At 33.1% G+C, this 72,089-nt stretch overlaps 3 protein-coding genes and 1 long non-coding RNA gene across 6 annotated transcripts in view; 2 read left to right on the top strand and 2 right to left on the bottom strand.

Moving 5' to 3' along the window:
• Positions 1–19,664: 19,664 nt before the first annotated feature.
• LOC110647368 (V-type proton ATPase subunit G 1) lies at positions 19,665–23,273 on the top strand. Of its 2 annotated transcripts, none has more exons than XM_021801169.2 (4): positions 19,665–19,820; positions 21,380–21,481; positions 22,169–22,269; positions 22,946–23,273. In XM_021801169.2, the coding sequence occupies exons 2-4, from the start codon at positions 21,394–21,396 to the stop codon at positions 23,087–23,089; spliced, it is 333 nt and encodes a 110-aa protein (XP_021656861.2). In that variant the 5' UTR covers positions 19,665–19,820; positions 21,380–21,393; the 3' UTR covers positions 23,090–23,273. The 2 variants fall into 2 exon arrangements, with proteins under 2 accessions (XP_021656861.2, XP_021656866.2); XM_021801174.2 differs by lacking the exon at positions 19,665–19,820 and adding an exon at positions 20,212–20,276.
• A 9,535-nt stretch (positions 23,274–32,808) lies between these two features.
• Positions 32,809–35,638, bottom strand: LOC110652398 (uncharacterized). Its single transcript, XM_058151626.1, has 8 exons — positions 35,454–35,638; positions 35,135–35,366; positions 34,594–34,981; positions 34,209–34,346; positions 33,967–34,126; positions 33,706–33,859; positions 33,474–33,614; positions 32,809–33,388 (listed from the first exon to the last, which is right to left on the bottom strand). Exons 1-8 carry the CDS (start codon positions 35,579–35,581, stop codon positions 33,194–33,196), a joined length of 1,536 nt encoding a protein of 511 aa, XP_058007609.1. The 5' UTR covers positions 35,582–35,638; the 3' UTR covers positions 32,809–33,193.
• Positions 35,639–53,217: 17,579 nt separating this feature from the next.
• Positions 53,218–54,092, bottom strand: LOC131182347 (uncharacterized). The gene is made up of 2 exons (XR_009150687.1): positions 54,062–54,092; positions 53,218–53,482 (listed from the first exon to the last, which is right to left on the bottom strand). It is a non-coding gene; the product is annotated as an uncharacterized LOC131182347 (long non-coding RNA).
• A 12,846-nt stretch (positions 54,093–66,938) lies between these two features.
• The window catches only part of LOC110668633 (patatin-like protein 6), a 6,348-nt gene continuing 1,197 nt past the window's right edge, over positions 66,939–72,089 (top strand). Inside the window, exons 1-2 of one of the 2 annotated variants that reach the window (XM_058151627.1) lie at positions 66,939–69,029; positions 70,521–72,089. The exon at positions 70,521–72,089 is cut by the window's right edge and continues 1,197 nt beyond it. In XM_058151627.1, coding sequence (XP_058007610.1) covers positions 67,869–69,029; positions 70,521–70,790 — 1,431 coding nt within the window. In that variant the 5' untranslated portion in view covers positions 66,939–67,868 and the 3' untranslated portion in view covers positions 70,791–72,089. The remainder of the gene's footprint in view (positions 69,030–70,520) is intronic. The other variant, XM_058151628.1, reaches the window with a different exon arrangement.

A 72,089-nucleotide genomic window follows, 5' to 3' on the forward strand; every position in this document is an offset into this window, starting at 1 on the left:
CATGACCATTGGACCTACGAATTTGGTTTTCATTCCAACAATTCCCACACATCTCTTTTGGTCATTATTGACCATTTTTCATCTCATAATAGACCAAAGTCATCATTTAAGCCTTTCCCCAAAATTTGGTTCACAAACCCTAGCATTCAAACCCTAATCTCACTAATTTTTGCATTTACTTGAATTCTAATTGTATATGTGATACTCATCCATTCATTTACACTTAACAACTTTATTGTTTGCATCAAAACATCCATTTCAAACATAACCCTAGCTGTCCAATTTCATACATAGTTCCTCAACAATTATTTTTCTTTTCATATTTTCCATGCAATTCACACTTATTTAACCTCATATCCATTCATAATACTTAATTTAAAAGAGAAAATGGACTTACCTAAATTAGTGAATTTCCACTTCTTCAATCCTTCAATTTTCCTTATCTTTTTTTTTTCAATCTTCAAATCAAAGCTCAAGGGAAATTTTTTTCTTAAGGGAGTTGTGAAATTAATGGAGGTTTTTAGGGTTGTGAGAGCTTAACACAAGCTTTCATGGTGGAGGAAGAAAATGAGAGAGATGAGAGAAAGAGAGGAATCGGCAATAAGGAGAAAGAAAGAAGCAAATGAATTTTTTTTGTTTTTTTTTTATGTCATTTATCTCTTAAATTAGCCATTTGACTTGGTCAATTATTGGGCAAAATTAATTTTTATTTTGACATCATTTGTGATGTCATCAAGATGATGAAATAAAGCTTTTTTTTTTTCTTTTTCATTAATTTTTCTATTAGTTCTTTAATTTAATTCTCGATTCCGAAATTTTTTTTTCTCCAATTTTATTTGTGATTAGGTCGAAAGTCACTCGGGTCAATTGACCAAATTGCCCCCTCGCCGGTTCATCCCGGTTTGCAAATAATTCTATATTTCTTCCGGCTCCCTGACCTAATTATTTGACTGGCTTAACAGTTCTTTTTCGTGATTTTCTCTTTTCCATTGTGTCCATAAGGGTCTTAAGGACCGCAGCGTCACTTTTTACGGTTTGAAATTTGAGTTTAAAACGACTTCACAGTCGTTCCCGAGGAGGTCACTCATAGCTGTGACTCTCGGCTCGTTTAACTTCTTATGTTCTGTTTTTCTTATTTATAGTTAACTAATTAAACATTACTAATTATTTGTGTTTATGGCTTCTCTAGTTGTCTTAAGTGTGGTTCTAATCCCCTTAATTGTCCGGACCGACACCGGTCACCGGAATAGTGAAATCTACCAGGCTATGCAAACGGGGTGTTACAATTCTCCCCCCCTTAAATAAATTTCGTCTCGAAATTTTACCTGGTATCAATCTCTGAACAGCTGTGGGTGCTGTCTCCTCATGTCCTCCTCTCATTCCCAAGTAGCCTCCTGGCCCGAATGATGGTTCCACAGCACTTTTACTAACGGTATCTGCTTGTTTCGTAGCTGCTTCACCTCATAAGCCAGAATTTCTATGGGTTCTTCTTCATATATGAGGTCTGGATTTACTTCAATTTCCTCTACTGGTAGTACATGAGATGGGTCTGATCGGTACCTCCTCAACATAGACACATGGAAGACATTGTGTATCTTTTCCAACTCTGGAGGTAATGCCAACCGATATGCCAAAGGACCCACTCTTTCCAGAACCTCATATGGCCCAATGAAACGAGGACTCGCTTCCTTTCTCGCCGAATCTCATAATTCTCTTCCAAGGAGAAACCTTGAGGAAAACTTTCTCACCCACTGCAAACTGAATATCCCTTCTTTTCAAATCAATGTAGGACTTCTGACGGTCCGATGCAGTCTTAAGTCGATCTCGGATCACCCTGATTTTCTCTTCAGTTTGCTGAACGATTTCAGGTCCAATCATCTTTCTTTCACCCATGTCATCCCAACACAACGGGGTTCTACATTTTCTGCCATACAAAGCTTCATATGGAGGCATTCCAATGCTTGATTGGTAGCTGTTGTTGTAAGCAAACTCAATCAAAGGCAAGTGTATATCCCAACTACCCTCAAACTCAATCACACAAGCCCGTAGCATGTCCTCCAAGATCTGAATTACCCTCTCAGACTGGCCATCTGTCTGTGGGTGGAATGCAGTACTGAAGTTCAATCTAGTTCCTAGGGCTCTCTGAAGACTACCCCAGAATCTAAAAGTGAACCTAGGATCTCTGTCTGACACGATGGATACTAGCACTCCATGCAGTCTCACAATCTCATCTATGTATACCTTGGCCAATCTTTCCAAACTATAATCCATCCGGATTGGCAGAAAATGAGCAGACTTAGTTAGTCTGTCGACAATGACCCATACTGCATCATGACTCTTCTGTGTCCTCGGAAGTCCCATCACAAAATCCATCGTTATTCTTTTCCATTTCCATTCGGGCACTGGTAGTGGATGTAACAACCCAGTGGGTACTTGATGTTCTGCCTTTACTTGTTGACAAGTTAGGCATTTGGATACAAACTCTGCCACATCTCATTTCATACCCATCCACCAGTAATGCTCCTTTAGCCCCCTATACATTTTTGTGCCACCAGGGTGCATGGCAAAAGGAGACTCATGTGCTTCCTTCAAAATGATCTTCCTCAATTCAACATCATTGGGAACACATATTCTCGCCTCGGTGTAGCGATGGTATCATCTCGATTGATAATTCTGGTTTCTTGCCCTGCCTGACTTCTTCCATCAACTTCTGATACTTCTGATCATTCTGAGCAGCCATTCTAATATGATCAATCAACACTGGCTATACATGCCATGCAACTACTGTCTGCCCATCATCATTAATCTCTAAGCTAGCATGCAATGATCTTAACTCATGTACCAAAGACAAAGGAGTAACCCGTAGACTTGTCATAGTCTTGCGACTTAGGGCGTCAGCCACAACATTAGCTTTCCCTGGCTGATAGTCTATCAGACAATCGTAGTCTTTTATCAACTCTAACCATCTCCTCTGTCTCAAATTCAGCTCTTTCTGGGTGCCCAAATACTTCAAACTCTTATGATCTGTATAGATGTAGCACTTCTCCCCATACAAATAATGTCTCCAGATCTTAAGAGCAAACACGATAGCTGCAAGCTCCAAATCATGTGTCAGATAATTCCTCTCATGCGGTTTTAGCTAGCGTGATGCATAGGCAATGACATTTCAATCTTACATCAACACACAACCTAACCCGTTGTGAGAAGCATCGCTGTAAACTATATATTCTTTACCCGGAGTAGGTAAAGTTAGGACTGGAGCTTCAGTCAAACATCTCTTCAATTCATCAAAACTCTGCTGGCATTTGTTCGTCCACTGAAATTTTACATCTTTTCTAAACAGCTTGGTCAATGGAGATGCCAACATGGAGAATCCCTTCACAAATCTACGGTAGTATCCAGCTAAACCCAGAAAACTACGAATCTCTGTGACATTTCTGGGTGGCCTCCAATTAAGGACAGCTTCAATCTTACTTGGATCTACCTTAATGCCCTCTTCTGATACTACATGCCCCAAAAAGGATATCTTCTTCAGCCAAAATTCACACTTCGACAATTTAGCATATAGCTGTTTCTCTCTCAAAGTTTGTAGTACAATCCGCAGATGTCTATCATGCTCTTCTGCATTCCTCGAATAGACCAATATATCATCTATGAATACTACAACAAACTGGTCGAGGTATGGTCTGAAGATAGTGTTCATCAGATCCATAAAAGCAAATGAGCATTAGTTAACCCGAATGGCATGACTAGGAATTCATAATGGCCATAGCGGGTTCTGAAGGCAGTTTTAGGAATACTCTGCTCTTGTACTTTCAGCTGATAATAACCTGATCTCAGGTCAATTTTGGAGAATATAGCTGCACCCCTCAACTGATCAAACAAGTCATCAATGCGGGGCAATGGATATCTATTCTTTATTGTCACCTTATTCAACTGTCGATAATCAATGCATAACCGGAGAGTGCCATCCTTCTTCTTTACAAACAACACTGGCACTCCCCAAGGTGACACACTAGGGCGGATAAAGCCCTTGTCAAGCAACTCCTGCAACTGTACTTTTAACTCTTTTAATTCTGCTGGTGCCATTCTATATGGTGTTATGGAGATTGGGTCCACACCAGGCATAACATCAATTTCAAATTGCACCTCTCTTTCTGGAGGTAAACCTGGCAATTCATCAGGAAATACATCCGGAAAATCACATACAGTAGGGATGTCCCTTAGTGCTGGACTCCCCACTTGGGTGTCTATCACATGTGCCAAGTATGCTTTACACCCCTTTCTGATCATTTTTCTAGCTAGTGCAGCCGAAATGATGTTTGATGGCAGTAAATGCCTCTCCCCGTGTATTACCACATCACCGTATAAAGAGAGACCAAAAGTGACTGTCTTCAGTCTACAGTCAATCATGGCATGATGCCTGGCTAACCAATCCATGCCTAAGATGATATCATACTCTCTGAAGGGCATTTCAATCAAGTCTAACGGGAAAACATGTCCTTGGATCGCCAAAGGACAGTCTCTATAAATTCTGTTGACCCGGACCTCTTGTCCTAACGGACTAGTTACTAGCACTTCAAAATCCATTTGCACACATGGAACAGCAAGTGAACTAACTATGCTAGCACTAACATATGAATGGGTTGAACCCGGATCAAATAACACAAATACTTCTTGATCAGAGATAGAGAATGTACCAGCTACCACATCAGAAGTCTCAGCCTCTTCTCGCTGTCTCATTGTGTAGATTCTGGTTGAAGCACTTCCTTGTCCCGATCGACCAATCTGTGCTCGATCGCTCAAGTAGTGCCTCTACCTCTACCTCTTCCTCTCGCTAACCGATCGTGAACCTCTGAGAGCAGGACTCTGAATAGATCCCTCAGCAGTAGTAGGAGCTGGACTATATCTCGGAGCACTAGTACAGTCTTTAGCTATATGGCCCTTGCCTTCGCAGTTAAAGCAGGCTCCAGTGGCCCAGTAGCACTCCCCCTCATGAATCTTGCCACAAGTCTCACAGGGGCGAGCAGAATGTGAACCCCTGCTCGACTGCTGACCAGACCTAGGGGGTCTCTGTCCGAAGAATCGACCCCTACCAAATCTTCCACCTCGACCCCTGCTAGGTCCACTAAACTTCTTTCTCTTTCCAGAGGTAGCACCAGAACTTTGTTCAACTGATTTTTCCCCCTTGTCTTTATCTGATTTCTTAGCTTTTTCGGATTTTTCTTTCCTTGGGATTGCTTCTGATTCAATTCTCTCCAGTTCAAGTGCTTGCGACATAAGCTCTGAGAAGTTGCTTTGTCGAAATCCCACAACTTGCATCCTTATGCTGGGCTTCAAACTCGTCTCAAATCTCTTGCATCTTGCCTTGCTGGTAGTAAGGAGCCTCCCCGCATAGTGACTCAGGCGGGAGAACTCCCTCTCATACTCTGCCACCGATCGGTTCCCTTGTTTCAGGCTCAAAAATTCTTGCAATTTCTGGTCAACATAAGTATCTGGGATGTATTTCTGTCTGAATTCTCTGATGAAGTCATCCCAGGTCAACACTGGTGGTTCAGCCAAGCTGTGGGGGATGGTCTTCCACCAATCATACGCATCCCTTGCTTAGATGCGACACAGTACTCAAACTTCGCCTCATCCGGCGGTCGGTTTCTTAAACACTCTGTCCATTCTTTCAAGCCATTGCTCTGCCTCTAAAAGGTCCACTGTACCCTTAAATTCTGTAGCCCCATACTTCAATAACTTGTCATACTGTCTGGCTGGAGGCAATGGTTGTGCCACAGGTGGTTGGGGTGGAGCTTGAGCAGGCATACCCCCAGCCATTTGTTGAAACATCGCAGCCATCTGCTGTGCGAACTGTACAGGGAACTGCGGTATTTGTGGAGCTGGTGCTGCTGACCCACTAACATTCTGCAAAGCTGGGGCTTCCTCTTGTGCCTCAGCTTCAACAGACTGCTCAACTGAGCGATCCTCTTCTTCCATTTTAGTCTGAAGTTAGGGTATCTCCTGAACAAGTAACACATGGAGATTTCCCTCCGTTAGTTCATATTCATGATGTAATGCACTGTATGTAACAATTATGGACATTGAGCAGTTGTACTTAACAAGAAAGACACAAATTTATATGTTAGAACATACTTCAAAAATTTACTCTGATACCACTAAAACATGTCACACCTTACCTCTTTGTAACGCATAACATGATCCCGTAGAATACTTAATGAACTACCGAACTTCACCTACCGATAACTCATTAAGCACCCTACAAGGGATTTTAAAACAATTTCTTACTTTTGGTAAGTGGTGAGCATTTCTAATAAGTATTTAAAACATGTACTTAAATGAAAAGCTAGTTGGAAATTTTGACCCATTTTATTTTTCCGCAAATTTTATAAAAATTTTGACAGAGTTTCCTCTGTATTTTGAGAAAACCGTTCTTCAAATACCTGTAAAAAGCACTTCTAAAAATTTTTCTCAACCACAACTTCAATTTCACAATCAAACTCTATCAATTTCAACAATTCCATAATCATTTCATTTAAGACAAAACAATTTATATACATCCTTACAAAATTCACATCAAAAGAAATGCAAACTAAATTTTATTACAAACTTCATATAAATTTTGTACAAGCTGCTCAAGACCCATTTACATGTCCATACCTTTATATGCAATACATACATCAAAATAAATATTTACAGGCAGGGTATAAATTATACCCAAAGACTTCAAGATGATAGCTCCTCACACCTCGTGACTCGGCTTTGCTCTTATAGTCTCTCAGATCTGCGACAATAGAAGCTATCGCTGAGTACTAGGACTCAGTGGTACACAACATACTAAAATAATCTTTATGCAAAAATAAAATCACATTTATTCAAAAATTTGACTAAACATGAGCATTAAACACAAAACATGAATTATGAGATTTTAATGCAAACCAAGTTCATTTCAAAGTATCAAAACACATTTCATAAAACCCACAGTTAGATCATGCCATTCGAAACAAATAGAATCTCAATAGCCAGAGGCTAAAGAGAAATCATATCACAAGGCTAGCTAGCTCAAATATATGGATATCCATTCACATCCTCTTCTACTGGCACACCTCAACACTTCTCCAGAGAAGGAATCAAAATTCGAAACTAATTACCTCCACTAGTCGTGCTAGTGAGGTGTTCAAATATATGGTCATGACACTGTGGTTTCAAAACTTATCTTAACAATTTGCTAAACATTGCTATTTCAAATATACACAATAACTTTCATAGTTTAATCAAAACATCATAAATAATGTCACAAATAAACTTTCAACAATTCCAAATCACAAGTAAAATACATATTTCGTTCACTTTATCAATGAATTTTAAAGCATGAAGATGTTGTGCACAAACCTCAAATGAGTCGCCTATTTGCCTTGACTCGACTCCTCGGGTTCTGTCCCGGTATTCTTTTCCATTGAAACACACAATTTTATAGTGTTTCAGTACCATAATTTAACATAAATCCAAAAATAAATTTAACTTCACTTATACCTAGCTCTAACGTGCTAATTTCGACGTTCTTGAAATTTTTTGTTTCGAGTTACTATTCACTGCGCTATTCAAGTCAAATAGTTGACTTTATAAGGCTTAATAAGTATGGGAACTCCAACTTCACCCACATACCACATTTTGGTCATTAAACTTGTTGGTTTTGGTCGTTTTCTCAAAGCTTAGGTCATTTTGGCAAAATTGCCAATTTTCGGTTTTGGAGTTCTAAGTTGCACTATTCCATTGGTCAATCTACTGTTGGAATTTGACAAAACTTCCTTCATAGAAAATGTTCCTTATTGTCTTAAGTATATTCTCATTTTTAGATCACCTCAATCGGAGTTTTGTAACTCAAGTTATGGCCAAAATAAAATTACTGTTCACGTGCACTGTTCATGCTGAGATTTTGGGTTCTGGCAGATTTTGATCCAATTTTGGTCAGTAATTTGATTAAGTTAAGTTCATAATTTGATCTAAATTTCTTCATATGAAATGTTCTACTATGTCTTAGGTTTCCATCGGTTCAAGAATCGCCTAAATCGGAGTTTTGTAGAGAGAGTTATAACCCTTCAAACATTACTGCTCAATGTAAATTCTGCAGAGTTGCAGGTTTGGTAACTCAACTTTGCTCAATAATTTGAATGGGTTAATGGCATAATTTGGGGTGGTGTTCTTCATAACAGTTTTAGATATATACCTTATCTAATTTCTGGTAAAATTTCAGGTCAATTTGACCTTCCTAGCTCGAGTTATGACCAAATGAACAGTTACTGTTCATTTGGTCAGTTTGGTGCAGTGGCAGCCTGCTCTCATTTCACTTTGGTCAATTGTTTCACTAAGTTTTGGTCAGTTTTTGGCCATGGTTCCTTAATGAAAATTGTGCCCTTATATGTCTATTTTCATCCCCAATTGGTGGCATATCAATTGGACTTGTAAAATTTGAGTTTTGGTCCTTCAGTGGTTTGGTCATGCTGCCAAAGCAGATGACCATTGGACCTACGAATTTGGTTTTCATTCCAACAATTCCCACACATCTCTTTTGGTCATTATTGACCATTTTTCATCTCATAATAGACCAAAGTCATCATTTAAGCCTTTCCCCAAAATTTGGTTCACAAACCCTAGCATTCAAACCCTAATCTCACTAATTTTTGTATTTACTTGAATTCTAATTGTATATGTGATACTCATCCATTCATTTACACTTAACAACTTTATTGTTTGCATCAAAACATCCATTTCAAACATAACCCTAGCTGTCCAATTTCATACATAGTTCCTCAACAATTATTTTTCTTTTCATATTTTCCATGCAATTCACACTTATTTAACCTCATATCCATTCATAATACTTAATTTAAAAGAGAAAATGGACTTACCTAAATTAGTGAATTTCCACTTCTTCAATCCTTCAATTTTCCTTATCTTTTTTTTTTCAATCTTCAAATCAAAGCTCAAGGGAAATTTTTTTCTTAAGGGAGTTGTGAAATTAATGGAGGTTTTTAGGGTTGTGAGAGCTTAACACAAGCTTTCATGGTGGAGGAAGAAAATGAGAGAGATGAGAGAAAGAGAGGAATCGGCAATAAGGAGAAAGAAAGAAGCAAATGAATTTCTTTTTGTTTTTTTTATGTCATTTATCTCTTAAATTAGCCATTTGACTTGGTCAATTATTGGGCAAAATTAATTTTTATTTTGACATCATTTGTGATGTCATCAAGATGATGAAATAAAGCTTTTTTTTTTCTTTTTCATTAATTTTTCTATTAGTTCTTTAATTTAATTCTCGATTCCAAAATTTTTTTTTGTCCAATTTTATTTGACAGTTAGGTCAAAAGTCAGCTCTCGGGGTCAATTGACCAAATTGCCCCTCGCCGGTTCATCCCGGTTTGCCAATAATTCCATATTTCTTCCGGCTCCCTGACCTAATTATTTGACTGGCTTAACAGTTCTTTTTCGTGATTTTCTCTTTTCCATTGTGTCCATAAGGGTCTTAAGGACCGCAGCGTCACTTTTTACGGTTTGAAATTTGAGTTTAAAACGACTTCGCAGTCGTTCCCGAGGATGTCACTCATCGCTGTGACTCTCGGCTCGTTTAACTTCTTATGTTCTGTTTTTCTTATTTATAGTTAACTAATTAAACATTACTAATTATTTGTGTTTATGGCTTCTCTAGTTGTCTTAAGTGTGGTTCTAATCCCCTTAATTGTCCGAACCGACACCGGTCACCGGAACAGTGAAATCTACCAGGCTATGCAAACGGGGTGTTACAATTGGCATATGTGGGAATGAGAAAATATTGCTAGTAATAAATTCAATTTAATATTGTCATTTGGCATTGCCACTCACAGGAGAAAATTTGACTACTTTAAATAGTGTCACGTAGCATAAACATAATTATTTTAGAATCCTATATGGCAGCACAAGGGAAAAACCTATATGCTTTATATATATAAATATATATTGGGATAATTTGATCAATGTAATTTATAAGGATGAATACACTATTTCACACTTGAATTTTATCCAAAAAAATTTTGTGGCACCTTTTAATTTTTAAAACATCTCACAACATACCTTAATTCTGTAAAGTGGAATTAAAATATGTTTAAAACCAAATATGAACTCCAATCATACTAACATAGTGATCTGCTAACTAGAATTCGCAAGATATCTTAACTCCACTCTTATAGGAATTGAAGTGTGTCATGAGATATTTACGAGATGTTTATGGGAGTTGAGGTGTGTCATGTATAACACCCCTCACCCGTCTACAGTGTAGCCGAGCAAGGCGTGTCACATGGAGTGCCGGAGCACCTGATTTTAACTAATTTCATTATAGTTCTTGATTTACTTGTTCAAAAACTTTATCTGAGGTTTAGGCTATTTTTACTGTTTATCAAAATCTAGCTAATTTGAAAATTTTTAAAATTTTAATGATAATCTAGCAGAGTGCTGGCTGTAATTTGGACTAACAGTTCTTCTGAACCTACCAAAAACAATTTCAATATATACTCAAATTCACAAATCAGAATCAGTCTCAAAATTTCTCATACTCAATCTCAATCAGAATCATCATGATCAGATACTTAACTCATATATCAGAATTCTTACATTTCATTATCTTACATAATTTGCCAACTAATTACATAAGTTTGTCAAGTACAGGATATACAAATAATTTACAATATACTAAGAATGAACAAAATACATAAAATGTGTAAATATGAGCCCTATCTATATGTATTGCTGAGGAGGTGACAACTTTGTACTCTTCTGACTCTTTTGCAGATCTGGACTCTAAAAATCTCTGTTGACAGTCTACTGATTTTACCTTCGGTACCTGCTCGATGAAGCAATTCCATCTCGCCAAGCATTTCTACTTAGTGGTGCAATAGTATAACAAGAAATAATATATACAAATAAAGAAAGAATATAGCATAATTTAAATATTGAATAATCAATTTGATATACTGGAATGTTTCTAATATTAACCATCTTATATACTAGTTTGTTCCTCTTCAGAGGCGCTAAATTTATAACATTTCAGTAATACTACCCAATATATAAATTATTCTAACTGTATTATATTTTAAGTCTCTACGGTTCTGCAAATAATATTTTTATTATGTTTCTATAGCTAATCTCTTTTACTCATTTCATTCGATACTTAATTTTTTTTGTACTGAAATTTCATTATACTTAACTTAACTTCCTAAATTGAATAATGTTTTAATTGACTGCCCGTGTAGCCTATACACTGACCAGACTGGATAAACAGATATACTAGCACTGGGTACCTAGTACCTCTAGTCGTCACACCATCGGTCACAAAATATCTCCCAGTGTGCAAACAGTGTGGCTAAAAAGCCATATAATCAATTAGGCATTGAGTCGATTATAATAACACAATCCATATAGCCATAGGCTATTAAAATCATAGTATGGCATAATAAGCCAAAAAACATAGTACGGCATGAAGCTATTTACAGAACAGCTGTCAGAATTCTATTGTCATGCCAACCTATCCAAACTAGTTAACTAGGCAAACTATGGCATATTACAAGATTAAATATTTATTTCTTTATTTTTAGGGTTTACTGGTCATTATACAATTCACTAATCAATAAAAATATTGACCTTTTTATACATCATGGATAAGTTAATTCTAGTATAAATATGTCACAATTTGCATTTCAATATGCTGCCAGTATTGTGCAATTTACAATTCTCACAAGTTGGCAATTATTGCCAAATTTTCAAGGCTTCATTGTATGTTAATGTCAAATTTTCAGTTTTAGTGTGCTAGATTGGTCTAGCTTAATATCCTATTTCTCTTAGTTTTTAGCTTCTGGCCAAAGAAGCAAAATTGTAGCTCTATGTCTTATTGAACTTTTGGCACAAATTTCAAGTCATTCTGAGTTGTATAGACCAAGATATGGTCAATTTACTAAAACTGGACAGATTGCATCTTTAGTGCAAAATTTGGTCAATTTTAGGTCAAATTCAGTTCTGGCAGTTTTGGTATCCTAACTTGGGTAAGCAATTTGACTTGGTTTTGGTCATTTATGGACTTTGGTGTCTTCATAAGAATTGTAGCTCTATATCTAAGCTTTCCATGGTATAAATTTCAGGTCATTTGGACCTGTTTTGAGTGAATTATGGTCATTTTAGTAATTACTGTTCATATGGTCAAATTCTGGGTTGCAATGGTTCTGAACAGTTTTGTTACCTCAATTTGTACAAGCAATTTGACTTAGTAAATGACATTTCTGGGTTCTGTGATCTTCACCAAAGTTGTAGCCCTATGTCTAAACTTTTCAATGATATAAATTTCAGGTCATTTGGACCTATTTTGAGTGAGTTATGGCCAAAATACTGGCTACTGTTCATATGGTCAAATTTTGGATTTGCTAAGTTACCTATTCCGGATTAGGTCACTTTTTGAGTCACTTTCTGGACAAATTTTCCCAAGGCTTCTACATGAAATTTGGTCCAATTTAGGTCTAGTTTTACCTTCAATTGGCCTCATACCAATTGGGGTCACACAAGGTCAGTTATGGCCTAATTTATACACTATCTTCATCAATCACACAACCTGTGCACAAATTGCACTTCCAATGTTTAATCCTCCTTCTCCCAAACTACAATACAATATTCATAGCACTTCTAATCTCATTCATCAAGTCTCAAGTTGGTCAATTTGGGCAGAATACACAAGTGTTCAATACACATATTACTAACCTAATTCTCAAAATAAAATTCAACACAATATATATATATATGTATTCACTTAATTTTTACTACATACAATTCCATCACTACTTCACATATACTGCCCTTAAACCATAATTACCATAATTCATCAATTTAATTCATGAAATCAAGCATCAATCCATGCACTTCAAGGCTGCCAAAAATGGCAGTTTGCTAAGGTCTCCAAATTTCTTTCCAAAACCCCTAAATTCAATACTTACTTACACATACATGGGAATTAATTAGCTAGCACTTCAATTTAACTCTATCAACACTAATCCCCATCAATTTAATGTAAGAAAAATTCAAAGAACATGAGCTCCCATGGCTGCCAAAAATTATACACATCAATAACTCATCAAAACCTTCAAATTTCTTCACCATTCAACTCATCTCAACCTTAAAACAAACTTTAATGAAGCAAGGAATGAAAAACTAGTACTAACCTTGTTTTGAAGCTTGCTAAACCTTGATATTTTCTCTCCTTTTTGCTGCTTACTTATTGCCCATGATGTGAGGACCACTTTTAATGAAGGGAGTTTGAAGAAACATGGCTTGAATTAAGGTGCATAGAGGTTTGTTCAAGCTTTGGCTATGGAGTTTCAATGGAGATTCAATCGGCTGGAGTGTTTAAAGGTTGAAGATGACTCAAGGATCTGTCCAAAATAGTTTATATAGGTCCCATAAGTTGAGGTAGTGGAGCACTAACTTAGATTAAATGATTAAATTACTTAAAGTTCCAAAATTTGCATTTATGCCCCATTTCTTCCACTATTCATATAATGTTCCATATTTTTATTTTTCATAACATCTTCAAACTGTAATTAAGGAACGGAAGAGTGAAAAACACAAGTTTATACCATTGAATTCAAAAATTTTCACCTAGGGTCATATGCATCATGCAAGATTTATTTTTATCTATTTGATTTCAATGATAAACAACATATTAAAACTCTTTTAATATGTTTTTGGATATGTATTTGCCATTTAAGATTTTAAAATTAATCAGATTAATTTTTGAACCCTAGATTAAATCAAAAACGATTACACTAACCTCTTGATGCACTGCAGCGTGTCTGCGCCTTTGAGATTTGTCTTCAGGACACCAGATGTTGTCCCTCTAGTTTGTCCACACCAAGAATACCTATGGCAGCCCTTGAACAGCTTCTAAAGCTTTTTCTATTAATTAGAAATTCAAGTTCTGCCTTTTAAGAGATTAGAGATGTAAACAGGACACTAGAAACAATTTCTAGTGTTCTTAATTCAAGAGATTGATGGCTAATCTCTTTGAATTGATGAGACATGAAGAAGAATAGATGGAGAGCCTCAAAATGGCGTGACAAAGGAGAGGAGTGGCTGCTGGTTGTTTTTCTTTTTCATAACAACACTTATATAGCTAGGTTAACACATTAAACCCTTGCCACATGTCACCCTTTGATTAGCTCTAGGTTTAAGTGACCCAATCACATTGTGCCAAGTGTCAAACCTATATTTAATCTTGATTTTAATCATCTTACATGATTAAAAAACATTTGGCAAGCTTATGTGTAATCCCATATGTCACCATCTCATGGTGCCACGTGTCACACTGTGAAATGACCAAAATGCCCCTGTGTCTTAATTTTGAGTTCTTAACCCAAAATAATTATTTTTCTTCTTCTAATTTATATCAAATATAAATTAATTAATTAATCTCTATAAATTAATTTCTCATTAATTAAATTCATATTTAAACACTTTAAATATAAATTTAACTTATACTATACATCCAATAATCTAGATTTGGTTTCAAGTCATGCTAGGGACTTTGTAATTTAATTGCAAACCAAACCTATTTAATTAATCAATTAAACTCTTTAATTAATTAATTAAATCATATTTAAATAGGTGATAACTTGTGTATGTGTGTGACTTACTAGGCTCATCACTAATTGGCAATGAGATATGATATCAACTCTTAATATCATCAGAATTCTTTCTTACCATAAATGATTTCTCTAAATCATTTTATGAACCTCATTGACCATGGTTAACCCCTAGCATAGCATGCCATGGCTACCCAATTAGTAATAAGGTTTACCTTAAATGAACCTATAATCATATGTTACCATGCACTAGAATCTCTCTGTTACAAAATCCCAACTCAAGCTGGAGTCATGGTTTATGTCAAACTCCATTTGCTATGAATATTATATTCTCTTTTAATTCCAGTTCTTGATTAAAAGATTTTCTCATCAGAAACTCTTTTCTGAATAAATCTATCTGTCCTGGCCAGGAACTTGAAACATCAAGAACAATTAAATGAACATAGGATTTTATCTCTATTTACTTAGAGGAACAAATTTCATCTTGATCAACACCTACCTCCATATATAACTAGTAGGAGCCAACAGATGCCCATATACCCATACATAGTACAAGTATGAAAGCAGTATCAAACTCAAACTACCTATATACAAGATAACTGTGCTATCTCAGGTCTAAAGATTATATGCACTGATATGATTTATGACAAAACATTGACAAGAGTAAACTCCATGTGCTTGTCATAAGTGTCACTGGTTCGACCTACTTATCATTTATAAGGGCCTATCATGTTTGTTATATGGCATGAGACTCACCATTCCATCTTATTTATATCTCATATAAATAACTTGGGAACAAATATAAATACAATCTTTTTGGATAAGTCATGTTCTTATTATGAAGTATCCTCGATTGTGAACCTATTTATGATACTTTGTAATGGCCAGACCCACTAGTGATATTGTCCGCTCTGGGCTGAAGCCCTCATGATTTTAAAACGCGTCAATAGGGGTTACGAACCACCAACTTATAAACCCAGCATCTCTCCCGTGTTTTGCCGAAGTGGGATTTGCCTAGGGTGTTACAATCCACCCCCCCTTATAGGACTCAGCGTCCTCGCTGAGGTTTGCCCCACCATCGTTCAAAACACGGGAGAGATGCTGGGTTTATAAGTTGGTGGTTCGTAACCCCTATTGACGCGTTTTAAAACCGTGAGGGCTTCAGCCCAGAGCGGATAATATCACTAGTGGGTCGGGCCGTTACAATTTAGTATCAGAGCTGGACTCCCTCTAGTACGATGTGTGGTGCGAGGACGCACCAGGCGGAAGCTGGTGGGCTTGTCACGACCCAGGGATGGGGTTGGGACGTGCTTGTTCAACCAGCTACGCACTAGGGTGGAAACTTCGTGTCCCACATCGAAAACGGGAAGAAAAGATTTGGGCCATATATGTGGGAGCCTTCCTCACCTGGTCAGCGCGCTTTTGGGAATGAAACCAAGGGACAAATCCGTGAGGCCCATGGGCTAAAGCGGACAATACTAACTGGAGAAGGATCGGGCTGTTACATACTTTGTGCTAGAAATATTGTCACTCATATTCTTAACAACTTAAGAATAATATTTCTACCAAAATATCAATGGACCTTTTCTATTACACATATATATATTATGTAAACGGAAAAGTGGAAATGCCTTTTATTAATAAAAATGTGTAAAAGATACATACTAAATGATATGCTCTAGGGCATACTACTAACATGTAATACCACTTATTTTTAATGGACATTGAGGTCAAAAGGCAACTCTAGGTGTCAAATGACCAAAATACCCCTCTGCAGGTTATATTCCCAATTTTTCGGTAACACTGATTTTTGTCGGTTTCTTAATTTTTCGTTTTTCTTTATACTAATTCATTAATTTTTCTTTGATATTTCTAATGTCAATTACACCTCAGTAGACCTTTAATTAAGTCTCAAAAATATTTCTCAGGGTTCTCCGCAGTCCAGGGCTAGTCAACGACTCTTGCCGTAACTTCCCGGTGCGGTCACCCATCGCTACGGGTTTGGCTCGTTTAACTTAGTCACATTTTATCTCTTTTATTTTTTCTTAATTTTTCTCATCACATATTTCATTATTTTATGCTTCCTCACTGTCAATTAAGTGTAGTTCCAGACATTCCGACTTTCCAGGGCAGATATCAGCCATCGGAACAGTAGAACATACAGACTACATAAAGTGAGAATGTTACATCATGGGACGTTTTAAAAGTTCAGAATGTCATGAAAGTTTTTTAGTAAAATTCAAGGGCGAACTCATATATTCACCCTAATTTATAAAATAATGAAATATGGAGTATAAATATATATTGGCGGAGTGTAAGATGGCAAAAAATGGCAACAAATAGGGTACAGCGAAAATCATCCTACCCAATTCTGAATTCTATTAATATTTGTAAAACTTGAATTCATTTCAAACTTGGTTTTATTTTCAATTACTTGAACTTGTCCTAAACCCGATTATTATTATCCGAAAAGCTTCTAAATCCGTTTAATTTAATATTTTTTAATTAATAATTTCATAAAATATTTAAATTCTGTTTAAAATAAAAATATTAAATTTATAAATATTAATATAAAAAATATATATTTTATATTTAATTGAGTATTTATATAAATGGGTTTGGATAACGAATACCTAACATGTAAAACTCAAATCCAACCTGAATTTATCACGAGTATTATTTTGCAAACCTGAACTCGATTGTATGTTACTCAAATTCGTTCTATTAAAATTGATTAGATCGAGTACCCGCAAAAACTCCATTCGTTACTATCTCTAAGGGAGTGTGATAAATAGCGCCTATTTTTAAATATACCTATAAATAATAAGGAAATTGTCGTACTATATTCGTATCTTTTTGATAAATACTTTTCCTCCACTTATATTTATCTAAAAAAATTTATATTTTTTTATATTTTTACTAATAATGGATTATGACAAATTAAGTATACAAGGACTTAATTTTTTATAAGAAACAAAAAGATAATTAAATGACTTCTTTATAGCCTTTTCATTTGAAAGAATTTGTTTTAAATCTTAATATTTATACAATTTTACTCTAATAATTATTGTACATTGTAAAAGAGTGTATTAAATCAATTACAACAATGAAATTCACATTGTTCAACTCTCGACATAGGTTACGTTAATAAGTATGATATCTTTCACTATCAATCAATAATGAACAATTACAAGTCAAAGCTATCTACCCATCAATGCAATTAGCCCTAGTTGAGCGTGTCCAGAGGCTGGTTCTTCGAGATCCCACATAGGACATAGAGTGTATGTGTGTGTAGGCTATATAAGATCAAAGACTCTTAAAATTACCATGTTTTTAACAGCAATCTATTCCTATCACTAACTCGTGTGTGTATGTGTTCTATCTATTGATAAAAAAAAAAAAAAACAATGCAATTACACGTAAGAGAACTGCTCATAATAAATACGCTAGTTAATCTCTCTTATTCTCCTTTAGATATAATTTAATATATTTACTACTTTAACTTTTACATCACAAAAAGTATGGATAAATTTTAATAATTGTCCCTGAACTTATCTAGTTATAATATTACAGTCTCTCAACTTAAAAATATAGCATAAAATCCCATCAACTTTTAAATTTTATACAGTAAAATCCCTCTAACCTCCAATTATCTATTTTTTAGTTAGACGCTGACCTAGGTGGTTCTAATATAGAGCTTAAGCAGTATTTCTCTTTTCTCTCTCAAGCCATTTATAAATTGAATCTTTATTCTCTCTGTAAATAGAATAATTTTTCACATGTAGAAAGAATAATTTTACATTTTGCATAAGAGATGAGAGAGAAATGTTGATTAAGCCTCATGCGGGAGTTATTCACGTCAGTTTCTAACTGAAAAATTAGTAATTAAAAGTCAGAGGGATTTTACTATGCAAAATTTGAAAATTTAGAGGGTTTTATATTACATTTTAAAGTTGAAGGACTGTAGTGTTACAACTATATAAGTTCAAGGACAGTTGTTGAAATTTATCACAAAAAGTAGTCCCATCAATGGACAATTGACAAGTGCTATTTGCAATCCTTTGAACAAAAGCCCTCTCCATGAGTAAAACCAAATAAATTGTTCACAATACTCTATTAATAATATTAGTCCCCTCAATATTAATCTAATTAGGAACCAAAATTAATTTAGAAATAACATTATAATAGGAGTTTTATTCTATATAGAAAATATTTATCTATTAAAAAATATTTCTTCAACCAAAATTAGGAAAAAAATCTTCTCAAATCTCATTAGAATTTTGAGTCATAAATTTATTATTATTATTATTATTATTATTATTATTATTATTATTATTATATGACCTTATTTTCCTCTTTTTAATATTTTGAAATTTTGAAATTTTTTTCAAAATATGCCATTTAAATTTTTATAAATAAATAAATAAATAAATATCAAATTATAAAATAAATTATAGATTAATTAAATTTTTATTACAAAATAAATAATTCTAAAAAATTTTAAATTTTGATTAGTTGTGCCTATTTAATGGGAAATTCTATGGTTACTTAATTCCATATAAAGTATAACTACTTTTGCCGTGAAAAAATAAGATAAGTTCATATAAATTTACTATTCATCTTATTAAATTTTTGTAAAATAATTCTTTTTTTTTTCTAAATTAATTAGTTATGATTAAAAAAATAATGTTTTCTTAAATAAAAAAGTACATATAATATTTTTTAAAACAATTATGTATAGTTTTTGCTAAAAATTTATAGGAAGAAGTTTAGGTTTATTAATTATCATTTATTAGACTTTTAAAAAATATTATATATTTTCTTTACATAAAAAAACTTTATTTTCTTTCGTTAAAACTTTTGTAGTTAATTATTTTACGAAAAGAATAATTATTTTATAAAAATTTTGTGAGATAAATTATAAATTTATGTAAAATTATATTATTATGTGTAACAAAATAACTTTACATCATATGGAATCAAGAAACTCCAAAAGATACCCCATTTAATTAGTAATTGAACACTTCCTATACAGAATTACTGTTTAGTCCCCTACAAATATACAATAGCACGTTTAATTCAGGTTGAGTTCCCAGCGGACACATCAAGTCATCATTCATCAACAGCTTCTCGCAGATCTTTTAACCCAACACAAATCCGCTTCTTTAGGTGAGTCTCCTCTGCTTGTCGCACACAGAAATTCAAGATTTTTGCTGTTACGTTTCAAAATTTTCTGCTATTCTGCTACCTATCTTTCTCTCTGTTTTAGATCACAGTACATGCCATTGCTATAATTATTATCTTTCTTTACTTTTGAAAAAAAATTATGGGCCACCGAAGTTTGTTGAAAAGAGAGCTTTCTTGATCTTATGACCTTCAATTTTTCGAATAAATAAGATATATCTGAACATTAATTATCAGTTTCTGGGCGAAAAATCTTGATGGGTATGGCCAGATTCGATGGTTCAGTGTTTTTCTAATTGGTTGGTTTACTTAGTGTGGGATACTGCTTTTGGTTGGGATTTATTAAATTCACTGTTGTTTATGTACTCTGATTAGTAAGAAGAGATGATGGCTTGGATCATTAAGAAGAGATGATGGCTTGGATCAGTCAGAGTTTGATGTGTAATAATCAGAATCTGGGAACTCAAGTTATTTTTGTTTAATCGTTTTTATTCTATACACGTAATGGATATGTGTATTGAACTTGTTGCTCATGTTTCCACCTGATGGGTTAATTATACTTTATGCTAGGCAATGGTTTTTCTTCTGGTTTAAAAGCAGTAACTGATGGCTCTTTGAAATGCCAATTTCACTCAGAGTAGATTTATATAATATGTTCTTTTTGAGTTTTATAATTTTTTTTTCTGTACTTGATTTCCTTTCGGATTCAAAATTCCAGCCAAAATTTATGTTGGTCAAGGACAACTGAAGTTGTTTATCCAAACCTAACTAAGTTGAAATTAAAGTTTGGTTGATTTTAGCTGAGTTGAGTAAGAATAGCTAAAACCAGAAATTAGTTCTGGCACTAGTATGGCAACATGATGCGAAGCCATTTTTTCATAAACTTCACATTTCCAAACGTCATACTGGTTCACTGATTTTGAGCTTTATAATGCTGTATTTGCTATGATATTTGGTTATAGGTCCTACTTCTAATATGCTATTTTTGTGGCCTCTTAAGAATATGAATTACTAATACACAAAGGCATAACCATTCAGCTTGTCTGCATCATCTTTAGGGTTCTTGTTACCATGCTCTCATACCCATGGGTTATCAGATTGCCACATCCCCATTTTGCCAATATTTGGTGCCTTGTTTTTAGGCTGCAATTTTTCCTATTCAGGCACTGAACCTGGTTAGCTATAAAGAACAAATTGACTACAGTTGTTTTTCACTTCATTGAGGCAAAAATAATTCATGGGGCAAGGGTGGGGTGTTGATGGTTATTGAGCTTTGTTAAATTTATCTGATGTGGAATTTTAGATACTATGTCTTACAAGATCTTTTACCAGGGGATGCCATTTTGCTGGGTAACTTAGGTTTGTGCCTGGACTAGTCTGAGATAGAAGTTCTTCCCGAAAGTGTGCAGTTTTTATTGCTGATATCGTTCATCTGATTGGGTCCTTATCCAAGCCACTTGACCATGTTACTAGAAGAGCTATCTTGTTTTCATATGCTAATCACTAAATGTAGCACTTATACTTCATATTTCATGTTCCAATAGAAATTCCTGGAAGAATGGATTCCAACAGGGGTCAGAATGGAATTCAACTCCTGCTAGCTGCAGAACAGGAAGCTCAGCACATTGTCAATGCTGCTAGGAATTGTGAGTTTCTCCATTTTCTTTTTACTGAAAATTAAAGCACTTATCATTATGTTTAAATCATCGTCATCCCTTTGCTTCCAAAACAACCATTTTTGGCAGTTTCTTCTGAGATCATGATCTTGCTAAGGGCACATAGTAGTTTATTAAATAATATTATGTTCATTTATTCTCTATAAACCTAACCTGGTAGCAAGTTGCTGGCTTTAATGTTACTTAACCCTTAGCTGAGATGTCTTAAAAAGAGTCTACTATACAACATTATTGCTGTTGTGCGCAGTCAAGTCTGGTCACAGGGTACGAGAAAGCTGACAGAATAGGCTGTACCATAATAATTTAGCCAGGAATGATTTGCTTTATAATCCATAGTCATTGCCATTTACTCTTTTACGAATCATACAACCTGCTGTACACTTAGCAAAAATATCAACTCTGTATATAGCATGCAATATTTGGCTTGAAGGAAAATAAATTAGTTTGAACCAGCTATTCAAAGCACAAGTTCAAATTCAACTTAGTATATTTCCTCAAATTAATTTTGATGGAAAGTTTAATTTTGATGGAAGCAGCTCTATTTTTAGTTTTGAGAGATTTATAGTCCCCTAAATTTTTGTTCATAGAAAAAAATGATGGTAGTCGGTTTCACGTGGTTGGAGACCTTGATTCCTTCTGTATCTTTTTTCTATGCAGCAAAAATGGCTAGATTGAAACAAGCCAAGGAAGAGGCTGAAAAGGATATTGCTGAATTCCGTGCCCATATGGAAGCTGAGTTCCAGAGGAAGGTTGCAGAGGTGAGAATGCTGAAAGAAAGCCTTAATATCGATTTGTTTTTGTGGCTTTAAAAAATAAAATAAAAACATAAAAGGGTGGGTGGTTGGGGGTGCATTGATTTGACAGCTGTTCATATCCATTTGCAATTTCAAGTATCAGCTGCTAACTTCAGTTTCATGGTGATTTGCAACATAATTTCATGGGAATGGGAAAAAGTTAAATTATGTTGTAATCTGTCTTACGAATTATGGTCATGCTTATATGATTATTTTCCATGCTGATGACTGAAGGCCTTATTCTCTTTCCTTCTCAATTATCGTTTCGGTTATGTCTGGAAGTTATGCCAAATTTAGTTGCCATCACTGCTTCCTCTCCCTCAACTCCAAACAGAGAATAGAAAGAGAGATGCACACCCCCAAAGTCCTTGAGCCCTAACCATAATCAGATATTGATTGTTAATCCCTTCAGATCTTTGACAGCTAATTTTGTTCAGATGCCTCCAGTAGGCTTTCTTCTGCAATCTAATATTTTAGAGTTGCATTTCAAGAGAGAGGATGTTGTCATTATTAAATCTCTTAATCTTAATTCTTGAGCTGCATATTTACAGCATTTGGCAAACTTGGGTCATCTGATTGCTCTTTATCTGCATTGCTTTATTATGATGTAAAGGCTGACTTGAACCTACCCATTAAACAGAGTAGCGGGGACTCTGGTGCTAATGTGAAGCGGCTTGAGCAAGAAACGGAGGCAAAGATTCATCACCTCGAGATAGAGGCGGCAAGAATATCTCATGATGTGGTACATATGCTTCTGAAGCATGTGACTACAGTGAAGAACTAGGACCTTGCTAGCCTAAGACAGCAAACGCTTTTAAACGCTATTTTTCTGCATGTACCATTTTGATTTGAATTGGTGTGGTGGCCTGGTGAGAGTGCATGTATTACAGTTTTCTCTATTAATATTTATAATTTGTATTGTTTGATTATGTTCCTTTAAGAAATAAATTAGCCCTAACATTTATCCATCTTAGAAACCCAACTCATTTTAAGGTAATGTTGTTCTTTTGTGTAAAGGTTTCATTTTTTTTTTCAAATTACCCTTGTTTTAATTGATTTCTAAAAGCTCTGTTAATGCTATTGTTTTCTAGAACGGTTAAGGGATGATGCAAAGTTGCATAATTGTAGAATTTGTACCAAAAATTATACTTGATTAGTGGACAATGGCTGTTGCCGGTGTAGAAGTCCTTGCATAGTTATAATTTTATGGAAATGGAATATACATTTTAAAAGTAATATCACATAATCTGCCTTTGTTTTTGTAGCGCCTTCATATGATGCATTCAATATGGCAAAATATTGTTATTAAGAAACATAATTAGATACTAATCATAAGGTAGTTTGGTTGGTCCTCTTCACCTTTAAGGTGTAGAGAGTTGGGGGGTAAGATAATTTGCGGTAAGTGATAATCAATGTAAAAATTTCGTTACACCTTATGATATGGATTCAAATAATATAAACGTTGGAACGTCCTCTACTTACGACGCTCTACATCGAAGCCTAAGTGTAGTGAGAAATATGCAAGGGTGTAAGGCGTTTACCAAAAGCGACGCGCCATGTCGGCACCCGGGTGTAGTGTTAAATGAGCAAGGGTTCCCACATCATGGACTGGTGTGAGTAAAGAAGTTAGTCTATATGACAGATAATAGAACAGATAGTGGAACAGAATATAAGATAGACATAGAAAATAATAAAAGATATCATAGAAGGAGACAAATTAGGAAGGAACATGATAGGAGGAAGATCAGGGTTGGTACTTAGAATGTTGGATCACTTACAGGAAAATTAATGGAGCTTGTGGATACCTTGAAAATGAGAAGGGTAAATATTGCTTGCATTCAGGAGACTAAATGGGTAGGAGAGAAAATCAAAGACGTGGATAATTTATTGTACAAACTGTGGTTTGTCGAAAAGGAAAGAAACAAGAACAGAGTGGGCGTAATCATAGACAGGACATTGAAAGACACTGTAATAGCTGTGAAAAGAGTAGGAGATAGAATTATACTAGTAAAGCTAGTATTAGAAGGAAAAATAATAAATGTAGCTAGTGCTTATGCCCCACAAATAGGACTAGATAGTGAGAGTAAACAAAGGTTTTGGGAAGATATAGATGATTTAATGCAAAGCATACCGAATGAATAGAATGCTTTCATTAGTGGAGATTTGAATGGACATGTAGGAAGTGATAGGCAAGGTTATGAGAATGTTCATGGAGATTTTGGTTTTGACAATCGAAATGAGGAGAGAAAAAGCATCCTGGATTTTGCTATGGCATACAACCTAATACTAGCAAATACCTACTTTATAAAAAGAGAGTCACATTTAGTAACTTTTAAAAGTAGGCAATATAGAAGCTAAATCGACTTCCTCTTAACCAGGAAGACAAATTGAGCTCTATGCAAGGATTGCAAGGTCATTCCAGGAGAGGCTTTAACAAGTCAACATCGGTTAGTGGTATTGGATGTCAAGTTTAGGAACAATTCAAGTAAGGTCAGAAGAAATAGTATAGCTCGAACAAAGTGGTGGGAATTAAAATGAGTAAAGCGAGTGAAGTTCAAAAATGAGCTTCTCAAGTCTGAAGCATGGAAGCTGGATACGGAGGCCAATGATATGTCGATACAGATGGCATCAAGGATTAGAGAAGTAGCTAGGAAAGTACTTGGAGAGTCTAAAGGACATGGATCATCCTCAAAAGAGAGATGATGGTGAAATGAGGAAGTACAAAAGGCAGTGAAGAAAAAAAGGGAATGGTATAAGAAATTACCTAAATGTGATAATAATGAGGCATATGAACAGTACAAGTTAGTAAAGAAATAGGCAAAAAAGGCAGTTAGTCAAGCAAGAGCACAGGCCTTTGAAAAGTTATATGAGAAACTTAGAACTAAAGAATGAAAGAAAGATATTTATATATTAGCAAGGAGGAGAGAAAGGAAATGTCAAGATCTCAATCAAGTTAGGTGCATTAAGGATAAAAAAGGAAAAGTGTTGGTGAAAGATGAGAACATTAAAGAAAGATAGAGAAATTATTTTAATAATCTCTTTAATAATAGTCAAAATGGTAATAGCATGAATATAGACTATAGAACAATAAAAAAGAATGTGAATTATACTAGAAGGATTAGATCTTTAGAAGTAAAGGAAGTACTTAAGAGAATAAAAATGGGTAAAGCCTGTGGACCTGATGGAATACCAATTGAAGTGTGGAAGTGTTTGGGAGATATGAGAGTGGTATGGTTAACTAAATTATTTAATAAGATTCTAAACTCAAAGAAAATACATGATGAATGGAGGAGTATTTTAGTATCTATTTTTAAAAATAAGGGAGACATACAGAGTTGCTCAAACTATAGGGGAATTAAACTTATGAGCCATACTATGAAGTTGTGGGAGAGAGTTGTGGAGCATCGACTACGTCATGATACTTCTATCTCTCTCAATCAATTTGGCTTCATGCCTAATCGTTCAACTATGGAACTGATCTTTCTCATTAAAAGCTTGATGGAGAAATATAGAAATGTGAAGAAAGATCTACACATGGTTTTTATTGATTTGGAGAAGGCTTATGATAGTGTTCCAAGAGATATCTTATGGAAAGTGTTAGAACAAAAGAGGTTATCTATTAGGTACATACAAGTGTTGAAAGATATGTATGAAGGAGCAACTACTATTGTGCGCACAGTGGGAGGGGACACAAGAGATTTTTCGATCTTAGTTGGATTACACGAAGGATTAGCTATAAACCTTTACTTTTTTACATTAGTTTTAGATGAATTGACGAAACATATATAAGAGAGTATTCCTTGGTGTATGATGTTTGCGGATGATATTGTTCTGATAGATAAGATGCGAGAATGAGTCAATAGAAAGCTAGAGCTTTAGAGAAGTACTTTAGAGTCAAAGGGCTTTAAGTTAAGTAGAACAAAGACAGAATACATGCATTGCAAGTTCAGTGAAGGCCAAACTGGTGATAGAGAAGGAATTAGTTTGGATGGAGTGGTACTATCCCAAAGTAATCACTTTAAATATCTCGGCTCAGTCCTTCAAGTAGATGGGGGATGTGAGGAGGATGTTAGTCATAGAATTAAAGTTGGATGGTTGAAGTGGAGACATGCCATGGGAGTTTTATGTGATCGCAAGATTCCCAATAAGTTGAAAGGAAAATTTTACCGTACAGTCATACGACCGACCATGTTATATGGTAGTGAGTGTTGGGCACTGAAGGAGTTGTATGCGTATAAGATAAGAGTTATAAAGATGAGAATGTTAAGGTGGATGAGTGGCCATACTAGACTAGATAAAGTCCGTAATGAGAGTATTAGAGAAAAGGTATGAGTGATGCCAATTAAGGATAAGTTGAGAGAAGGGAGATTGAGATAGTTTGGTCATGTGAAGCATAGACATACGGAGACTCCAGTTAAACAAGTAGAGCACATTAGGTTAGAGGATAGAAAGAAAAAAAGGGGTAGGCCTAAATTTACTTGGAAGAGAGTATTACAACATGACCTAGAAGCATTACACATTTCTGAGAATTTAACCCAAAATCGTTTAGAGTGGAGAAAGCGAATCCATATGGCTGACCCCAAATTTTTGGGATAAAGGCTTAGTTGAGTTGAATTGAGCTTAGTAAAAAAATTTGATGGTTACTTCTCGTTGTGTAGCCAAACACTTGTTACTCGGTCTATTAGGTCTCCATTGAATCTAAAAAATATGACTAGATTCTCTTGTTTGTATCTCTTTTTCTCATATTCACATGTTTTTGACTTATAGGTGAGTTGTTTCTTTCTTTGTGCGAAGTTCCTGATTCACATTCACTATTAATTATACTTTGCCCTACATGCAAGGCTAAACATATTAGCTTATTTTGAAATAACTCATTTATAAGAAAAGAATTAAATTGAATTCTCATAAGATCATGCTTAATTTTTATTTCTTTTAAAATTGATTTTTTTTTTTTTTAGATTAAAAAGAATCAAATTCTTTCATTCTAAATATGAGAATTGATTAAAAATAAATCAATTAAATTAAATTCTTCTATTCCAAGCATAGATATTTGTATCAGCACCCAACTTTAATTTAACAATGATATATGTGAAATAATATTAAATATTATATGAGATATTAAAGTTAAGCATTTGATAAGAAGATCAAATGAATTGAAATCCACCATGAATTAATCATTATTGATTCTGAAAATTGAATCATAAATGTTTTTCTACTTTATATGAGTTTTTGAATGCCTTAATTTTCAGATTTAATAGAGAAATGAATAAGAGTACGAAAAAAGAGATTAAACAAAGTACTTTAATCACATATTGCTTATATTGGAATATAGCTTGAGGGGTGCAAGTCCCATATTAGTGTGTAAAAAAATATAAAGGGTTTTTTCTTTAATAAAATTATGATTTCATAGATGAAAGCACAGATATATGATGCATAGTCTAAGCCCAACTACCATAACAAGAACTTAGCTAACTTTACCACTCAAATCCAATAAAAAAATGCTCAAAATCCTCACAAAAGAAAACTTTAGACATTGGCTAAAACACCCAAATTCAACAACTCATCTGAACCAAAGAGCAAAGCCATTCCAGTGCCACCAACATAAAGGTCAACATCCACCACCAAGCGAGGCTTCAAACTCTTCGAAAACATCAAACATGGTGAATAGATGACATGCAAAGCTAGGAGATCCATCCCTAAATCGAGTAAACTCCCCTTTGTTCATGGGTGAGCTAGGATCGACTGTCAAAGAACTTAGAAACATGGTGCTGCCTGTTAGTAGTATGCCTTAGAGTATATCTTATAATTTGTATCTTGTAAATATTTATTCCTATTCAATGACATGTATATTTTCTTTTAATATAAATTATTTATATTTAATTGAAAATGTCTTTTAACGGCTTGTTAGATATTTCATCCTTAAGGTATTAAGAATATGAGTGACGGAGCATTCTAGTACAAGTGTTATAAATTTTAATTCACAATCTAAGATACCTCATTGGATATGATTATCCGAATAGATTGTCACCCTTGTTTATTTTCATGTATTAGTATGAGATACTAATGAGATAGAATGGTGAGTTTCATGCCATATGACAAATATGATGGGCACTTATGAGATAAGTAAACTGAACCAGTGACACGAATATGACATGTATATAGAGTTTACTCTTGTTAATACATTGTCATATAGATCATAATAGTACAAATAATCTCTTAACCTGAGATAACATGGTTATCTTGTATATAGTTAGTTTGAGTTTGATACCACTTACATACTCGTACAAGGTATGAGTATACCAGTGTGTGTTGGCTCTGACTAGTTCTATATGGAGATAGGTATTTAGTCAAGATGGAATCTATTACCCTAAGTAAATAAGGATAAAATCCTATGTTCATTTTAATTGTTCTTGATAAATTAAGTTCCTGGCCAGGATAGATAGACTTAGTCAGAAAAGAGTTTCTAATTGAAAAGTCTTATTAATCAAGAATTAGAATTAAAATGAGGACATATGATTCTAAGTAATAAGAGTTTGACATAAATCATGACTCTAGCTATAATCAAAATTTTATAACGAAAAGATTTTAGTGCATAGTATATATGATTAAGGTTCATGAATTAAGAATTAATTCATAACTGATTGGGTAATCATAGTATACTATGCTAGATTTATGAGAACTAAAATGAAAAGGGAATTTCATTTTAAGTATAGAATAGTTGCAATAATTTTAAAGAATTAATATTATTCTCACTGCCAATTAGTAATAAACCTAGTAAGTCACACACGTAAGAATAATATGATCAAAGCAAAATTAATTTGATTAATTGATTAAATGGTTTAGTTAATTAATCAAATTAATATTTTTTTTTAATTTGCAATTAGATTGTAAAGTCCATAGCATGACTTAAAACCAAATTCATTTATGGAAGTAATCAAGTTAATATTTAAAGTATTTAAATATAAACTTGATTAATATTTCATAAGGTAAGAAATTAATTTTGGTTAATTTGACTTAATTTTGACTTCAGTCAAGGGAGAGAGAAAATGTAGACCAATTAGTATTTTCCCATATCCTAATTAATTAATATTTTAATTTCTTAATTATCTTAAGTTGATAAGTGAACTAATAAAGATTAGAAAACACATTTTCTTATGGAATTAAATGTTGACACTTGTAAAATCAATTTTAATTAGAAAATTAAGATATTTAAGAGAAAGAAAAGAAAAAGAAATTATTCTTTCTTCTTCCTCCTTATGTTGGCCGAACCATCTTCTCTTTCCCAAGCCAAACTTTCTTTCTTTCTTTTGTGCTTGATTCAAGTGATATTAAAAGTTGTTACTTTTGAATTAAAAGTTCTCTATATTTCCATAAAGATAAAACCTAAAAACCTTAAATTTCACCTTTGTGCAAAGCTTGGCCAAATCAAGAGAAAGCATAAAAGAGAGTTTTTGTGTTGAAAGGAAGTTTTGGTCACCTTGTTTGTGTAGACAAGCTAGAGGATCAACATTTGTTAATCTACGTTATCCGGATTAGGTGTTTGAATGTGATTCTACACCTTAGGGGTAAATTTCTTAAACTTGATCTTGTTAATTTTAGAGTTTTTATTTCCTAATGGTAATTAGGTATGTTAGCAATTGAAATATAATTTCTCATGACCAAATTATATGTTTTTACAATGATATAAATGGTTTGTATGTTGCATGCAATCCCAGGTTCTTTGAAATTTAAAATTGCTAACTTTGCATCCTTTGTTGTGTTATTCTTTCAATGCCAACCAGACGAAATCATTCTTCTAGTCCAAGGACTGGTGATCTTCAAATAGATGAAATCATCACCTCCCTTGAGTTGTCAACCAACTTAGTAAATACTTGTATTTAAGCCTCTGAGGCAATAATATAGCATATCACTCTTAATCCCTCACCAGTAAACCCAAGATTTGTAGATAAACTAAAAAAAAAAAAGACTATTCACACAACCAGACCGAAGGTGGGGAGAAAATAACCCACCCTCCAGCTAGTGAGAAGCCCTCCCCTATCCTAAAGGACAGGGGATGGCTATAGATCGACTCCTAGATTGTTGTGCTACTAACCAAAGAGAAAGCTTCTCTAACTAAAACTAGAAAAACAGAGCTCTCACTCAAATAGACTATTAAATATGAAAGGTTTATCCATATTAATAATGATGATCTATATTTTTGTACTTGTGATTCTCAACATGATATCAAAGAAGTGAGACCTAACTATCATAGATTTGAAATCTAAAAGCATGAATCAGACTCTAAGTGGATTTACGAGCTACTTAAAGAGAGTAGTGCATAAACATATGAAGGGCTTATAAGTATGAGGCAAAGTAAACAAAAATAGCTAAGCCATTTTACTAATGAAGAGCTCAATTTTTGGCTCAAAACAACACAAGTTCTGCATTTTCCATTTTTTGAAAATGCAATTCATTGCATTAAACAAGATTCTTTAGGTACCAGGGCGGAGACAACAAAATGAGTTAGTGGGATTAAAAAAAATTTATTTTGCTTAATTTAGAGGAAAAGAAAATGTTGTGTACAATAATAAAATATATATTAAGAAAAAAAAATAATGTATATAAATATGTAGCAACAATTGAGTAAAAAAAAATTCATAAAATAATATATTCTCATTATAATATTAAATGTAGAGTTGATTTCAGCAAATTTTCATTTTATGAAAACGTTGTTTAATTATTTTATTATTAATACTATAAAAAAATATCCTTTAATCTACGTAATCAAATAATCATTTAACAAATGATCTTTCACTCGATTATGCAATTGAGTTGTCACAATATTCATTGTAAAAAATAATCGTTAACACTTGTAATTACAATAAATAATATCAACGCTGATTTCTCAAGCCACCAAACTATTGAATGCACTAACTTTTTCATATATATGTCAATTATTAAAATAATAAGAATAATAATTATTAATCTAAAAGCTAATTATTATATAATAAGTATAATAATTGTCAGAATAATAAGTCTAAATTTATTTAATATAATAATATTTTAATATATATATATATATATGTGTGTGTGTGTATGAATTTATAAAAAAGAAAAGAAAAAAAAAAGTAAGGTCAATCGACCTCACTCGATATGAAGTAGATTCACTCTTGATTGCGCAAATACAACTCTGATTACACGTATAGGGCAAAGGCCCAAAACTAGTCTCATACAACAACCCAAAACCCAAACTCATAGAACCTAAAAAAACCTAGCAAACCACCCAAACCACAAGAATGAGAAACCTCCATAGCCACCTGTCACGGGACGGGAGTTCTAGCCCCGTGCGGCACCTAGGTCCCCCTTGGCCAGGGCCTCCAGGTCAGCCTCCCCCTATCTGGTAAGCTTGCATAAGCCCAAATAATAAGCATCTTTGAGGTTTCTGGCACGTACCTGTACAGATTCACACTAATTAGCTCCATAGGGCAAGAGACAGCTTGTGACGGCCTTGCCAACTGCCAAGAATAGGAGTGGGGAACTTCTGAACCGTTACATTCTCCCCCACCCAATCCCACAAATGCTCTCGTTTGCGTGCATTCGCGTCGCTTTCCTACGCAATTTGGTCACACTCCCTCGCACATAGGAGTCCACACACTATTCATTGCGCTCGCCCAACGCAAACACTTGAGCAGCATGTTGGCCACCAGTTTGCCAGTGCACTCACCCACTTCCGCACGCAGACGTCCTCCAAAATGCCTTGCCAAGATTCATTATGTTACTCGCCAAACGCATGTAAGCTGCATGACAGACCGCACTTGTCCCTTGGATCGACCCCTTTCTTGTCCGATGTGAGATTGAGAAACCCGTGTCTACCTCTGTCCCATTGAGGCCTGACATTCTCCCCCACCCGATTCTAGCAACACCCTTGTCGCCATTGGCATCCTGCCTACCCTTGTCCCGTTGGGGCGCTTGGCGTGATTCGGATCGCCTGGGGCCTGCTCTGATACCACATTGTCACGGGACGGGAGTTCTAGCCCCGTGCGGCACCTAGGTCCCCTTGGCCGTGGCCCCTGTGCCGCCTCCCCTATCTGGCAAGCTTGCATAAGCCCAAATAATAAGCATCTTCGAGATTTCTGGCACGTACCTGTACAGATTCACACTAATTAGCTCCATAGGACAACAGACAGCTTGTGACGGCCTTGCCAACTGCCAAGAATAGGAGTGGGGAACTTCCGAACCGTTACACACCACATAGCATCGCCAAATGTCCTATAGCCGCAGCTGGTGCAGCAACTCAGAGAGAACAATCAGAGGCAACACAGACAAACAGCAATCTCCGATACTCAAGATCAAGAAACACTCCGTCACCACTGAACCAACAACTTAAAAAAGTTATTAAACCATATTATACCATACCATTTTTTTGAACATGTCAACAATAAAAAAATATACTATTTAATATAATGTGATACATTAATAAACTATTTTGCACTTAATCCAAACAAGGAAAAGAGATGTCCTGTGTTTATGGGAAAGCAAAATTGGAGTGAACCAAGTGTTTTTGATCAATATGTTCACTAAATAAATATTATTTATGAAATTTGAGCAAATCTCCATGCTCCAATATATTTGCTGCCAAAAAAAATAAAATATAAGTCACCGAAAATTCATTATTCTGTCACATGAGAACATCATGTTTCAAGTAAAGACTTTTAGGTTATGTATTATTTCCATTATAGGAAGCTTTGTGGAGGGAAAACCCCAGAAATTTGCGATTAATTACAAGGAAAAAAAAAAGGCGAAAATCAATGACATATACAAATTCATAAGACTATAGATAAGGCATTTCCTAAGAAATCCTGTAATATGTATTTAATAATATGGAGTCAAATGATTTTGAATATCCTTGTTAGAGGTGCAGAGCTGAGAAATCCTGCAATATTTGCTCCACCACTATTCCACAAGCAAAAATGCCTAGCCCAACAAGTGCAGGCCTTGCTCTTGACGGCATCTTTTCATCGGTATCCTCCCTTTCTCTGTCACACATTGCCCATGCCATTGCTGGTGGAAGAATTCCATACAGCATTGTCATGCAGTATCCTCCCTGTTCCATATTAAATCAAAATTACTATATCCTGAAAGAGGATGATAGAAGCTGGATTAACCCTTCACAGAAATCCTTAACTTACAGCAATATCTGTAGCAGCAGAGAAGGCATCTGGAACTGTGGTGGAGACAAGTAGTGTAGGAGTGATAACTATTGCCATTGCTGTGAGGCTGATTTTATTTCTTCCCCACCGATCCTTCAACCCAACTAGCTTCTTTGGTTCCTGCAATAGTTTTGGATTGTGTTCTTATAGTATTAGACCATCAGTGTAAGCTTCAGCATTTGGTTGTGTTAGAAAACAGAAAAGCTGCTACCTGTAATTTTCCTGTAGTGGATGAATGCCGTGAGAGATTCTTGAGTTGCTCCTTGAAAAACTCAGAGAAGCCTAATAGAGTACCAATTAGTGATGTTCCTATTGCCAGAAGTGAGAACGCCTCTACCATATATGAGACCCCACTCCATCTCACACTGGACCAATTGATATCAAAGTCAAATAAAAATTAGAAAATTTCTGCAAAGAAGTTGGAGAAAATAGTGCATTTAGACCTTGGTAGAATCTGCAGAGACTAAATTACCTCATCAGCAATTCAACAGGATCAACAACTTGACCAGTCTGAGCCGAGAGACTGAGCGCAATTGCATCCCAAACAATTAATGCCAACAATGGAACAAGGCTACCAAGCAGAACTGAAGCCCTTAGTCGCGGCAGATCACCACCCAGATAAGCACAAAGAACTGCAAGAATATCGCTCATCATAACCTATAAGGCATTCTATAGCTTGAAATTTTTAGAGTTTCAATCGTTTTACATATTTACCAGGTGCCAGATCATGATAGACCAAAGAAAAGATTATTACAGGAATTGTAGCTGGGACTTTTCCCCAGTTTCCAGTTCTTTCCAATCCTGACCACCCACCAAACAAAACTGCTAGAACCTCAATAGCTATCAGCAAACCTGTGCATCAATTCCTTCATTGTCAGCATTCATATATTACTATACAAAGAAATTCTGCAAGCAATTCATGCCATCATATGTTGGCATGGAATTGCTTTCTCCATCACACCCTTCACCATCATCTCAATTTCTAGCGAAGTTGTGTTACAGTTGACATACTCCCAAAACTCAAGATGTGGCATTTGAGTTGAAAATTGTGTTTACGGCAATAATTAACAAAATCACATATTACTCGCTGCATGCATACCTATCATGGAAACAGTGAGCCACTGGTTGACTTGATCAGTGGCGGCAGTGCCACCAAAGGAGATTAGCATTGTGAAGAAAGCAGTGAACAAGAAACCAGAGACTGATTCAGGAACATTGATTAAATGGAAAAGCACCTCCCCAGATTTGGAACTATAAGCAATCATTGAAGTGTAACCCAAGAAAACATAGGTCACAGTGGCTAAAGTGCCACCCAACTCTCCTAGTGTCTCTTGGGCCATAGTCCTAATGCTTATTACATCTAATTCACCTTCATCTTCTCTTTTCCTCTTTCTCCGCAAACCCACATTGATTTCAATAAGCAAGAGTCCTTCAAATAAGAGAAAAGCCCAACACACAATCATAGCTATTGTACTTGGGATAATCCCCTGCAATGTGAAATACAATTTATCAATGGCAATTGAAATTATGTTCATTCATTTGATCCATTAGACGACAAGTCGTTTCATCTATTTAATGTGGCACCTCACTGTTAATTTCCACAATCCCATTCAACAAGAAACAGAGAGAGAGAGAGTTACGGCAGGAGAAGCTTTCTCAGGGAGAGCTAGTATCCCAGAACCGATACTGGTACCAATAATAAGAGCAACTGCGCCAGCAATAGTTCCTTTCTTCTCAGACACCCTCAAAGTAGGCTCCTCCTCCTCAGTCAATTCCATGGGAGCTTTCTTTGCCTTTGTTAAAAAGGGTAATTGAGCAAGCCATGCGCTTTGCTCTTGTTGCCATTTGCAGGCACAAGCACAATAGCCGCTGCTGCGAGGAAGAGAAACTAATCACAGATATATACATGTGTATACGTACAGAGAATAAAAGAAAGCCAGTTAGTTAATTACTCCCTACACTTTGTACTTGAAGAAAATTGTTGTGGTGTTTATTTGGTGATTTCTTGCCCATGTTGGAATCATTTTGGAATATTTGTTGGGTTTGGGATACAAGGTAGAAGATGAAGGCATGCACTGAATCTCCATGAGAGAAAGTGAGGGAGATCAGAGAGGAGCGGGTATGGAATGAATGGACAACAAATTGATGCTAATTCCCCAAAAATCTTGGAAGTGGACCATTATGGAATATTGGTGGGTCCACAAAATGTTTGTGTAACAAGACAAGCAATAGTCTTCACTAGATATTTTGCAGTGAAGTTACGCCGTTCATACGCATTCTTATTGCACAAACTGTTAGTCAAACGATTGTTATTATGTACATATACCAACAATCTTTCTATAATCTATTTATAATTATAATACATGCGCATATATATATATATATATAATTTATTTATCTATAATATATATAAAAATATAAATAAATTAATAAATTTTAACTTAATAATATTAAAATTATCTCTAAAATTATAAGATCTTGAATTAAAATCAATATAAATGAAAATAATAACTTATAAATTATAAAAGCATCCGAATAAATATTAATTAATATCAATTAAAATTTCAATTCAATTACATATCTTATTCTAAAAATAATTTCACCTGTAGAAGAATTTTTATTATAATTTTTAATTTAAACTTAAAATTTATCCTATTTATATAAAATTTATATTTTTTATTAATTATTTGATTTATTTAAATTTTAAAAGAATTATTAATTTATATTATATTATATAAACATATTTCCAAATAACATAATTATATTATAAAAATTAAGTGGGGTAAAAAAAAATAGCTGATATATATATAATGAAGCCATTACATTATATATATATATATATATATATATATATATATATATATATATATATATATATATATATATATATATATGGAGAAAAAAGAGAAAAATAAAAAAAAATAATTAATTAAGGGAAAGAATGTATTCAGCTGTTCAAACTAATTTAATTTGATACAATTTTGGGTTAAAATAATTTTAGTTTGAGATGGTTCAATATGATTCCAGCTGGCCTGAATATTATTAAATTATAATAATTTTTTATATATGAACATAATATAAATTTAAAAATTAAAAAAAAAATTGTGAATTGGGCTGATTCCAATTTGAATCGCCAGTTCAAACCAGTGATTTTGGGTTGATTTCAATTCAGATTCAAGAAGGGAGACAGAGACCAGTTTATGAATCAGAATAGTTTATCTAGTCCATTCTTAAGTTTGATCTAAGCTAATCTCACATTTTAATTCACGGTTTCGAAACCGGCCATGAGAAGCTCTAGTATTTCCAAACAAATGAATCCCAATATTACTCTTAAAGGGTGCACATATTTTAATATAAATATTTAATTTAATAATTTATTAAATTTATTTTTATATGAATTTGATCTTTTCAAAGCCACACCCACTCTTGAATGTATTCGTTGAGCTTGCAAATTGAACAGTTTCATAACACAGGCCCAGAAGGAAGGGGGGCTTTTGAACATGGCCCTTTCTTTTGAGCCTGCACAATCTGCCTGTGTCAGATGTGGTCAGGACTACATAATCTGTATCTATCTTCCATTTTTTTATGCCAACAATGTTCACTGTTCAGATGAAATCAAGGGCCATTACAGTTATTGGAGACTGAAGATCTCTGATGCTTTGGACCATTTCTCTCCATTTTTTTGGATTGAGCAATCAGATTGGGCCTTATCTAATCATAAATGATATAATTGACTGCTCAATGCTATCCACCAAGCAGACCTCAAGAGTAGGATTTTCAGTTTCTTGTTTGACCTAACCTAATATAGAAAGATCATTCATATTCAAGTTTATCAACTAAAAAAGTTGTTTGCTTCAATTGGAAAAGGCGGAAAATGAAGAAATTTATATGGATTCTTCATAAATTATAAAAAATAATAAATAAATTCTCAGAGCAAATGAGCATGGTGTTAAATATATTCAATACTTTCTCTTTGAATCCGTTTGACATTACTATTAAAATTATTATTAAAAAAATATCTCTTTAAAAATGTTAATTAAAAAGCATTAAAAAAATAATTTAAAGTTAAATTTAACATATTTTAATCATAAGAACTAAAGAATAATTAAATAATTTATTTTAAATTATTTTTTCAATAATATTTAAAGTGATGCTTTTTTAAAAAAGGTTTTTTTCCTAGCTTCTAACCTCAATCTTAAATAGGCCTTTTATTAGGTTTGTGGAGAAATAAATGCAATTAGCAAAATAGGAAAGAAAATTTTAATTAGCCTTAATTAATATTTAAAATAAAAATATAAAAATTTTATCATATATATTATATTTTAAATTTATTAAAATCGAATGTAAATAAAAATATTCATTCACATAAAATTAGGCTATGAAAAGCCCCAAAGCAAAGTAAGATAGGATCCAATGAGACAATATCTCAAAAAGGATCCAATGAGACAAGATCTCAAAAAGGTGGAGGAAATAGGGGGGATGTGACATGATTTGTATAGGTGGGGGTGTGCTTAGATTAAGAGATAAAAGTGAGGAATGCGTGGAGGAAGCATGAAGAAACAGGAGATGAACAGTAACAGTAGCAGGAGCCGCCGCGGGGGGGGGGGGGGGGGGAAGACTCGATGGCATATCATCTTCAATGGAGCTAGTTTTGCTGTCCCCTGCAAATATCCAGTTATTATAAGCGCATTCACCAAACGCCAAAACAATTGTGGGAAAATTATTCAGCATCTCAATCTAGAGATATATAATAATAAAATTATTCAGCATCTCAAAATCATTCATGGAGAGAGAATAATTAAATTTTTTTCTAATACTTATTGAATTAATTGAGAGGGAAAAAAAAATATATATATATATATATAAAACAAGTGTTACATCAATAAAAATAAATCAGAGAAATTGGTTATTGAAATTACATAGGATTTTATATTATTTAAATTAAATATTATGAAGTTATTTAAATTAAAATTGATTTAAAAAAAATGATTTTTCGTTCACAAGCAAAAGAAAGAGGGTGTGGAGTGTATTGATTGATGAGATTTGCCATTGAATTAAAATAATATTTCGATCATCGAATGTCTCTCTTAAAATATAAGAGATTGAAAATTCAAAAAGTGGGTTTTATTAAGAAGCAAAAGAAAGAGGACGTGTAGTGGTGAGATTGGCCATTGAATTAATAATTGTCTCTCTTAAGCCATAAGAGATAGAAATTTCAAATAATTTTGCTTTCTAGATACTAAATAATAACTTGTGAAAAATTGTTACATAATCATTTAGCACATTATTATTTAATTTAATAATATTAATTCAGTTGATAAGAATTCGAATCACATTTTTTTATCAAAACAAAATTTAGCTTTATTAAAAAGCATTTCAAGATTAACTATAATTTTTTAATGCATTAAAATTAATGTGAAAGAATATTTTTAAAGTCATTTACAAATGAGATTTACTGAGATAACGATTTCTTAGCAGCAGTTATAAAATTGTTACCTTTATACATATTAATTTTCTTTAAAATGTGTAATGTGCATTTTTTTATACTCGTTGTATGTATTCGTAATTTTAATATTTTTATACAAAATTTTTTATTAATTTTATATAATGTAATATTATTATAATATATTGATTATTATTATAATAATATAATAATTTTTTATTTTTTATAATAGGTATGTTATATGTAAAAATAAAAAAATTAAGTTAATTCATGTTATAATTTTTAAATTAAGATAATAAAAATAAAAGTATATTAATGAAAATAAAAAATTATCAAAGTGAAATTTATTATGAAAAATTTATTTTTATAATATAATTTTATAATTGGTGTTTTATAAACATATAAATTTAACTATTTGTTATTTTATTGATTTATATATTTTTATGTTAAATTTCTTTAATAATAAAGTATTGAGTTTATCAAAAATAATTGATTTTTAATATTTTATAATTTTTATAAAACATATATAATTAAGGTGAAAATTTTAAATTTTTTTTAATTCTAATTAATAATTTATGGATATAATAATAAAATAATATAATTTAGTATAATTTCATATAATGTTAATATTTTTTTATTTTTAATTATTTTCTATTGGATTTATAATTTTATTTGCTAAAATTAATTGTGAACACTCATATCAATAAATATCAATATTAATCATTTTTATTTGATATATAATATTTTACATAATTTTATATTTTCTTGTAATATGGAGAAAAACTTTAAAATAAGATTGACAAATATATTAACACTAATAAATTAATAATTAAAAAAATTATATAAAAAATAAACATTTATGTTAATAGAATGAAAAATACTGATGTTAATGTATTAATATTTTTAATTAGAATGATTATAATAAAAAATATATAAACAATTATTAACTTATATATTAATGCAGTAATTTAGAATTTTAGAAATATATCTATAATTGAAAATGTAATTTTATTTCATGTGAAATATTTTTTAAATGAACTTATAAGATATTAAATTAAAAGAAAACTTCAAAAAATTAATAAAAGATTCATATGTTTGGCTAATTTTTTTTTTTACTTAAATTTCATTTTTATTATATTAAAATATTTTCTTTTATAAATAATTATAATTAAGATAGAGATATTCATCGAAAAATTTATTCATATAAATAAAATAGTTTCTATTTTTTTTTGTAAATAATATAAATTATGAAAATATTTTTATAAAATTTGATTTTAAATTATATTATAATAAAAATTTAATTATGTAAAATTAAAAATAAGTAAGATTAAGAATTTTAAATTTATATAAATCCTAAAATTATGTAAATAATTAAAATTTAAATTATAATAACTTTAAATTTATATAAACTCTAAAATTAAATTAAATAATAAAAATATAATTATAAATACTATAATTAATAAAGGACAATGTTCTCTCTTTCTTCGCATATTTATATATTATATAGGTATATAGATAAGGTAACAATTCTACAACGATTTAAAACCATTATAAACAAATTAATAAATTATGTAAAAGTTTAATATAACTATTTATACCTATTTAAAATAACGATATTTATTTGTTGTGAAAGCGTAATCAAACCAATATTTTATATGATCGCAATGAAAACAAATACAATAGGTATCACATTATTATCATTGATATATAGCTACAGTTTAAGGATATATTGCAGCGACTTTTTTCTGTTTTAATTTAATTTCACTAATTAATAAAAAAATATTGGGGAAAAAAAAATATTACCACGTGATACAGCATGTTTTGCTTTGAGGCAGAAAAACGTTCACCATTGTTTTCTACTTTTCTTCCATTTGAATAAGGGCAAAACAGTTGATATCTTTTTTTTTTTCTTTGTTCCTGTGTCAATGAGTGATGCAAGAAATGGTGAAATCCTTTAACATCTAAACTCTAGTAGACACATTTTTTCATAAATTTGTAGTTGAGTTGGAGTTCCTGGAAAGCTAGGGTACTATACTGATCAGAAAATTCCAAGCTCATAATTATATTCACAGTTTCTTGTAGCATTCGTACTCTTTTGTTGTGAAAGACAACATAATGGTTTCCATTATTTCCAATTGTGATTGCTTGTGCAAATATTGATTCAATTGAAATAATAATAATAATAATAATAATTGAATGCACATCAAGTAATATAGAGTCGAATTTAAAATTCTTTATTTTCTATATTTTTAAAGGTATATATATGATATAAAATTTATTAAAAATTCAAATTGTTATAATATGGCTTGAATATATATATATATATATATATATATATATATATATATATATATATATATATATATATATATATATATATATATATATATATATATATCAATTTGAATAGAATTTTTAATAAGATTTGTTTCATGGGAGTTTAGGAAAATAAATTAGGATTAGAATTGGTGAATTTTTTTTGTCTCATATCTTGTCTTTAGACATAAATTCAAATTGTTATAATATATATATATATATATATATAACTTTAATTCAACCCAAAAATGCAATTTGAATAGAATTTTTAATAAGATTTGTTTGATGAGAGTTTAGGAAAATAAATTAGGATTAGAATTAGTGAATTTTTTCTCTCATATCTTGTTTTTTAGACATAAATTTTACAGTCAAATCATGTAAATTTATATTCAATTATCATTTTTCTAAATTATGATTGTGCAATTATATATGCCTTAGATATGTGTGACTATTTTAAAAATAAAGAAAAGTATGAATATCAGTGAACTTTAGCTCAACGATACTCATATTCAGAATGATAAAATCCTGAGTTCAAGTAGCAATCAGAGCAAATTAATGTGAAATAATATTTTAAAAATCATTTAGAAATGGGATTCACTAAGATAACAAATCCTTAGCAGCGGTTATAAAACTGTTCCCTTTATAAATATTAGTTTTCTTCAAAACATAAAATGCATGTTTTCTAAACTTGTTGCATGTATTCATAATTTTAATGTTTTTATTCAAAATTTTTTATTAATTTTTATATAATGTAATATTATTATTATTATTATTATTATTATTATTATTATTATTATTATTATTATTATTATTATATAATTTTTCATTTTTCATGACATCTATGTTATATGTGAAAATAAAAAAATTAAGTTAATGTATGTTATAATTTTTAAATTAAGTTAATAAAAAATGAATTATATCAATGAAAATATAAAATTATAAAAGTGAAATTTATTATGAAAAAATCATTTTTATAATATAATTTTATAATTAGTGTTTTATAAACATATAAATTTAACTATTTGTTATTTTGTTGGTTTGTATATTTTTATGTTAAATTTTTTCAATAATAAAGTGTTAAGTTTATCGAGACTAAATAGTTTTTAACATTTTATAATTTTTATAAAACATATATAATTAACGTGAAAAATTTAAACTTTTTTCAATCCTATTTAATAATTTATAGATATAATAGTAAAATAAAATTAATTTGGTATAGTTTTATATAATGTTAATATATTTTATTTTTAATTATTTTCAATTTAATTTTTAATTTTATTTGCTAAAATTAATTGTGAACACCCATATCAATAAATATCAATATTATTAATTTTTATTTGATATATAATATTTTACATAATTTCATATTTTCTTATAATATGAAGAAAAATTTTAAAATAAGATTGACAAATATATTAATACTAATAAATTAATAGTTAAAATTTTCTTTTTATATAAAAAATAAAAAATCTATGTTAATAAAATGAAAAATATTGATGTTCATATATTAATATTTTTAATTGGAATGATTATGGTAAAAAATATAAAAACAATTATCCAGTTTAAAGTAAAATACTTTGTGAAACTAACTTATAATATATTTTTAAATTAAATTTTTTATAATTTTTTTTCTAAAAATAAACATAAAATTTCAATAAAAAATTATTAAATCTAAAAAAATAAAAATTATATTAAATAATATAATACTTGGATTCATATAAAAATTTGACTCTTTTTATATTAAATATCAATTTTTCTTTATAATTAAATATAAATTTCTTAAATTAAAATAACAATTTTATATTTAAAATATGATTTTTAATTATTTTCGTTCTTATTCACTATTTTCAAATTAGAATAAGATTATAGTATTACAAAATTATTGTATTTTTTATATGTATATACATTAATATTTTTGAATTTTTAATAATCTAGCATTTCAAATAAAAAAACAATTAGTATTATAAATTCTACACATCCTATTAATTTTATTAATTTTATAACTAAATTCAATTTTTTTTAAAAATATATATTTATCTATTTAATTTTTTTTCATATATATAATTTATTTTATATGCGTAATTATATATTATTAAATAAATTTAGATTCGTATAATTTTATTATATTATAATTACATGTTTTTTTATAAATTAACGAATATTAATTTTTTATAGTATTTTTTCATTGTTATATATATATATATATATACACACATATATCTTATTAATAAATATGCTAACTTATATATTAATGCAATAATTAAGAATTTTAAAAATATATCTATAATTAAAAATATATCTATAATTAAAAATATAATTTTATTGCATATAAAATATTTTTTAATGAACTTATTAGAAGTTAAATTAAAAGGAAAACTTCAAAAAATTAATAAAAAACTCAAATGTTTGGGTAATAAAAATTATTTTTTAATTTTTACGTAAATTTAAATATTATTATATTAAAATGTTTTTTTATAAATAATTATAATTAAGATAGTGATAAAAATTCATTAAAATTCATTAAAATTCATGATAGAGATAAAAATTTACTATAATTCATTAAAAAAGTTATTAATATAAATAAGATACTTTCTATTTTTAAAAAAAAATAATATAAATCATGAAAGTATTTTTATAAAATTTTATTTTAAATTATATTATAATAAAAATTTAGTTACATATAATTTAAATATAAGTATGATTAAGAATTTTAAATTTATATAAACACTAAAATTATGTAAATAATTAAATTTTAAGTCATAATTAAGATTTTTAAATTTATATAAATTTTAAAATTAAATTAAATAATAAAAAATATAATTATTAATACTATAAATAATGAAGGACAATATGAGTAAAACTAATGTTTCTCCTCCCTTTACATATTTACATATTATGTAGATATATAGATAAGGAAATGGTTTTGTAACGATTTAGAACCCATCATAGACAAATTGATAAATTATGTAAAAAATTTAATAAAATTATTATTAAAATTACTACAATAATAATTAATTACTCCTATTTAAGATAATAATTTTTATCCATTATAAAAATACAATCAAACCAATATTTTATTTGATAGTAGCGGAGATAGATACAGTGATTCTCAAATTATTGCCATGGACTTATAATTACAGTTTAAGAATATATTACAGCGACTTTTTATTGCTGCCTAGTGATTTAATTTCAGTGAATGATAAAAAAAATATTAGGTAAAAAAAAAAAAAAAACATTTTACCACGTGATCTAGCATGTTTTGCTTTGAGGTACAAAAACGTTCATCATTGTTTTCTACTTTTCTTCCATTTGAATAAGGGTAAAACAGTTGATACCTTTTTTTTTTTCTTTGTTCACATCAATGAGTGATACAAGAAATGGTGAAATCCTGTAACCTCTAAACTCTAGTAGACACATATTTTCATAAAATTGTTGTTGAGTTGGAGTTCCTGGAAAGCTAGGGTACCATATTGACCTGAAAATTCCAAGCTCATAATTATATTCACCGTTTCTTGTAACATCCATACTCTTTTGTTGTGAAAGACAACATAGTGGTTTCCATTATTTCCAATTGTGATTGCTGGTGCAAATATTGATTCAATAATAATAATAATAATAATAATAATAATAATAATAAATTGAATGCACATCAAGTAATATAGAGTCGAACTTAAAATTCTTTATTTCTTATATTTTTAAAGGTATGTATATGATATAAAATTTATTAAAATGTCAAATTGTTATAATATGGCTTGATATATATATATATATAAAATTTTGATTCGATCCAAAAGTGCAATTTGAATAAAATTTGTTGTAAGATTTGTTTAATGTCACGACCCATCCTATGGGCCGGACCGGCACTAGGACCTGGGTCAGCTTAAAGCCACCCAGGCCCGTAGTAAGCCTAACTATTCCTTAATTCCATAACCAGGCCCACAATTTAGGCCTAATATGCATATAAAATAATTTAAATCAAACTGTTATATTTTCATTTCGGGCCAACTTAGCCCAGAAATTTTCAGAAACTAAAATCAGGGGAGCCCAGCTCAACTCTGTTACCTCATTTACAAACTGTTTAAATACCATACAAATCTTCATTTATTAATCTCAAAAATTTAAATTAACACAATTTCTAACAAGGTCCACACTATTACTAACACATGTAGAGTTCTAGACTTTAAATTTAGAAAAGATAGTATAATAATTAAATAATCAACGTTAAACCTGCGAGGAAGAAAACAGGTTGCTCTGTAAAATAACTCCTCCTGTGGCCTGGAAAAATATTGAACAGGAGTGAGCGATCGACTCGGAGAGTAAAATAGCAATTTTAACCATAATCTCTATAACTATCTAAAACTAATGCACCCTGTAGAGTGAAATGCAACACCAGCAATAATTTCACATCATAACATCAAAAAGGTAATTTGGAGCACTCACACACCCAATAATAGTAATCATAATATATGGGAGCTGATCCCCTATACTGCTCTCTTAAATCCAACCTGTGCCAGCGAAGAACTCAGTTCGGACTTCCACTTAATAACCAAATCGGGGTCCCAGCGTGTCACGACCCAACCTATGGGCCGGACCGGCACTAGGACCTGGGCCAGCCTAAAGCCCCCGAGGCCCGTAGTAAGCCTTAACTGTTCATTTACCCAATTCTAAGGCCCATTGGGCCCAAATTCAAGAAACCAAACGGACAGAGTCCGGCCATAAAATGGACTTTCCAACGGGGAGTTTTTGACTCACCCGACCTGTAAACACAATAAATACTCAATTGGGGAGCTCAGCTCACCCTCCACATACTCATCAACATAAAATAAATGGGAGCTCGGCTCCTCATCCAATCCATCAACATGCATAACATATTTAAGTTTACAGTCCAACATGATAAAAATATTACGGACCAAATTCAAATAAATACCGCTAACACATGCGGAAATTCTAGGAGTAATTAAAATTACACAAACATGGATAAACAACTGCGAAGGATAAAAGCGAGTTAACCTGAATAAAATATCCTCCCGTGGCTGTAAAAATTTTTGAACAGGAGTGAGCGTTCGACTCAGAGAGTAAAATATCAATCTTAACTATAATCTCTATAACTATCTGAAACTAATGCAACCTGTAGAGTGAAATGCAACATTAACATCATATTCACATCATAGCATCAAAAAGGTAATTTGGAGCACTCACGCACCCTGTAGCATCAATCATAATATATTGGGAGCTGATCCCTGCATACTCTCTTAAATCCAACTCAGTGCCGTGAAGAACTCAAGCGGACTTTCGCTTAATAAACCAAATCGAGGGTCCCAGAGAAGAACTCAAGACGTGACTACCCCTCGAAGGAACGGGTCCCAGCAAAGAACTCAAGCCGTGACTACCCCGTCCTATCCATAGTCCACACCACATCACACGCACGCCAACGCACGCACACTGCTCCAAATTACCACAACAACACTCATGGCACATTAACAGTTATGAATGCAACATAAATCGTGCCTAGAGTTTAACTACATAAATATATTCATATAAGTGATGCATGGGCATTCTGAACATATAATAATATCGAATTTATAATTATATTTAATTTTTTACTCACGGACTTGACGACAAATTACCGTGGCGGTGGACGGAGGAAGAAAGGCTGTCGGCTCACCGACAATTACATTACATCTAATTAATACAATCGACTCAATACAAACAAAGAAAAGACCAATTACGCCCTAAGTCGTGCCGAAAATCAGGAAGAGTCTCCACTATACATATGACCTACCCAACCTTCAAAAGGGATAAAAACGCACTTCTATATTCACAATCCATATATCAACAGTTAAATCATATCACACAGCACCTCCTTGGCCCATCAAATCAATTATCCATCACAATCCGAAACATTTCAATTTAGTCCTTATTATTGATCATTTTTGCAAAAGCGCCCAAACAAGCTCTAAAAATTATAAAACTTTGCCCGCGGTCCTTAGCAATATTACTAAGCTATTGCAAAAAGAATCGTAATTTTCTAAGCTACCACGAATATTTTACGGATTTTTAATCTGTTTAAGCACTAGAAAATTACGAAAAACAAGGTTCGGGTTTACCTTTGCCGATTCCGACCTGGGGCGCCGACGCCCGACAATGGGGGTAGGCAAAATCTCGGCCCAATTCGAGACTTTTCCAGAACGGGTCTGTTCGCCGTAAATTCACAGATCCAGGACAACCGCCGAATTTCCGCGAATTGAGGATACCTACGAAGCCCAATAATAATATATAAAAATCGTGGGTGTTACATTCTTCCCCCTTACGTAAAATTCGTCCTCGAATTTTACACAAGGCGAATAAAGTATATGATTACACATTGAGCAGATAAGGGTACTTGCTACGCATGTCCCGCTCGACTCCCAGTGCACTCTTCCACCGATCGCTCCTCTACAAAACCTTAACCATAGGGATCTGCTTTGATCTTAGCTGTCTCACTTGGTAGTCCACTATGGCTACTGTGTTGCTCCTCAAATGTCAAGTTCTCTTTTAGCTCTATCACATCCTGCGAGACATGAGAAGGATCAGAATGTATTTCTGAGCATGGAGATGTGAAACACAGATGAACGTGAGAAAGGTTGGGTGGTAGCTCCAACCGTGAGGCAAATCGCTCCAACTCTATCAAGAACCTCAAAAGGTCCGATATACCGAGGTGCCAACTTGCCCTTCTTTCCAAATCTCATGACTCCCTTCATTGGAGATACCTTCAGGAATACATAGTCGCCCACTGCAAACTCCACATCCCTCCGTCTGGGTCCGTGCATAACTCTTCCGCCTCATCGAAAAGTCCTCGATGTTCCTCGATTAAAGGAACTACCTCTGAAGTGTATTGCACTAGGTCTACATCATGCACCCTTGCTTCCCCCATTTCTGTCCAACACAGAGGAGACCTACACTTTCTTCCATATAGTGCCTCATAGGGTGCCATCCCTATGCTGGAGTGATAACTGTTGTTATAGGCAAATTCCACCAAAGCTAGCTGCTCATCCCATTGACCTCCAAAATCCAAGACACTCATGCGAAGCATGTCTTCCAGTGTTTGGATTGTCCTTTCGGACTGTCCATCCGTCTGAGGGTGAAAAGCCGTACTGAAGTTCAACTGTGTGCCAAGTGCTTCTTGCAACTTTCTCCAAAATCGAGAAGTGAACTGGGGCCCTCTGTCAGATATTATAGAAGCCGGAACTCCATGCAATCTGACTATTTCTCGAATATAGAGCCGGGCATACTGTGCCACAGAGTATGTAGTCTTTACAGGTAAGAAGTGAGCTGATTTGGTCAAGCGGTCTACAATTACCCATATCGAATCATATCCTCGCGTGGTACGAGGCAACCCAGTCACAAAATCCATAGTAATCATTTCCCACTTCCATTCTGGGATAGGGAGCTCTTGCAGCTTCCCTGACGGTCTCTGGTGTTCAAACTTCACCTTCTGACAAGTCAAGCACTTGGACACAAAGTCTGCTATGTCTCTCTTCATGCCATTCCACCAATAGCTATCTTTCACATCATGGTACATCTTGGTGGAACCTGGGTGGATACTGTACAGTGTGTAGTGTGCCTCTTGCATGATTTCATTCCTGAGATTGTCCACATCGAGCACACATATCCTAGAACCTTGCACTAGGGCGCCATCATTGGCAAATCCGAACTCACCACCTTCACCTTGCTGTACTCTTTCTATAATCTTCATCAATTGTTGGTCTCGTCTCGGGAAACTCTAACTCTGTCCCTCAAGTCCGCCTCACCAAAAGTGAGCCAACAAGACCCCCTCATCTGAAAGATCTAGGATTAAACCTTGATCCATCAACTCATGTACCTCCTGAATCAGTGGTCTCTTTTCTGCTGAAATGTGCGCCAAACTACCAGAAGATTTTCTGCTCAAAGCATCTGCTACAACATTGGCCTTCCTGTGGTGGTACTGATGGTGCAATCATAGTCTTCCAGAAGCTCCATCCATCTCCTCTGTCTCAAGTTTAAATCCCTCTGTTGGAAGATGTACTTCAAACTCTTATAGTCGGTGTATATCTCGCACACTTCACCATACAGGTAGTGTCTCCAGATTTTTAGTGCAAAGACTACAGCCGCCATTTCCAAATCATGGGTGGGATAGTTCTGCTCATGCCTCTTCAGCTGCCTTGAAGCATAAGCCACTACTTTTCCATTCCGCATCAAAACACACCCTAGGCCAACTCAAGGCGTCCACACAAGACACTGTATCCTTCATCGCTCATAGGTAGTGTTAACACAAAGCGATGGTTAGACACTCCTTATCCTCATCATTATAACTGACTCTATCGAGCTCTCTTCCTGTCCTTTGGATCTTATCAACTTCCCTTTTCCTATTTTTGGTATTGTTGGTATCTTTTCAACCTGCTGTACTTATTCCTTAATTTTAGTCCTATCTCATCCTTACACCTTTTCCTTCAAAGATGTCTATCCCATCATCAACTTTAACTTTCTTTTTATTTCTTAGTCTTATCTTGATTACTAGTTTCATTACTGAGAGAATTCTAACCCTATGATTTACTCCTACCAGCACATTCTTCACCTTATGTAACCCTTATAATTACCCATAGAAAATTTTTCTTGTATCCCCTTTTTTCCAACGTAACTATCAGAACATTATCATTCCCTACCAGCCTTAGTAGGAAATTGCTTATCCTGGATGAATATGAGCCCCATAAACTATAAGTTCCATCTGAACTAACACGGCTGTAGGAAATATGTGTCATGCCTTAATTCCAAACAAGATACTTCACGTGTTCATTCTCCTTAATATAATCATATATACTGCCCATAGCTTTCTAAACTTCAACCTCAAATTACCCATCAAGCAACAATTTCATCTATTGAAACTCATCCATAAATAGTACTTCATCTAGCTCATAGTTTAAAGCGATATGCAAGCCTTAGTAGCTAACTCAATTTAACTCTGTCATTACTCGATCGTCCTTTCATACTTAACACTAGGTATGCACTTCTGTCATTCTCTTATCATGAAATTGTATATGAATTGGTGCCTATCAAAATCTCAAATAACTAGGTCTCCTTGCCTCAGTCTCTGCTCCTTATATAACGCTCTGGAATCAAAAACACGAGCTAAACTTGAAAAGAAAGAAAAATATCCTCTATATTCAACTACGCCCGATTGTCCATATAATAACGTTTAACCTATGTTTCTTAGTCTCTCTTCAAATTTCATCATCTCCTAGCACAATTGTGCTCTACCTATAAGGTATCATCTGCATGAACCCTTTACTGTACCATCGTCCTTCCTGACATAATATTTTATAATTTATTAACTTTACTTATACTCGACCTATGATTCATATCTATCATCGTTTATATTGTGCCCTTAACCCTTGTTGAATCTGAAAGATTTCTCGCTAATAGATTCTTTTAACACTAATTCCACCCTTATCTATGGTCATTAATTTGATCCTTAAACTTTCTAGTGATTTATTACCATCCATACTTGTTACTTTTTATTCTACCCCTACTGTTGCTCTGTTGTTATTGCTTCACTGCAAAGTGATTCTGTTGATCACACTAAAAATGTTTGCCTGACATTCATAATGAACCTCTAACTACCTTCTCACTATCTCAAAAGTCTAACCTAAAACCTATGTGTCATTATCCATCATTCTTTTCCTCTCATCATACCTATTTGATCCCTTAGACTGACTTTTATTCAACTTACTGCTTACTAACTTCTCTTTCTCTACCTATTTAGGTAGTCCGCAATACCATCGCACACCTTCTAACATTTACTCATTATTATTGTATTCCATACCTCCATCACTTTTCTCACTAATGTGGTCCCATTTTAGGTTTTCCATCCTTGTCATTCTCCTTGCCAAGAATAACACTTAGCCTATCCTATATCTTAACTTTGTTCCTTTTATTATGCGCTCTTTAGGTTGTCCTTTCATTTATTTCCTTTGTCTTACCCAAAATAGAACTTGACTATTCTATCCCTGGTTCCATTCTTTTTCCTAACATAATAGCTATACTTGCTAACTATATCTTTCAGAGTCTCTATCGCGTTATCATATGTCTGTGCTACTCAGATTTGGTCCTTTGACCACTCTAGCTAGTACTTCCACTAGCATTTAGATTATATTGCATCTGCAATCAATTGTCCAAACTTTCATTCTGCACTTTCTTTATCCATTGGCCTTCTGTGATTTATCTTCGCTAATTTATTACTCTTAACACTATTATAATTAGATTATACTATTGTTTTGAATAATTTGAAATTAGAAAGGAACTCAGCAAATTACAGTCATACTTTTATTGTATGATCTCTATTCTTATCCTTTAGCTTACATAATACCCTTACCACCTCGAGAACTGATTCGGTAGTAATTTTATTTATTTGTTATTATTATTATTATTATCCATGTTTACTCAATTAGCCAAAACTTAAGGTTCCGGGCATCCAAACCCGTCATCCAATTCAAAGGATTTACATCCATCGTGATCTGATTATATATGATTCCTATAATAGAACTTGCATCCTCCGCAGGATACCTGAGCCAACTTCTCTCTACCACACTCTACAGTCCCATCTCAGTACTATTTTGTTGGTCACCATTATTAGTAATAACTTTCGATCCCTTCTGAAAAGATAGGACTATACCCTAACTCGCTGCAACAAAAATACTACATTTACCACCTTGCCCAAAACCATGTCAAATTAATGACTCTCCTATCATATTATAACTCTGTGAATCATCAATTCATAGTTCCGACTTTCCCTAGGTAGTAGGGTTGTACTTTATTTCATACTGATACACACAAAGTATACTATTCTCACTAAGTTCTAACCAAATGTTTGTCATAATGCAAAACCATCCAAAATTCCATCCGAATACTAGATAATCTCACTCTATAGGTGTCACCTTTACTTTGCAACTAATCCAAACCTCCAGTCCGATGGCAATTCTTATTGTAACTCTAGCTCATGCTAGGTTATCTGAGTCACTGACTCTAGTTATCACCCCACTGTGACCTCTCAATATTCTAACTCTAGACCCCTAACTAGGAGTTCCCAACTCCTCTGCAGATATAGAACTCTGTTATGGTATTACTATACCAAAACAGAGACTGCCTGCAAACATCCTCATCATAAGCACTACAAGGAAGTACGCAGCTTTACACAATAATCTCATGTCGGTACTATAATCTGCAGCTTACAGAGCAGACATCGAGAACATTGTATAGTTACTACGATACGTCCTGACAGACTAGGTCTCCTAATTTCTTATCTCTCTTGAATCTTCTATTATCATAAACTTATTCTGTCTGGGTCATCCACTGATGACTGCCAGCAATGGTATCCTCATCCTTATCTAGGGCAACTGTACTTTCAAGACTCACTTTTATGTACTCGTGCCTTGCACGAAATGGGCACACCATTTAAACCCATACTGACGAAAATATAGTATTTATTGGAGTACGTGTTTCCAAGGTAGATCTCAATAAGTTTGCTAAATCTATTTCATGTTTCTATGTACTCCACGAAAATCAAGACACTAACTGAGGTAATCTTATATTTCCCGAGGTATAACGTAGAATCTAGAAACAAAGAATTACAGGAAAAGACGAAACAGAATCCTATACTCCGCATGTGACTCCTAGTAGACTCTTCCCAACACTTTAGATGAACATTCCCTAAGAATCTGGAGCCTAAGCTCTGATACCACATTTGTCACGACCCAACCTATGGGCCGGACCGGCACTAGGACCTGGGCCAGCCTAAAGCCCCCGAGGCCCGTAGTAAGCCTTAACTGTTCATTTACCCAATTCTAAGGCCCATTGGGCCCAAATTCAAGAAACCAAACGGACAGAGTCCGGCCATAAAATGGACTTTCCAACGGGGAGTTTTTGACTCACCCGACCTGTAAACACAATAAATACTCAATTGGGGAGCTCAGCTCACCCTCCACATACTCATCAACATAAAATAAATGGGAGCTCAGCTCCCTCATCCAATCCATCAACATGCATAACATATTTAAGTTTACAGGTCCAACATGATAAAAATATTACAGACCAATTTCAAATAAATACTGCTAACACATGCGGAAATTCTAGGAGTAATTAAAATTACACAAACATGGATAAACAACCTGCGAAGGATAAAAGCAGGTTAACCCAGAATAAAATATCCTCCTGTGGCCTGTAAAAATTTTTGAACAGGAGTGAGCGTTCGACTCAGAGAGTAAAATATCAATCTTAACTATAATCTCTATAACTATCTGAAACTAATGCAACCTGTAGAGTGAAATGCAACATTAACATCATATTCACATCATAGCATCAAAAAGGTAATTTGGAGCACTCACGCACCCTGTAGCATCAATCATAATATATTGGGAGCTGATCCCCTGTACAGCTCTCTTAAATCCAACCTGGTGCCAGCGAAGAACTCAAGCCGGACTTTCGCTTAATAAACCAAATCGAGGGTCCCAGCGAAGAACTCAAGCCGTGACTACCCCTCGAAGGAACGGGTCCCAGCGAAGAACTCAAGCCGTGACTACCCCGTCCTATCCATAGTCCACACCACATCACACGCACGCCAACGCACGCACACTGCTCCAAATTACCACAACAACACTCATGGCACATTAACAGTTATGAATGCAACATAAATCGTGCCTAGAGTTTAACTACATAAATATATTCATATAAGTGATGCATGGGCATGCTGAACATATAATAATATCGAAATTATAATTAAAATTAATATTTTACTCACAGACTTGACGACAAATTACTGTGGCGGCTGGACGGAGGAAGAAGGTCAGCTCACACGACAATTACATTACATCTAATTAATACAATCTGACTCAATACAAACAAAGAAAAAGACCAATTACGTCCTAAGTCGTGCCGAAAATCCGGCAGAGTCTCCCCTATACCTAGGACCTACCCAACCTGCAAAAGGGCTAAAAACGCACTTCTATATTCACAATCCATATATCAACAGTTCAATCATATCACACAGCCCCTCCTGGGCCCATCAAATCAATTATCCATCACAATACGCAAAATTTCAATTTAGTCCTTATTATTGATCATTTTTGCAAAAACTGCCCAAACAAGCTCTAAAAATTATAAAACTTTGCCCCGCGGTCCTTAGCAATATTACTAAGCTATTGCAAAAAGAATCGTAATTTTCTAAGCTACCACGAATATTTTACGGATTTTTAATCCTGTTTAAGCACTAGAAAATTACGAAAAAACAAGGTTCGGGTTTACCTTTGCCGATTCCGACCTCGGGGACGCGCTCGGGACGTCTGACAATGGGGGGGGTAGGCAAAATCTCGGCCCAATTCGGAGACTTTTCCTAGCAGTGCATGCGGCGGAAATTCACAGATCCGGACAACTGTCGAATTTCCGTGAATTGAGGATACCTACACGAAGCCCAATAATAATATATAAAAATCAGGGGTGTTACACAGCGAAGAACTCAAGTCGTGTCTACCCCGAAGGACCGGGTCTCAGCGAAGATCTCAAGCCGTGTCTACCCGTCCTATCCATAGTCCACACCACATCACACGCACGCCAACGCACGCACACTGCTCCAAATTACCACAACAACATCCGTGGCACTTAACAGTTATGAATGCAACATAAAACGTGCCTAGAGTTTAACTACATAGATATTTACATATAAGTGATGCATGGGCATGCTTGAACATATAATAATATCGAAATTACAATTAAAATTAATATTTTACTCACAGTACACCGATGACTATTGTGGCTGCTGGATGCAGAAAAATAGCTGACATCGATCACCTAATAATTAAATTATAAATTTATTAGTACTAAGTTAAGATAAAACTCTAAAGAGGCAATAGACAGCCTAATTCATGCCAAAAATCCGACAGAGTTTTCCCTATACCTGGGACCTACCCAACTTGCAAAAAGGCTCAAATAATACTTCTAAATTCTCAATTTCCACAATCACATCTCATCAATATCACATTGCCCCTTCTGAGCCCTCCAAATCAGACAATACTCAAAATCTTAAAAATTACGTTTTAGTCCATATAATTGACATTTTACAAAAATCCACTCAAACAAGCTCTAAAAATTCTAAAATTTTGTCCCGCGGTCCTTAATAATATTATAAAGTTATTGCAAAATGAATTGTAATTTTCTAGTCACCCATGAATATTTTATTCAAGAATTTTACTCAATTCCATAAGTTTCCAACAGCTAACATATTCTTAATTCAACCCAATTTAATATTCACATATTTAAACCTCCATCCTCAAGCTTCAACCAATCATATAAAATTTAAACATTTTAATTTCAAACAGTCTTATATGCCCATATGCTAAAAATCTAATAAAAATCCATCCATATTTCTCAAAAATATTCTACAATCACTCAAAAATTCAATTAACACCATAGAATATCTCCAAATAATTTTACTTTCATCATATATTTTTCTTAGAATTTTTCTCCAATTTTTCCTGTTTAAGAAACACTGTATTTATGCTCCACAGACAGCGAAATAATGAAAATAGTCTTACCCGAAGTTTATCTGTGTCTCAAAAATTCCAAAAATTTACGAGGAAGCCTCTGGAAGTTGAATCATCTCCATAGCTCACCGAAGCCACCGCTGGAACTACCGCGCACGGTGGCCGGCCGCCGGTCGCCGGCGACATTTGCCGAATCTGATCATACCACCATGTTCCTCTCCTCTTCCTCAGTCCATAGGTAGTCTCGGATCGTCGATCCAACGTTTGGATCTTCGTAGATCTGACGAAAAAACTTGAAAAACCTGAAACTTCTCTCCTCTATATCTCACTTATCCGACCTCTATTTGTTGCAAAATTGGTATCAAAAGAAAGGTCTCGGAACAAGCTTTCCAACGCCACCTGAATCGCCTCGATCGGACGTCGGATGAAGCCGGAATCGCCCCGGAAAGCCGCTGCCCACTGTGCGCGCGTTTTCTCTCTCTTCTCCCTCTCTTGCTGCCATTTCTGGTGGCTCTATCCATCACCGGAGGGTCGCCGGCTGGGTGGGGAGCTGCTTGGGAGGTCGCGCGGCCGGTCGCTGGCCGGTCACCGGAGAAAGAAAGAAGAAGAAGAGAGGGGAGGAGAGGAGAGAAGGGAAAATGGGGGGGGGGGGGGGTTCCTCCTCCCGATTTTTGAACCTTTTTTTTTTTTCTAAAATGTTGGCAGTGACAGTGGAAACTCACTGTCACACGCCAACATTTTTTTTTTTTTGTGGTTGTTACATTCTTCCCCCCTTAAGAAAAATTCGTCCTCGAATTTTCAAATAAACAAAGAAATAAGGAAAAGGAGATTATTAGAACAAGTGCAATCATTACTCCTTTAGCTATGCAGAGATTGGTAAAACATTTATTCTTCAAACTCTTCGTATATTATATATGACATTCTATCGCTCTATGATTCTACTATAGTGTCCTATTTGTCATCATCTCTTTCTAGAGGGCTTTTATCTTGTAAACATTTTATTGACTATTTTTCTGACATTTTAAGTATTCGCTATACCTCACTGTTCTTGACTTGATGTCTCATAACTTCAATCAACTTTGGTGCTTACCTCACTTTTATTACGCCCCAACATGTCTCTTGGTGACTTCAGTCACCATTCCTTTGTTTTAATAATCTCTGTTTCCCCAATGACATAACTTATGTTCCTTATTCCATGGTATCCTATGAGTAGCTTTCCTGTAGCACCTAATCTAGGCATCTTGTTCGAGATCTTCACTCTTCTTATGACCTCAGTGGTCAATACCTATAAATCTTCTCACTCCCATGATACTTCAAATTTTTTAATATCTTTTGTGTCATTACTAAGGTACTTAGACCAACCTCTATCGATCTTATGTAACTAGTCAGGTAGAGTCTCCTCCAAGAGCCAAGTGTATCATTTATCAACATTAGAAAGTAAACTGGGTCTCTCCTTCTAGGTAACAAAAGTGTTTATATTCCTTGACAATTCAATCCAATGCGACTTTATCAATTCTCACTCCTTCTCTGGAATGAAAATATCTAGACTTCTTCCTATAGCTTCTTAGTATGTGGCCTACTTCTGACACATTGGCACTCAGATCGAGGCTCTACTACTCCTTTAATCTATCATCTCATAATAACTTGTTTTAAACATCTCTTAGTGTGTTCCTAGCATACCTATTCCTCCTTATCCTCATCATTATAACTAGTTATACCGAGCTTTCTTCCTATCCTTTGGATCTTATCAACTTCCTTTTCCTATTTCTGCTATTGTTGATATCTTTTCAACCTACTGCATTTATTCCTAAATCTTAATTCTATTTCACCCTTACACCTTTTCCTTCAATAATGTCCATCCCATCATCGACTTTAACTTTCATTTTTATTTCTTAGTCTTATCTTGATTATTAGTTCCATTACTTCAGGAATTCTAACCTTACGGCTTACTCCTACCAGCACATTCTTCACCTTTTGTAACACTTATAATTAACCATAGAAAATTCTTTTTGTATCCCCTTTTTCCAACTTAACTATCAGAACATTATCATTCCCTACCAGCCTTAGTAGGAAATTGCTTATCCTGGAAGGATATGAGCCCCAGAAACTATAAGTTCCATCTGAACTAACATGGCTTTGGAAAATGTGTGCCATGCCTTATTTCTAAACAAGATACTTCACATGTTCATTCTCCTTAATATAATTACGTATACTCCCCATAGCTTTCCAAACTTCAGCCTCATCTTTTCCTATTAGCAATAATCTCATTCGCTGTAACTCATTCACAATTAGTATTCTCTCCAGCTCATAATTTAAAATAGTCACAAGCCTTAGTAGCTAACTCAATTTGACTCATGTTATTACTCTGATCATCCTTTCATACTTAACACTAGGTATGCACTTACAGTCATTCTCATATCACAAAATTGTATATGAATTGGTGCCTACCAAACTCTCAAATAACTAGGTCTCCTTGACTCAGTCTCTGTTCCTTATATAACCTTCTAGAACCAAAAGCACAAGCTAAACTTGAAAAGAAAGAAAAATATCCTCTTATATTCAACTACGCCCGATTGTCCATATAATAACGTTTAACCTATGTTTCTTAGTCTTTCTCTTCAAATTTCATCATCTCCTAGCACAATTGTGCTCTACCCATAATGCATCATCTACATGAACCCTTTACTGTACCATTGTCCTTCCTGATATAATATTTTATAATTTATTAACTTTACTTATACTCGACCTATGATTCATATCTATCATCGTTTATATTGTGCTCCTAACTTTTGTTGATTCCTGAAAGATTTCTCTTACTAATAGATTCTTCCAACACTAATTCCACCCTTATCTATGATCATTAATTTGATCCTTGAACTTTCTAGTGATTTATAACCACCCAGACTTGTCACTTCTCGTTCTACCGCTACTGTTGTTCTGTCGTTATTGCTTCACTGCAAAGTGATTCTGTTTGTCACACTAAAAATGTTTGCCTGACATTTATAATGAACCTCAACTACCTTTTCACTATCTCAAAAGTCTAATCTAAAGCCTTTGTATCATTACCTATCATTCTTTTCCTCGCATCATACTTATTTGATCCCTTAGATTGACTTTTATTCAACTTACTGCTTACTAACTTCTCTTTCTCTACCTAATTAGGTAGTCCGCAATACCATCGCACACCTTCTAGCATTTACTCATTATTATTGTATTCCATACCTCCATCACTGTTCTCACTAATGTGGTCCCATTTTGGGTTTTCCATCCTTGTCATTCTCCTTGCCAAGAATAACACTTAGTCTACCCTATATTTTAACTTTGTTCCTTTTATTACGCACCCTTCAGGTTGTCCTTTCGTTTATTTCCTTTGTCTTACCCCAAATAGAACTTGACTATTCTATCCCTGGTTCCATTCTTCTTCCTAACATGACAGATGTACCTGTTAACTATATCTTTCAGAGTCTCTACCACGTTATCACATATCTGTGCTATTTAGATTTGGTCCTTTGACCACTCTAGCTAGTACTTCTACTGGCATTTAGATTATATTACATCTGGCACCAATTGTCCAAACCTTCATTCTGCACTTCCTCTATCCATTGGCCTTCTATAATTTATCTTTGCTAATTTATTTCTCTTAACACTATTATAATTAGATTATACTATTGTTTTGAATAATATGAAGTTAGAAAGGAACTCAGGAAATTACAGTCATATTTTTATTGTCGGATCTCTATTCTTATCCTTTAGCTTACATAATATCCTTACTACCTCGAGAACTGATTCTGCAGTAATTTTATTTATTTGTTGTTATTATTATCATTATTATTATTATTATTATTATTATTATTATTATTATTATTATTATTATTATTATTATTATTTTCTATGTTTACTCAATTCGCCAATACTTAAGATTCCGGGCACCCAAACCCGTCACCCACTTCAAAGGATTTACATCCATCGTGATCTGATTATATATGATTCCTATAATAGAACTTGCATCCTCCGCAGGATACCCGAGCCAATTACTCTCTACCACACTCTACAGTCCCATCTGGGACACTATTTTATAAGTCATCATTATCAGTAATAACCTTCAATCCCTTCTGAAAAGATAGGTCTATACCCTAACCTGCTGTAACAAAGGTACTACATTTACCACCTTACCAAAAACCATGTCAAATTAATGTCTCTCTTATCATATCATAGCTCTATAAATCATTAATTCATAGTTTCAACCTTCTCTAGGTAGTAGAGTTGTACTTTACACCTTACTGACACACACAAGGTATACTATTCTCACTAAACTCTAAGCAAAACATTTGTCGTACTACAAAAATGATCCAAAATTCCATACTGAAGACTAGATGATCTCACTCTATAAGTGTCACGTTTACTTTGCAACTAATCTGAAACCTCTGGTCTGATGGCAACTCTTGATGTAACTCTAGCTCATGCTAGGGTAACTGAGTCACTGACTCTAGTTACCACCCAACTGTGACCTTTCAATATTCTAACTTTAGACTCCTAACCAGGAGTTCCCAACTCCCCTGTAGATATGGAACTCTGTTCTGGCATAACTGTACCAAAACAAAAGCCATTCGCAAACACCCTCATTATGGAGCACCACGGGGATGCACGCAGCTCTACACAATAATCTCATGTCGGTACTGTAATCTGCAGCTTACAGAGCAGACATCGAGAATATTGTATAGTTACTACGATACGTCCTGATCGACTAGGTCTCCCAATTTATTATCTCTCTTGAATATTCTATTATCACAAACTTATTCTGACTGGGTCATCCACTGATGACTGCCAGCAGTGGTATCCTCATCCTTATTTAGGGCAACTGTACTTTCAAGACTCACCTTTATGTACTCGTGCCTTGCATGAAATGGGCACACCATTTAAACCCATACAGACAGAAAAATAGCATTTCTTGGAGTACGTATCCTCATGATAGACCTCACATGTCTACTAACTCTATTTCACATTTCTGTGTACTCCACGAAAATCAAAACACTAATTGAGACACTTTTATATTTCCCGAGGTATAACGCAGAATCTAGAAACAAAGAATTACAGAAAAAGATGAAATAGAATCCTATACTCCGCATGTAACATCCTAACAAGACTCCTTTTACACTCCCAAGTATATTCTTTCCCATGAATCTAGAGCCTAAGCTCTGATACCAACTTTGTCACGACCCATTCTAGTGCCGCTCCGGCCCATAGGATGGGTCGTGACATTTCATGAGAGTTTAGGGGTTAGAATTAGTGAATTTTTTTCTCTCGTATTTTATATAGTCGAATCACATAAATTTGTGTTCAAGTATCTTTTCTCCATATTATTATTATGCAATTATATAAGTCTTAGACATGTGTATCTATTATATAAATAAAGAAAAATGTGAATACTAGTAAACTTTAGCTCAACAATACTCATTTTCAAAATGATAAAATCCTGAGTTTAAGTCGCAATCAGGGCAAATTATTTTTAAAAAAAAAAAGTGTTAAAATAGCTAGGGGCTGACCTTGAAGCCAAGAAGAAATGATTAATGAAATGAAATAGTGTGAGATACCTGTGATTGAGGGTATAATCATTCCAATAAATTAGTCAAAGTCAAGTGGAACTTAATATGATGGTCACCGTGATTAGTGGAGTAAGTGCTTCAAAACAATTCTTTAATCTCATGGATAATCATTTCAACCTTAATTACTGGCCATGATTTTCTTAGTATTTTTTTTTTCATTGTATAGATAATGAAAGTGGAAACTTAGAATTCCATTACTCCATAAAATACAACCATGAAAAGATAACGAAAGAGACTCTTTAAATCATACAAAATTGAAGTTGCTAATCTTGGATATGTCAAAGATTAAATCACTCCTTTTTTAGTAAACCACATTATCATTGCCAACTTTCTTTCTGAGTCTAATACTTTGTGAGTGGAGCTAGTTGGGCAAGTTGTGGGAAATTATATTTCTTTTTTTAGAAATTTGTTAAAATAGAAGATATTATTATTATTATTATTATTATTAGAAAAAAGTATTTTAAAAATATATATTTAATAAAAACTTAATTTTATATGAGAATAAACTTTAACAATCATTAAATCAAATATTATATCAAAATTTATATAAAATTGATTAAAGCTTAATTAAACATAAAAGTCTAAATGTTTTCCATTATAGACATATATCTTTTTTAGTAGGAGAATTAAAGAAGTGAGATTCGAATCTAAGTTTATTAGACGAGTGATATATTTTCAACCACTGAATAAGTAAGATTAGACTAAACATTTAAGTTTTGAACATAAAGTTTAACCTTTTGATATTGAGTGCAATTCTAGTTAAAGATAAAATTTAATTAGAGAAAGTTTTAATAATTATTTTATTTAATAATTATTAAGTTTATTTCATATAACTAGAATTAAACGAGTACATCTAATATAAATTTAATTTTATATAAAAATAAATTTAATAATTATTATATTAAATATTTATATAAAAATAAAAATTTATCGAATTAATTAAAATATATCTAATATATAAAATAGTTATTAAGGATATTTCCATAAAAATTTGAGCTTATAATATCAGCAACCTAACTATACCCAACAAGAAATACATGGTATAAACTTATTGTCATTTGGGCAACGACGAGAATGGGAGAATTTATGGTTTTGACAAAATGAACATGAAATAAACTACAGCCAGCCTTCTTATAATAATAATAAGGATTCAAAACGCTAGTTTGATTTCATGGAGGACATGATGTAAATGGCGTTGTCAACTTATGACAAGAAAATTGCATGGGTGAGTGGATGAGCATCTTCTAATTTTCTTTCAATCAAATCAAATGGCAAACTCAACACCCATTCGGCCGTTCCTTGCTTATATTTATGGGTTGTTCTGATGGGATAAAAATTGTTGTGCCGCGTTTCACAATTAATAAGTCATTTTTCAAGAATAAGTTTTATTAATTTATTTTTGAATAATTATTTAGAAATTTGTATAATGATTGGAGTGGCTTTTATATTTGTCAGTATATACAAATCATTTGAAGAAACGGTATTTTTTTTGGGATCTGCTTCTACACCATGACTGGGAAGATCATCCTGTTGGCTTCATGTATCAGAGCTCTACGGCACCGCCCTCGCCCCCTCTAATTGATGTAGAGCAGGTTTTAATGTCTTTTTTGAGTTACTTAGGAGGTAAACTCTATAGTTGAGGCTTTGTGAGTAGATGGATGACTTTAGTTGCTCCATGTGTAGCTGGTCTTTTCTGTTGACTTTAGTCTGCTCAGCATCAAAGGTGGTGCCAACCAATGGTGATAGTCAGCATTTTTTCTCTATTCAATGATCTTCTTCTTAACCAAGGATCTCTAGATTGGGAATGAGTCTGATTTTGTGGGTTTGAGTTTCCATTGGGTTTGGTTTGATTTAATTTATTGGGTTGGTTGCTATCTTTTCAGTGTGTGCTTCCTTTTTCTATTCTGGTGAGTGGTAAAAAAAAAAGCAAGATATAATAAAAAAAAAGATAAAATGATTATCTTTATCCATGCACTTATTTAAAAAATTTAACTTAATTTATTTTTAATTTTTTATCTAAATTAATTTTAGTAAAAAAAATTATGAACTATATTTCTTAATTTTTTTATTTAAATAAAAATTTAATAAATTTAATTTCTTGATCTTTAAATTAAATTTATTGATTTATTAATTAAAGTCTAAAAATAAAATGTCAATTTCTTTATTTTTTTAATTTTTATTAAATTAACTTAAATTAAAATTCTAAACTAATTTTAAAAAATTAAATTAATTAAATTAAAATTTTTTAATAAATATAACAATAAAATTGAGCTTTAAAAAATTGATAAATTTGATATTTATTTAATAAAATAATAACTTGTCAACCTTAGTAAATGTGAATGGGACCCAACATGGCGACTAGTCTTTATCTGCCTTAAGACCAGAAATTTCTACTAGGCATTTGCGTGTCTAATTGGGTCTAAGCCATCATCTGTCTACGCTCATCACCACGTCACTGTTTTTTTCCTACCTAAAATCATTTTATTCCTTTATTCTTCACAAACCAAAAACTAATGGGTATTTTGCAAGCCAATGAAAGTTAACTCAGTTGATAAAACTCATCAACATTTTAATTAAATTCAGAATTCGAGTCATACATATATATATATATATATATAAAATTTATAAATAAAATTAATTATAAAAAAGTATTGTTTGAATTATAAATTTATAAAAATAAAAGAGTAAATATAAATGACTAAATTATAATATATATTTGATTAGTTATTTTAATAAGTAAAATAATTTTATCATTTATATAAATTTAAATTAAAATTAAATTATAATTTAATTAATACTTTTCCTAAATTAATCATGGTATCAAAATTTAAATTAAATTTAAACTTGTATTAATTTAAAAATACAAACTAATTAATTGTATTGCTATGCATTGCGTGAATTATTTTTTTATTTTATTTTAATATTTATTTTTTATATTTTATTTTTTTTAAATCATACTAAAATTTTAATAATATTAAAATTTTTAATTAATTATGTTAAATATAAATTAACTTTTATTAAAATTTTGAACATTAATATTATTAGTTCATCACTAAATGATAAGAGATATAATAAAAATGACATTTCTATGGAAGCTTTTATTAACTAATACCAATAATTACTAAAATAAATCTATATTTTTAAGTAAAATATATTTAAATAAGTGGTGTTTTTTACCAAATAATGTATATGAAGACGAATATTAATGATAATTGTATCAAAAAAAATGACAAATACCTAAATTTTAAGTTTTTTTTTTAAACACGATACATATTTTTATGAGCTTTTATATATATATATATATATATATATATATATATATATATATATATATATATATATATAATTGATAATCATGTAGTTGCATAGGAAAGAAGAGTATTAAGATTATAAATTTTACATTAAAAAAATATAATAATAAATATAAATAGTTAGATTGTAATATTAATTTAACTATTTTGACATGTGAAGGAAGCTAATCACTTGACATGTATTTTATATTTTATAAAAATGTGATTGAAGTTGTAAAATTCACATATTCATTGTTACTATTTAAAAACTTAATGTTTTAGATATTTGTTTGGTGGTTGGATCAACGTTTACCTATTGAAAGTTCTAACTGTTAAATTTCAAGTGTTTGGTAAATTAGTTTTTAAAAGTACTTCAATGCTCAATTAGTCACAAAAAGCATATAAAGTTAATTTAATTAATAAAGAAAAATAGTTATATTTTATTTGAATCAAATAATGATAATATTTATGTTTAATAAAATGTATTTACTATAGTTATATTATATTAAATAATACTCTTTAAGTATATAATTATATACGAATAATTTTTTCATTTATATATGTAATTTTTATATTTGTTAAATTTTTTTAAGTAAAGTTATAATGAAATTAATTTTTATGTAAAAAATATGATTTCATATAAAATATATTTAAAATTTATATATGTCCTTATTCATTAATTTATATAAAAAAAATAATATTATCGATTAAGTTATTATATACTTATGCACTCCATTTTTATCTATCATTTTGAAAAAATTAAGGTGTATAATTAATTTTTTCAATTTTACTTTTATCTTTATAAAGTACAATAATTATTTCTATATTTTTTTTAATAACTCATCTTATCACAAAATTCTCTTTTTTAATTAATTGAGATAAAAAGTAATTTAGTTAAAATAAGAAGAATTTTCTTATAATTTAGATGATTTAATTATTTTCTTATTTATTATATAAAAAAGCTTAAATGATAAATAAAAGTAGATAGAAAGAATATTTTTTAATTAATTATTTCCTCCATCCTATTTCAAGTGCTTTTCAAGATTTTTATAAAAAGAAAAAGAAAAAGAAAAAAATTTAATATCTTTATTTTTATAAAAAATATTAATAATCGACTAAAGTATCATTATATTTAATTAAGATAAAAAAGGGATAAAAAATATATAATTAATTGAGATAACAATAAATAAAGATAAATTTAAAAAAGGTAATTAATATTTTTTTAATTTTTTAAAAAAGTAAATAAAATAAGATAAAAAAAAAATTAAACACCACTTGAAATTAGATAAAGGGAGTATAATTTATTGTTATAAATAACTAGTACGAATTTTTTTATAAGTTTAAAGTATTTAATTAACTAATATTTTTAATGAATCGATTTTTATTGATCAAATCTAAGAAGTGAAAAAACTTTAAAACATAGTTATTTTTTTAATTTTTTGTTTAATTAATATTTTCATAAATAATTTTGAAAAAATTCATTTAATTTCTTTTTTTATTAATTTTTTTTAAAAAAATTCAGATAGCCAACATATAACAGTTAAATTAAGTAGGCTCTTAATTTTTATAGTGAAATTAAGCATTTGATTTTTATATTTTAAAAAATGTATTAATTAGCGGTGGTTAAGTTCTAATTTGGTCCGAAAGTGAAAATCAACAGCAAATTGGAAACGTGTGCTTCTCCATTCCTTCGCCGACGGCGTGGGGCTGGGCCTTTTACGCATAACGACAACGGCGGGAAGAAAGAAAATTATAAGGCTTTCCTCTTTCAATTTGACCGTTGTTCACGGACACACAGTGAAAAACGTATCTTGACCGTTGGATCTCTGACAGGACATGACCCCAACACCCCCTCCCGCAAGTACAACCGTCGGTGACCAATTGGTCATTGCCTAATAAAATAATTAAAAATTAATCAACAGAAAAAAGGAAGGTACAAATTATATATATTAAATATTAAAAATAATTAATTGATTGTTATTTTTATTATAAAAATTGAAATGTTCCATTTTTTATAGAGAAAATTTTTAGGGATTGAATGAGTCCAATAAATATAATTACATTAATATAATTCTTGTTTTCAATTTCATTATAAGATTAAAAACTTATTATATTAATAGTTGAAATATTATTCCTCTCAAAAAATATAAGTATTCTTTTTTTTTTTTACAATAAAAATATAAAATATGACATTTTCAGGTTGAATTGGTGTATATCCGTTACCATGCAAGGAGAGAGAGAGAGAGAGAAGGAAGGAAAGAAGAAAACCACGGAGGAGAGGAAAGAGAGGGGGAGAGAGAAAGAGAGAGTTGAAAATGGTCTTGTTATTTTAAAAGCTATAAACAGACATGCTCTGCAACTGCTGTGTTCTAGCCTCCTCTATCCTTCTCTCTCTCTCTCTCTCTGATCCTTTGGCTTCTTTTATGCTTTGTTTTTTGGCGATACCTGTAGCTAGCAGCTAGCTAGCCACTCCCTTGCTTGATTTAATCTTTTAATGCTTTATCATTTTGCTATAGCTACCTTTAGCGTGATCTGTTAAAAGATTACACAAGCCCAAAGAGATAAAGAGGGAGAGGGATGGAGATTGGGCAAAAGGGTTTTTCAAGACTGGGTTTTGGTTTCTTTCTCTTCTTTTCTTGTAAAGAATGATTGGTTATACAGGCTTCAACTGAAGTGATAGCGAGCGTTTGGGAAACAAAAAGATTTTTTCTTTTTGGAGCAAAGTACAAAACAAAAACATTTATCTCATATGTTTTGGGTGATTAATTTTTCAGCTTCTTGATGATGAAAGATTGTCCACAAACGAAGGGAAGTTCTCTGGAGGGATAAGTTTTCTTTGAAAGCTTCAAACTGAATACAACCTCCCTTATCTGAATTCAAGAAGAGGCTCAGCATATATTCAAAGCACAGAAGAGAAAAATAGTTGGCAAGAAATCTCAATTCTCTCGGGCGTTATTGGCAAGGTAAACCAAAAGAGAAAGAAAAGGAGAGAAACTTTCGTCTTTCGTGCAAAATTAATATAAGAGATTAACTTGCCGTCAAAACAAGAAAACAACTATACAGCTCCATCAAGAATTAAAATGCAAAGAATCTAATTCATAAGCAACTTCGAGGCTTATTAGATTCTTTTGCAATTCACAAGCATACAACGGTTTTGGTTTTTTGCTAACGTGAAAATGGCTACCAATCATTCTTTAGAAATGCAAGAACCGAGCATCGACACCGATAAGCTCAGCTACGAAATCTTCTCAATTCTTGAAAGCAAGTTTCTGTTTGGTTACGACGATCAGAAGCTTTGGATCCCCAAGCAAATCTCTCCGGCACCCACAGAGTCAAAACCTGAGTCTTTTATATCCCCACCAGTTGCCGATGCCAACGGCGTTTCTGCAATCAAGAACCAGCGTGGAAAAATATGCATACTCTCCATCGACGGCGGCGGCATGAGAGGGATTCTTTCTGGGAAAGCATTGGCCTATCTGGAGCACGCGCTCAAAACCAAATCAGGCAATCCTGACGCCAGAATCGCTGATTATTTCGACGTCGCGGCCGGGACAGGAATAGGCGGCATCTTTACGGCCATGCTTTTTGGCAGTAAAGATCATAACCGTCCGATTATGAAAGCAGATGACACTTGGAGGTTTTTAGCTGATCATGGCAGGAAAATTTACCGTTCTGGTAATGGCAGTGGAGGAGGTGGTGGAAATGGTCGTGGTAGCGGCGGAGGCGGCGGGGGTGTTCTAAAGCGGTTATTTAAAGGCGGTTCCAGTACGACCGCCGCCACATCCTGTCTAGAGAAAGCCATGAAAGAAATGTTTACGGAAAAAGGCCGAAGCTTAACTCTTAAAGATACGTTAAAGCCGGTTCTAATCCCATGCTATGATCTTTCAAGCACGGCGCCGTTTCTGTTCTCAAGAGCCGATGCATTAGAAACCGATAGTTTTGATTTCAGGCTCTGGGAAGTCTGCCGGGCGACATCAGCCGAACCGGTTTTATTCGAGCCGATTCAAATGCTGTCCGTTGATGGTCAGACCAAGTGTCTAGCGGTTGACGGCGGTTTGGCTATGAGCAATCCAGCATCTGCAGCAATTACGCACGTGCTGCATAACAAGCAAGAGTTTCCGTTCGTGAGAGGAGTGGAAGATTTATTAGTACTATCACTAGGTACTGGTCAGCTCCTTGAGGTTAGCTACGATTATGAGGAGGTTAAGAACTGGAGGGCCAAGCACTGGGCTCGACCCATGTCTCGAATTTCGGGCGATGGTTCGGCCGATTCAATGGACCAAGCTATAGCCATGGCATTTGGGCAGTGTAGGAGCAGTAACTACGTAAGAATTCAGGTATGGTCCTTAGCACATCTTGTATACGTGTTTTTGTAAGTGTCAAGTGCGTATTTAATTCTGTACTGCTTGGTTATGGTATTTTTGGCCAAGTTCGACAGTTTTAGCCAGGCTGGGGAAATGGGTTAAGCCAATTGTGTCTTTTTCAGGTATAGATGTTTATGATTTTTAGCTGGGATTTTGGCCTAGTGTAATGGGGTCATTGGTGCAAGAGTTTTTATGGCTTTTATTAGCCGACATGCAGTTTGGGAATGAGATTCATGGGCACCATGAATTCAAGACACCCATATGGGGACCTGTGCTGTGCTTGTTTGTGTCTCTGAGGTGGTTTCTCTGTTGGGTTGCATGTGATGGGTGGGTTTAGCCTCTGGTTTTTCCTGGCTTTAACCCATGCGTTAACAAAATTTTCTTTAATGGGTTTGTGTGTTTTCGGTCAAAATATCAGATGTTACTGTAGAGTTTTAATTCAGTTCCTTAATGAGCAGTTAATTACAAAACTGAAGTTTTTCAGATTCTCTTTAATTGACAAAATGAAAGATTCTAGGTCCAAATCTTTTGTCAAATTGTGGAAATATGAAGTTTGGTAAATGATTTATTGCCAACTTCCTTTCTCCAAGATTTTTTATGAAATGGTGAAAACTCTCAAGTTGGTAGCTGAATTGTTTTCTCATCCTCCATTCTTCCAGAATTAAATTCGTTGCCATGTTTAGAACCATTATATGAATAGCAATTGCCTTAATAGGAATTCTATTTTGGTGTCAATGCTGGCTGGCTGAGTAATTAGGAACATGCTCAAGATGGGATTTTTTTTTTTTTTTGATAGTAAATGGCTGAAGCCTGGAGACCTGGGGCTTGGATTTGTCAGGAGTATGGGGAGTTTACAATGATTAATGTTCATATATTAGTTAGAAGGTAAACAGGCATACCATAATTAGCTTGTAGCTTTCGTTATTAGGGTTACTTATAGGTATGCTTTATTTGCTGTCAAAACCAAAGGATATGGTCTCTGATCTTGCTATTGTTGTACTACCTTAATGTTAGCTACCTATAAGTACGCGAAGGGCTGTCCATAAGTAAGCGAAGGGTATGTTAATTTTCAAACTTTTTTCCTCTATTTTTGCAGGTAAAGATTGACTTTTTACCCTTAACAATAGCATGATTTTATTGTTCCTATTCTTAGATGAAAAGGGTAGAAATTATAAGCATACCCATTGATGGAATCAAGGGTAGGCTAATGTAGGTTCTGCTATTTTTGTACAGATTTAGTCATTTCACTTAACATGGTATGTTTTTATCTTAATGGGGCTTCAATTACGCTGACAAAAAAGTACAGACAGACTGCATTATGGAGTCTGTAATTTTGAGGGCTTTTAGCTAATTGACTAGGTTATGTTGCTTCACTGTGGTTAATTGTTTGCTAAAAGGATGGTCTCTATGCATTAGTTTGTGCAGTACAAAGGCTCATTATTCCAATTGATTTTGGTGTGACAGGCAAATGGGTCCAGCTTAGGAAGGTGTGGACCCAATGTGGACACAGACTCTGGTCCTAACAATGTGAAGATGTTGATTGCCATAGCAGAGGAAATGTTGAAGCAGAAAAATGTTGAATCAGTTCTGTTTGGGGGTAAGAGGATTGGAGAGCAAAGCAATTTTGAGAAATTGGATTGGTTTGCTGGTGAACTTGTGCTTGAGCACCAAAGGAGGAGCTGCAGAATTGCTCCCACTGTTGCTTTCAAGCAAGCTGCTTCTAAACCTACATAGACTACTCTCAACTATATTTAGAACCAACCCAAACAAAAAGAAAAAGGGTAAGCCTTTTTCATTACCTCTCCTTTCACTAAATATTTTATAGATAATTAAATCCATTTATACTCCTTGTCTAAAGATAACATCTTGGTGGAACCATTATGGAAAATAATCATGTAGGAAAGCTTGAAACTATATGTAGAAAAGAACTAGTTTATGTTCAACATAATATAATAGGAGCTAGAGACCCAATTTGATAATTACTTGGAATCTAAATTTGCCTTTTCTTGGAATGAAATGTCTCTATCCATTGATACCAACTGTGCCTAAACGAGAATGAACACATTTGGCTCATGCATTTTATTTTTCTTTGAATTTCCTCCATAGATAGCTTGTTGTATATTGCTCCTTCATCAGAACTCCTAACTTACTTTTTCTTCTAGGTTCTTTTCTTATTTATAAAATGTTGAAATGTTGTTGTCTAAAGCAAATGGACATTAGGCCACGTAAACACAAGCAGGCAATAGAATTTGTCATGTTGTTTGTCCTCGTGAGCTCAGCCTCGTGGGCCAAACTCTGTAACAACCGGTAGTTGTTGCTGTTGCTGTAGCTGTTCTTATTTTTCTTGTTTTGCATAAAAGTATAGGAAATGCAAGAACTATAAACAGTTTATGTGGGGAAGATTGGCCCTGTTGTTGTCCTTCTACCGACACTGATTCTTGCTATAGATGAGGGACATCTTGGTCATTTTATGGATCAAAACTTTGTTTTCTTTTGGCATTTTGGTCATTTAGATAGAAGGGGGTGCCTCAAAGGCATATCTGTAGGACATAAAAAGGTTCTTGTGACCTTTTTTGGTTTGACTGTTAGGCAAAGCTAAGTTCTTTTCCTCTCAAGGAGTCTCATATCCTATAAACCAAAGACTATCTCTTGCTTTTGTGGTCACAAAATCACACTTATTACACTTAACCCTTAGATCAAGGGCATTTAGGGCCTATGGTCACATCAAATGTTATCTTTCGTTTTCTTCAACTTAAATGCTTGGCAGGGAGCCCTACCTTAGACCAAACAATAAGAAGAATCTAATATAATTTGTCAAAATTGTCTCTTATTAAAAGTCCTCGTCTGGTGTCCTTAGAATGATTTAATCGGAAAGGAAAAATGCAAGTGCCCAAGCTAAAAGCGTCGCCCTTTAAATTTTTACACAAAAGAGGAGGAAGCCAGGCCTGAATTCAGGTCTTGGTGTCAAATTGAATATGCACCGACCCTGGAGCATTCCTCACCTAAACTCTTTTTTTTTTAATTAAAAAAAGA

This window comes from Hevea brasiliensis, chromosome 8 (genome assembly GCF_030052815.1).
Source record: "Hevea brasiliensis isolate MT/VB/25A 57/8 chromosome 8, ASM3005281v1, whole genome shotgun sequence".
Taxonomy (NCBI): domain Eukaryota; kingdom Viridiplantae; phylum Streptophyta; class Magnoliopsida; order Malpighiales; family Euphorbiaceae; genus Hevea; species Hevea brasiliensis.

Excerpts from the sequence above, each read along its gene's own strand:
- LOC110652398 (XM_058151626.1), bottom strand. The coding sequence starts at position 35,581 with ATGGAGATTCAGTGCATGCCTTCATCTTCTACCTTGTATCCCAAACCC. Across the intron at positions 35,367-35,453 it reads ATTTTCTTCAAGTACAAAGT|CAGCGGCTATTGTGCTTGTG; the intron begins GTAGGGAGTAAT and ends TCTTCCTCGCAG. Across the intron at positions 33,860-33,966 it reads CCTGTTGAATTGCTGATGAG|TGTGAGATGGAGTGGGGTCT; the intron begins GTAATTTAGTCT and ends CAATTGGTCCAG.
- LOC110647368 (XM_021801169.2), top strand. The coding sequence starts at position 21,394 with ATGGATTCCAACAGGGGTCAGAATGGAATTCAACTCCTGCTAGCTGCA. Across the intron at positions 21,482-22,168 it reads TGTCAATGCTGCTAGGAATT|CAAAAATGGCTAGATTGAAA; the intron begins GTGAGTTTCTCC and ends TTTTCTATGCAG. Across the intron at positions 22,270-22,945 it reads TCCAGAGGAAGGTTGCAGAG|AGTAGCGGGGACTCTGGTGC; the intron begins GTGAGAATGCTG and ends CCCATTAAACAG.